Source organism: Sminthopsis crassicaudata, chromosome 2 (assembly GCF_048593235.1).
Source record: "Sminthopsis crassicaudata isolate SCR6 chromosome 2, ASM4859323v1, whole genome shotgun sequence".
Taxonomy (NCBI): domain Eukaryota; kingdom Metazoa; phylum Chordata; class Mammalia; order Dasyuromorphia; family Dasyuridae; genus Sminthopsis; species Sminthopsis crassicaudata.
The window spans coordinates 593,457,366-593,525,200 of record NC_133618.1 but is presented as its reverse complement, the minus strand read 5'-3'; the positions used below and the strand labels follow the sequence as shown (position 1 = coordinate 593,525,200).

The following is a 67,835-nucleotide window of genomic DNA, read 5'->3' as shown; positions in this document are numbered from 1 at the left end:
TTTAAAAACTTTTAACAAATTACAAAGATGAGAGGCTATTTTGATTATAAAATTTGTTCACAGATATGGAAAAGAGGTGAGTTATTTCCTTCCATGGGTTCTATTTATTATGGTGGAAAAACACAGTAACTCAAAGAACATTTTCCCTATAATATGACCTCTCATATCCCAATCATCTTTCAGACCCAAGATATAAGATGCAGTTTTCTCCACCATTACCTCAAAGGTACTCCTATTTACAGTTAAATGGATTGCAAATAATCTTTTCATGCTCTTCAAGAAGCCTATAAGTTATTGCCTTGTCCCCAGAGCTCCTACAATTCTAAGGACCATTCCCTTAGGCTATAACATTTGTTTTTATTATGACTTTGTCACTTATGGTACTTCCCTTTTGTGGACCAGGTTTAGATAGCTAGGGTTGTGATCAACTCCACCCAGTGGTTGTCAGATAACCTCTTTGCTCTTTTTTTCAGAACCCAAAAATATTAGTACAAAGTTATGAGGAATTACATTAGCCTGTGGCCCATTTATAACTTTGAATACTACTATTTTCTTCTCATTCCACCTTTTCCCCTTGTACAATGTTCTCTCAGAATATATCCAAATCCTAATAGATCTTATACTTTTATTCTCAATAGAAGGCTTATTCTGGCCATGAACATATAAAGTCCTCTCAGGTTCCTGAATTGGGACTTGAACCATCAGGTATTCAAGATTTAAAGTTCTCAAGATTATGAACTATTTGGTGATCTCATGACACTTCCTTCTGTTTTCAAATGTTATTCTGTTCCTACCCTTGAAGCAATCTTCTAAATTCTAATAATTTTCCTTAAGTCTTAGCAAAATTTACTTGTGACTTGACAAATATTTCTCTTGAATTCTTTATGAATTACAGCTCATTCATCTTTAAATATCTAACTGAGAGTGATGGCTTGACAAGTATGTTCTTTCAAAATCACATAGCTTTGGACCAACCCCAAGTCAATGAATGTGTCTGTAAAGCCATAAATTTGCCCTACTACTGCACTTGCATAAAAATTTCAGGATCGACCATCTCATTAAGTCAAGTACATCTCTAACAGCATGGACCTTTTCAAAATCTCTGATTCTATAACACAGATCTTTCTTCCTATTTAAAGAGACTTATTCTTAAGAGAATTCTCTTACTCCTAGTGTTCCTAGATGAAGGGTACATAATTTATACTTTTCCTATGCTATGTCTAGTCATGTTTAGGAAGAGGAGAAAACCCTTACAAATTATCTCAATCCAATATTCCCCTAAGGAGGCCAATTTTATGCTATCAATCCTGAATGATATCAGGCATGTTTTCCTTTATCTAACAAAATAAAGGAGATTGTAGAAGCTTGCTTAACCTAAGTTCATTTAGCTTGAAACAGGAAAAATATAAACCCATTCTCTCTCAGGAAATGAGAATGGAAGACAGGCAATTGTGAATGTGAAACTGGTACTAACAAAAGAAGCAGACAAAGAATCCTAGGGAATCAAGGAGGAAAACCACTTTTGTGGATTTAAGGAAAACTATATACAAGAATTGCATAGGATAATGATATATGGAATGATTGTAATCTGAGGAAGGAAGACCCACTTTGAGGAGATTATGGAGTCATTATATCCAGTTGTCTTGATCTATTGCTTAATCTGTTACTTAATCTATTGGTACAGAGGATAACAAAATTCTCCCATTCCTTCAGGTTTGCAACTCTACAGTTATGCTCAACTCAATATCTTTCATTCCCCATATCCTATCTATTGCCATAGGCTGTTGACTTCACCTTTGCAACATCTCTTGATTATGCTTCCTTGTTCCCTCTATCACTTTCATCTCTCTAGTATAGGTCCTCTGATGGCTCTGAAGGAGAAAGTGAGGTAGATGATTTTATACAGCTCTCCCTCACTCAAATCCAATTCACTTGCATGTTCTACATGCATCACCTCCCTGATGTCATGGTCCTCTGTGAGAAAGAAAGAAAAACAACAAAGTAATAACATTTATACAATGGTAAACATTTATGTAGCATTTTTGGGTTTGCAAAATATCTTTATAAATATTATTTCATTTTACTAAAATATAGTATGATTTTGATGTGATAGAGCCTTATCTTTGAAGTCAACAGAACTAAATTCTGGATCCAGTTCTGCCATTAGCTAATTAATGTGAGATTTGAAGGAAAATATTTCACCTCTCTGGGTCTCAGTTCCTCTATTTTTAAAATGATAGCATTGAATAACATCCTAAATTAAGGTCCCTCCTGTTCTCACATTCTAAAGTTATAGAAAATAAAAATTTCTAATAATCAACCAATAAATAAGCATTTATTAAACACCTATTGTATCCCAGTTTATATGGTAAGCATTTGGGATACAAAAAAAGTGACAAAATAAAGTTCCTACCCTCAAGGAGCTCACAGCTTAATGGGAGAGAAAACCTGCAAATGGATATATACAAATAAGCTGTACACAACATAAATAGGAAATGATTAGTAGAGCTAAGAAATTAAGAATTAAGAATTAATTCTTAGAATTAAGAAGGTCTAAAAAAGACTGCCTAAAAAGACGGGATTTTAATTGGAACTTAAAGGAAACCAAAGAAGTCAGTAGGTGGAACTGAGGAGGAAGAACATTTTAGGCATATGGAAGAAAGGTATAAATATGCAGCCAGAAAAATGTCTAGGGATGAGAGATACAGTATTTAGTTCACAGAACAGCCAAGAGACCAGTGTCACTGTACTGAAGAATATATGGTAGAGAGTAAAGTATAAAAAAGCTAGAAAGTCAGGAGAGGAGGTATTAAGCCATGAATGGTTTTGAATGGGAAATGTAGTATTTTTATTTGATTGTGATTTTTATTTGATGATTTCCTAGAACTAGAGGGAAAAATAGCTATTGAAAGAATTCACCAATTACTTCCTGAAAGAGAGCACAAAATGAAAACTCCAAGGAACATCATGGCTAAATTTCAGAAGTATCAAATCAAGGAGAAAATATTGTAAGCAGCCAGAAAGAAACAATTTAATTACCAAGGAGCCATAATCAGGGTTACTCAAGATCTAGCAGCTTCCACCTTAAAGGATCAAAGGGTTTGGAATCTGATGTTCTGAAAGGCAAAGGAACTTGGATTACAGCCAAGAATAATCTATATAGGTAAAATGAGCATTATCTTTCAGGGAAGATGAACATTCAGTTACACAGGTAAATTTCATCTATGTCTGATGAAAAGGCCAGAGCTGAATAAAAAAAAAAAAAAAAAAAAAAAAAAAAAAAAGACCTCCAAATACAGAACTCAAGAAAAGCATAAAAAGAAAAAAAGGAAAAAAAACTCTTAAGAACTATATCTCTGTTATAGGTATACTTAGAGAGTATGGGCATAATTCAATTTTATTATAATAATATGAAAAGAAACTAGAGGTGGAAAAAGAGGAAAAAAGGAGATAAATTATAGGAAATTACATCTCTCAAGAGGCAAAGAAGACTTTGAGGGAAAGAAGGGAGGAGGATGAGTATTGTGTGAATCTTACTCTCATCAAATTTGGTTCAAAGAGAGAATATCAGATATATTTAGTTTCACAAAGAAACTTGCCTCACTTTATAAGAGAGTGGGAGGGAAAGGGGGAAAGAAAGGGGAAGGCTAATAGAAGGAAAAACAGAAGTAGTAGGGGAAAGGTTTAAAAAAAGGGAGGCGCTCTAAAGGGGGAGGGCTGTTTGAGGGAGGTGGTGATCAGAAGCAAAATACTGAGGAGGATGAAAGGGGGAAAGGAAAGAGAACAGCATAACGACAGGGTAAATAAGATAGCAGGAAATACAGATTTACTTCTTTTAACTGTGAATGTGAATGGGATGAACTCTCCCATAAAACAGAAGAAGATAGCATACTGGATTAAAAGTCAGAAACCTACAATAGCTTATTTATAAGAAACATATTTAAAGCAGAGTAATACATACAAAGTGAAGATAAAGGGCTGGAGCAGAATTTTATTATATTTCAGGTGAAGTAAAAAAAGCAGGGATAGTGATCCTGATCTCAGATCAAATAAAAACAAAGCATAATCTTGCTAAAGGGTACCATGGATCATAAAGAAATATCAATACTAAATATATATGCACCAAGTGGTATAGCATCCAAATTCCTGGAGGACAAGTTAAGAGAGCTGCAAGAAGAAATAGATAGCAAAACTATACTAGTAGGGAATCTCAACTTTGCTCTTTCAGAACTAGATAAATTGAACCATGAAATAAATAAGGAAATATAAGGAGATAAATAGAGTTCTACAAAAATTAAGTATGATAGAACTTAGAAGAAAATTGAATGGAGACAGAAAGGAATATACTTTTTCTTGGCAGTACAAGGAACCTATACAAAAATTAGCCCTGTGTTAGGGCATTAAAAACCTCAAAATCAAATGCAGAAAGGCAGAAATAGTAAAATCTTTTTTTTTTTTTCAGATAAATGATGCAATTAAAATTACATTATACCCTGGCAATAAAAGGCCAGGGTATAATAGACCAAAAATTAATTCTAAACAAAATAATCTAATCCTAAAGAGTGGGTGAGTGAAACAACAAATCATAGAAACAATCAATAACTTCATCTAAGAGAATGACAATAATGAGACAATATATCAAAATTTATGGGATGTAGCCAAAGCAATTCTTAGGTGAAATTTTGTATCTTTAGATGCTTACTTGCATAATATAGAGAAAGAGACAATCAATGAATTAGGCTTGCAACTAAAAAAAGCTGGGGGGGGGGGAATTAAGAACTCCCAATTAAATATCAAATAAATAATTTCCAAATTGGAAATTCTGAAAATAAAAAGGGGAGATCAGTGAAATTGAAAGTAAGAAAACTATTGAATTAATAATGGTTTTATGAAAAAAAAAAAAAAACAACCCAACAAAATAGAGAAATCTTTAATCAAATAAATTAGAAAAAGGAAAGAAGAAAATCAAATTCTTAGTCTCAAAAATGAAAAGGGAGAACTTTTTACCAATGAAGATGAAATTAGAGCAATAATTAGGAGTTATTTTGTCCAACTATATGTCAATAAATCTGATAATCTAAGTTAAATGGAGGAATACTTACAAAAATATAGATTGCCCAGAATAACATAAGAGGAAATAAATTACTTAAATTGTCCTATTTTAGAAAAAGAAATAAAATAAACTATTAAAGCAACTCCCTAAGAAAAAAATTTCCAGAACCAGATGGATTTATGTGTGAATTCTACCAAACATTTAAAGACAAATTAATTCTAATACCGTGAAAATTATTTTAAAAAAATAGGGAAAGAAGGAGTCCTACCAAATTCCTTTTATGACACAGATATGGTGCTAATACCTAAACCAGGTAGGGTGAAAACAGAGAAAGAAAATTATAGACCAATTTCCCTAATGAATAGTGATGCAAAAATCATAAATAAAATATTATTCAAAGAGGTTAAAGTAAGTTATCTCCAGCATAATACACCATGAACAAGTAGGATTTATATAGGAATACAGGGCTGGTTCAATACTAGGAAAACTATTAGCATAATTGACTATATCAATAGCTAAACTAACAAAAATCATATGATTATCTCAATAGATGCAGAAAAAGCATTTGATAAAATCTAACATCCATTCCTATTAAAAACACTAGAGAATATAGGAATGAATGGAATTTTCCTTAAAATGATCAGTAGCAAGTTCTTGCTATGTGCCAAGCAGGAATACAATTATACAAAAGCAAAACAATTCCTGCTCTCTCCTACATTCAAGATAACATTTAAAGGAGAACTAGGAGAACTGAGTTGTGATAGGGAAAGATATTAGGCAAGAGAGGAATTATTCATCCACAAGAGACCTGGAGAGGAAAGTCTAGAGATGCATAGATGAATTAAAGTGTGATTTAGTGCCCTTCTGAAAGGGTATCTTTGCAGGTAGTCAATAGTCAGGAGAATAGGATTTTATCTAAATTTCTACAAGATCAAAAGATGGTTGTTGGGAAACAAATCCAATTGTATCATGTAAATGTCATCTTTTCAGACAGACTGTATGCTTCTTTAGGGTCAGAACTATAACTTATATTTTTTCTATAAGCCTCCATGGAACTTATCACAGAAGGTATCAGAGTACCTAAAAAGGGCACTCACTCAGTGCTTGGGAATTGATACACTTTAGGGTCTCTGTAAGCCACTCTTTGTTTAGACAGAGTATAATAGACATAAGAATTTTCTGAAGTCTCACTGTCCTTGTTTTAGTAGATTTTCCTGGGGACAAATTTTCATTACAAATATACATTTTCCCAAACATTCTTAAGGCTACTATAAATGAATGAATATTTTCCCCTACCCCCTACCCCCACCTCCATCCTCTGCCATTGCATAGTGTGCTTTGAAGCTTCCATTTTGGGAAAGGTTGGATTGACCTCATTTATATCTGATATTCTAACACCAAGCCCTACATTTATCTCACTTGTATGAGTAATGTCTGCTTTGAGCTCTTTTCTTAAAATGTAACGAGCCATTCATATCCATGGATAAATGCTCCAAAGACTTTATAATGATAAACTGTTCTCTTTTGCTTATGACACTATTTGCTTTTACCAACTTAATTATCAAGTAACGAAATTGGAAAGTCAGCTACATTTTGATATTGTCATTTTAGAAACAATTTCTTAAATCCAATGTCTAACCAAAAGCAGTCTTCTAAAATTAAAAGAATGTTCAACCTCATAGTACTTTATATTTTATGTCCTTTCTTCAAAATATACATTATGAGTTAGATAAATATTATCCCTATTTTACAGATAAGGAAATAGCTTCAAAGAAGTTAAGTTAGAGATGGTATTTCAAACAAAGTCATTTAAGCCAATATTTAATGCTTTTTCCATCATGACACTCCACACTTTTAGACATTTCACTTTAGAGCATTTTCCCTCTTTTTTTCTGGACAGCTAGCTTCACTAATGACAAATTGATTCCATCCTTTAAAAAAAGAAAAGAAAAGAAAAAGAAATCTGTTCCATTAGAGCAAATAACTGAATAACAGAATTAGAAAAAAGTCATTTCAATCTGGAGGAACAGAGAAACTTTAAATCTGCTTAAATAGTAATTTCTCACATTTGGTTTGCAAATGCATTTTTAAAAACAATTTGGAAAATTAGGTAGGTAACTTCTTCATCTCCACTTTACAGATAAGGAAACTGAATTTCAAATCACTTGAGTGACTTGTTTACAGTCACAATGCAAGTAAAAATCAAACTTATATGTCAAATCTATTATTCTGGTTCGAAATAGAGTGTTATTTCTACTTTCTCAGCTTCCTCATGCTATGGTAATGGCCTAGTAACACTTTCTATAGGATTTACAGTGAATGTTTTAATTCCTCATGAAATTGATATATCTCACAGTCATAGGAAGTAATCTCAATGGTCTTCTGGTCCAACCACTTTTCAACACACACAGTGGTCCTCAAACTTTTTAAATAGGGGCCAGTTCACTGTTCCTCAGATTGTTGGAGGGCTAGACTATAATAAAAACAAAAGCTCACACTCTGTCTCCGCCCCTTAGCCCATTTGCCATAACCCGGAGGGTCGCATAAAAGTCCTCAGCAGCAGCATCTGGTCCAGGGGCCGTAGTTTGAGAACCCCTGAAAGACAAGTATGCATTTAGTCTTTCCTTTCACTGAATGCTCTCTAGCTTATGGTCTTCTAATGTGATACTCAATATTGAATCCAACCTTCAGTTTTCCAGAGCATAGAGCAGGAAGAATATTGTCTCCTTATTCACGGAAGTAATGCTTTTGTATTCATTACCATGATATTAATCAATAATACATATCATTGAAATGCAAAGTTCTCTAGAAGACATGATGAAGTGTGGTGTTTCCAATACTTCCAAATGAAGCAACTTTTACTAGACCAAGCAATGTTCTTTCAGATTGTGAAATAGATATACTATATCTCCAGCCTGGAGAGAAAAAAATGGAAAAGCATCTAACACACAAATGGGTTAATTATCCTAGAGCTTTAGTCTAGTGGCTTCCACTCAGGAAGGGGAAAAAAAAATAGTTAAAAATTATACTTGATATTTGCCTCAGATTAGGTCTAAAAATCTTCTAGAAACAGAGAAATTGTATTGATGAGAATTAGATAAGGGGTACCTAAATGAAATTAGGGTTAATTGAGTATTAGTAGCAGGTTTGGGGTAGAGGGAGTCAAATGGAGCTCCCCTGCAGCCCTCTTGGATTCGGTGCAAGGATACAGAGTTAAATGAGGTCTAGTAGCGGCACAAGAGTCCCCTGTAAAGGAATTTACAGACCTGAAACCTAGATTGATAAAAAAAAAAGGCTTATTCTGGGGTTTGGAAGTAAAGTTTAATTAGTAAAGTTGAAGGTAGAGATAAAAGACACCGGAACCAGAGTTCCAGTGGGCAGAAATCCTTTGACATGGCAGGCATAAGGATGCCATGTTTGGGACCTCTCTAAAGAGAGGACTCCAGTTTGGCTCTTTTATAATAGGGGGCTTTGGACAAGCTGAAGGGACTTGTGGGTGGAGTCCCAGATTGGCTCTGGGCTGGGTTTCAGCCAGAATTGGAATTTGAAAAGAACAATGGATTTCTGGCCTGAGCCAGATAACAAAGATGAAAACTGTTTGTGTTTAGGGTGGAGTCCCCTCCCTGAGGCAGAGTCCAAGGATGTTTTAAGAGTTTGGGGGTTTCCTCATCAGTATTCAGCAAAATAAAGAAGTTCTAGTGAGGAAAAGAAGACTATTTTTTTTTTACCTTAAGACACAACAGATTTGAGTTGTGAATATATACATGGTTGATTGTTTTTTATATATGAGTATCTTAAGCCATAGAAAGGCTGGATAATCTGTGTGCTCTTTAAAATTTGTTCTGTTACAAGGATTCCCAATGTAATGAAAAATGGAAACTCCACTGTTATTCTGGCTGGTCATTATAAAACAGACTAAATAAATATTTTTGTTACTCTGTTCACATGTTCAGGGTGAGGATAAATATCAATGCTAGGTGTTTTGGCAAGAAATCCTGGGAGTCTTCCCTTCCCAGATAAATTTTATTTATTTATTTTTTAACTAGGTAACAGAAGTCATTCTTTGCTTCATTTTTACCTAACCTTTATTACTAAATGACTATTGTCTCAGAAAAACTGAGACTTGGGAAAGACTTTATCTTAAAAAGGCCAAGGCCTACCACTGCATATAAAGCTCTCTCTAGTCATCCTGATCAATATATCTTGCTCCTGGACCAGATGGCTCTGGAGGAGAGAATGAGCTTGGTGACTTTATATAGCCCTACCTTACTTAAATTCAATTCACTTGCAAGTTATGACTTCTCCTTCCTGAAGTTAGGAAATCCTCTCCCAGAAGAGAGAATAAAAACAACAATCACCACTATCTCCTTAATCCACACCCTTTTAAAGAATCTATTCTTCATCCTCTCCCCTTACTTATTCCTTATTTTAACCATCCTTTAAGAGTCCCTCCCTTATTCTGTTCCCTCATCCTCTTATTTCTTTATAACTTTAGAAGACTTTTATACCCTTATATGTGTGTGTATACACGCACATACACATACACACATATATGTTTTTTCCCTCTTTACCCTATTTCCACCTTTACCTGCTTCCTCAGCATCAGTTTTTCCACTTATGCCTTATTTGCATGAAATAATTATTTCTTTTTATCTTTTTCTAGCCAATTTTATTGTTGTTGTTATTTTTAGAATTACTCTATCATACCCAGCTCAGTTCCAACCTTTCTTTCAAACCACCAAGGATCTAGAAACAAAACAGATGCCATTTGATTATGAAATTAGTGGTATAGAAATGTAATGAAATATTACTGTATTGTAAGAAATGAGAAATATACTGAATACAGAGAATCATGAAAAGACTTATATGAACTGATGCAAAAGTGAAGTAGAGATAAGAAACAATATATGCAATGACAACAACAATGTAAATGGAAAAGAATAATAATCAGAAAATAATTGAAAATTAATGCTGAAAAATTACAAAGAACAAGCTTACCCCAAAGGAAGAGATAATAATTAATATATTATAAATAATAAAAAAGAAATTACTCCCTACTCCTTTACAGAGGTGGGAAGCCCAGAGGTGTGGAACATTAAATTTATTGTCTGGATTTTTACACGGTGATAAAATATATTTATTTGCACATTTAAGACCAGTTACAAGGGACTCAATTGGGTCCAATTGCTTACTTCTTCTATGTAAAAATGTTATAAGTATTCTTGAGGCTATCATCATTAATTGGTCCTTGCTACCAAAATAGTTGTTGTTACAAATTTTTCATTGTGGAGTCTTTCTTTTTATCATCAATTTCCCTGGGATATATAGCTAGCAGTAGAATTTCTGAGTTTTGGGAGCTTATGAATATTTTAATTATTTTATTGGCACAATTCCTAATTGACTTCCATGATGTTTATACTAATTCATAGCTCCATCAGGAATGCATTAGTGTGCTTGTCTTTCCACAACTGCTCCAACTTTGATTATTTCTAATTTTGGTCAATTAATTGAGTATAAGATGAAACCTCAAAGTTAATCTGATTTCATTCCCCTTATTATTGGAGATATGGAGCATAATTTCAAATGCTTGTTAAAATTTTTATGCAATTATACTTAGATTTAGTTTCTGTCTTCATGAAGGAAGTAAAATATTGACTTACTAGTAAAATTACTGGCATACAAATATTTTCTATTTCTTTTTACTCGTTCTAAATATTTTTTTATTTTCATATTTGCCAGCACTGAAACTCATCTGTTGGTATTCTCCAATTGGACATGGAAGCACTTGTTCTGTTGTTTAAAAAAAAAAAAAGTGGACTGCTTTGTAAAGTCCTGATCATCTCTCAGTTGTAATCCTTCTCTGGGAGGAGATCTCTTTTCTGTAAAATCTTTTCCTCTGTGAGCAGGTTTCTTGGGAAGCTTCTGGAGCTTCCAGCCAGAGTGAAGGTAGAATCTTGAATCCTCTTCTTCCTGAATCTTTGCTCTGAACCTCCTCCAACTCTTGTCCTTCCCCAATCCAGACTGCTTGTTCAGGCCCAATGTTGTCTTCTTTTATTCTCCCAGAGAATGGGCATGTGAGAACTCAGGGGCTTGTGGAAAAATACTTCAACCAATGAACGTGCTCCTCTTAAAGGTGCAAACTCCTTTAAACATGTAAACTCCCCCCCAGAAGTCCAAAGGTGCAATCTCCTTTCAAAGGCCTGAACCAAAGGTGTGAATTCTGAGCTAGAGAATTGTTTAGACAACCTGAGTTATCACCTTGTAATCCTAACACTGCTTCATAATAAAAGTTTGTTTCTTTTTAGTTCTTCCTTGGAGCTTGTCATGTATCTATTTTGACAAAGAAAACATTTTTAAACTACTTATAAATCTCATGAAAACCTGACATATTAAAAAATTCAAAATACCTACTTTTTAAACTAAAACTATAAGATTCAGCCAAATATCTCACATAAAAATTAAGTCATTAGACCATAAGTAGAATTTTGATGGACAATATCAGGTTTATGGGTCATTTTAGGATATATTAGGCAAGGTAGATGTCCCCTTAACTCACTAATGGGTTTGAAGCCCATCATAACCACAACCTGATTTAACCCATATGCTGAGATGGTTTCGAAGGGGGTGGCCACCAGGTGTGCTGCAGCTTCTTGATGAGAGTTGAGTGCCAGGTGGACACCAAAGGTGGATTAGCAGTGCTAAAAAGGACTCAGCAAGCCCTCACACCAGAGGTACTAGTGCTTCTTGTACCTATGTACCCTATTGTATCCCATTGAATTGAACTGAGATATAAAGTCTTTGACTAAGTCTACATAATTGACCATTTAATAACCAAATATTTTACTAGGCTGACTGATTACTAATCACTTGTTAAAGAAACATTAACACTTAGATCATAAGATATAAATTTAGAGCTATAAAGGAACTTTGAGACCATCTACTTTATCTAGATCAACCTCTTCATTTTTCAAATGAGGAAACTGAATTAAAAGGTTAAATGTCTTGCCCTTCGTCTCATAGCTAGTGAACATCAGAGGATTCAAGTCCAGACCTTCCTTCATTCAAACTCATCACTCTATCCACTCTCCCATACATATAGCTAGTATTTCTTTTCAGGTTATTTTGCATTATCACCAAGACTATAAACTCCCTGAGGATCCTGCTAAGCACTTAGTATCCACTTCATAGATAGATTTTATATGACTTGAAATAACTAAACAAAATTTGAACTTATGATTACCGGATTCTATGACATCCATTAACCTGTAAGTAATTTTTCAGTCATGTCCAAATACTTGTTACACTTTGCATAGAAATTTCTTGGCAAAGATATTAGAATTGTTTGCATTTACTTTTCTAGGATGGTAACAGAGTAATACTTATAACTCTGCTGGTGTTTAAAATCTTTAAGTCTCTAGTTTCTAGAGTTTTCTTCTTTTCTTCTCCTTCTTCCTTTTTCTTTCTTCTTCTACTTTTCCTCTTCCTCCTTCTTTCTCCTTCCACTCTTTCTTCTCCTTCTCTTTCTCCTTTTCCTCTTTTTCTCCTCCTCCTTCTCCTTCTTCTCCTCCTTTGCCTTGTCCTCCTCCTCCTCCTCCTCTCCATCCTCTTCCTCCTTATTCTTCTGCTGTTGCTTCAACATACCTTTTTAAATTATTTCCCCCCATGCATTTTTGTTCCTCCAAATAAATTTTGCTATTATTTATCTAACTCTGAAAAGTACCCACCTGGTATATTGATTGATGTAGCATTTAATCTTTAAGTTAATTTTGATGATATAGTCCTTTTTATTATATTGGCATAGCCTTTAAACAAATGGTTAATATTTTTACAGCTATTTAAAATATTCTTTTTTTAAGGAATGTGTTGTAGAGGAATGTATACAAATATTGCATTCATTTTGGTAAATGACTCCTAAATATGATATGCATTTTGTCACCAAGTTGAGAGATCTGATCTTTTTGTTGCTGCATCCTGAAATTTTCTATTATATAAATTAAGGGAAATAAACATTCATTAAGTGTTTACTATATGCCAAGCACTGTGATAAGTGCTTTATAGATATCATTTATTTGATCCTTAAAGAATAATCCTGTGAGGTAGATGCTGTTATGCTATGATTCCCATTTTATAGTTGTGAAAATTGGAGCAGCTAGAGATTGTTATGCAGTTATCAGTGTTTCAGCTTGGATTTGAACTCGGGTCTTCCCAACTCCACACTCAGCATTCTATTATATATATATATATATATATATATATTTATATTTATATGTGTGTGTGTGTGTGTGTGTGTGTGTGTGTATTGAAAAGCTCTTGAGTTTGTGGGTTTATCAAATTTTGCTGAAGCTATTATTTCAGTTAGGGTTGGTTGTTGTTGGGTTTTGGTTTTTTTTTGTTTTTTTTTTAGTTTGGTTGCTTTTGTTGAGTTTTTTGGCAGGAGAAAGGTTGGATGATTTTCTAGCCTATCAGCAAAGACAGACAGTTTTATTTCTTCCTTATCTTACTCTTTTTATTTCTTTTTCTTGTTTTTATTGTCATATCTAGATTAATAGAAGATCAGATAATAGCAAAGAAAAGAAGGCACAATTGCTTTACTTCTATATTTTTTGAGAATGCATCCAGTGAATACACATTGTATATCATGCTTGCTTTTTGTTTTAAAATGATTTTTTCATAATAAAAATTATTACTATAATGTGAGTACATGTTATAGATATTTATATCACAAATTAGTGTTGCATTTTGTAAAAGTGGGTTTTCTCCATTTACTGAGATAATAATGTTTAGAGGTACTTATATTTTACTGTGATTCATTATGTTGTCTAATGTTCAACATCCTTGTATCTATGATATAAATCCAACTTTGTCATAATGAATGATCTTTCTGTGAAATGCAATAGGTTTTTGGGGGGTTTTTTGGCCAGCATTTAATTTTAAAAACTTGAATTAATATTTAGCGATTACATTGGTCTATAGTATACTCTATTTGTTTTATCCTTTCTTAGTTTAGTTGTTACAATGGTAATTCATAAAAGGGGGTTTGCCAAATGTTTTCTGTCCTGATTTTAAGAATATATTGTATAGAATAAATGTTAATTTTTTAATGACACAGAATGTTATAAATCCATCATAATCAGGACCTTTACTAATAATATTTTTATTCTCATTTTGTTATGATTTTACTTTATTCATTTATTCATTTTGGTCACTTGATTATCTCTTTTTCTAATCAGGTTATCAGGTTGGCTACATTTACTGATATTATTCTTTTAATTTTGTCATTTCTATTGTCTCTTTTGTTTCCTATTTATATTTTACATGCAATTTTCAATGTTTCCTCAGTTGTGTTTTTCCATTTGTTAGATTTTTATTTTTAATGTATCTAGACTTTTAATTCTCAAATTTTCTTTGTTTATATGTTGGAATATATAGTTTTTCTAAGCACTGCTATAATTACATCCCATAATTTTCTTTTTATATTGCTTTTTACACACACACACACACACACACACACACACACACACACATACGCCCCTACCTTCTTGATAGTGCTCTTCAGAAAGACATGTTCACCAAATTAAATTAAAACTTTTCCCTCTTCTTCCCCTCATTTTCAATTCCCACAAATGGACCATTCTCATTTTCCTATAGATCCTCTTCTTGATAAGAAACTATAGGAATTATTTTGCTTTCCTCTTCACTCATTAATTTGATTAAAATATATTATGTATTCTCTTTTATCCTTCACTTTCCATCTCCCTATTTACAGATCTTGCCATTTTAAATTTAGTCTCACAAAATACATTAACTCACCCATTAAGGGAGTAAATCATGATATTTCAGAACTGTTCGCATCTTTTCCCTTATTTCATTGTAACCTGGTCTCATCATTATCCCACTTGTTCAATATTAAAAAGAAATCTCAATAGTTTTTCTGCTGATGATTATAATGGTTGAATAACAGGACAATATTTTTCTCTTTTTTTAAAACTATAGGAGAAGAATTGATAGAGTCAAGATGATAGAGTAAGAGGAAGAAGTTCTTTGTTTTCCAAGAGGATGCCATAGAGTGATAAGGAATCATGTATGAATTGGATTTAAAAACAGCAGAGTTGTACAAAGTCATCAGCTCACTCTCTCTTCCAGAGTCACAAGACAAGTCAGAATGGCTGGCAGTGAAATAGGATGCAATGAATGACATTGGTGTCTTTGATGTCTGACCAAGCTCTAAGTGCTCCACAGCACTTGTTTCAATGCTTTCATGGCCATTGGAACAAATTGTTCTCATCCATCCTTACCATTGAAGGAAGCCTTCCTATGCTTGGGATAGACATTCTCCTACCTCACTGATGGAAGCCCATCCATTACCTTCAATCTAGTTCCACCCATCTATCAAGATGGCCTTTTGGAGCCACCATTCCAAATCCCAAGAAGTACAGTCTAGTTTACCCATTAAATTTCCTCCAAAAAGAGCTAAAAATTTATCAGACCTAATTCGGATCAAGAAATCAGGCAGATGATAAATATTTATTAAATGTTCAATATCAGGTACTATGCTAAGTATTAGCAATAAAAAAAAAAAAAAAAAAAAAAAAAGGCAACATATAGCTCTTCCCCTAAAGAAGCTCATAATATAAATCTAAGAAAAAGACATAGGAAGACATAGGTCTGCATATGCCTCAGATATTTTCTGACCAGGACTTCCAACCCCTTTCCTCATGGAACATCCCAGCACCAGAGACTAAAAGAAACCTAAGACTGAGCATCAGAGCAAGATGGGCAGGGGAAGAAAAAGATACCAGAGAACCAACAAATTAGTGCCGAATACATGAATGAGTGCCACGTGTCAGTTCTATCACATACTACTCAGTCCTATATTACAGACCCAGAGAAGAGAGTTTTCCCACTGGAACAATCCCTAATGGAGTCATACCTGTGTGTGAGGAACAAGTTCCAGGAGCAAACAGTTGCTCTGTGGCTCTGATCCCAGAAGGAGACCAGGGACTCAAGCCTAACCTGTAACCCAGGGCAAAGACAGAAGTTCCAGACCAAAGAGGAAGCTACAATTCACTCACTCTGATCTACAGAGTCTGTCAATGGGTTAACAATAGCTGACTACAGCAGCAATCTACTGAAGCTCCTCCTCACCTCTGCCCCATCCACACATACTCAAGGGGCAAACCAATAGGTTCAAACCTTGGCCAAAACTTTTAGAACATTAAAACTTTAAAAAAAAAGGAGAAAAGTTAGTAGACTTCACGTTGGATCACATTACTTATAGAGCACTGAGATCTTGCAGAATCCCAGAATATGCTGTGAAAGCAATGTAAAGTAAAATAAAATAAAAGGACATAAGCTCAGCTCAGACATTACCTCCAGAACTACACAAAGCTCGGCACTAATAATACTTAGAAGTACAAAGTCAAGAAGTAGCCTGGATAAAGATCAAATGTAAAGAGCTATTATGGTAACAAAATAGTTCAAGAAGTAAACTCAGTAGCAGAGAATGAATAAGGCATCTATAAGCAAAGCCTTAGAGAAAAATATTGCTTAGACATAAGTCCATCCAGAATTCCTGGAAGAATAAAAGCCCCAGAATTCCTGGAAGAATAAAAGCCCCAGAATTCCTGGAAGAATAAAAGCAAGAACTTTCTTTCTTTCTTTCTTTTTTTTTTTTTTAAAGAAATAGCTTTTTACTTTCAAAATACATGCAAAAATAGTTTTCAATATTCACCCCTGCAAAACCTTGTGTTCCAAATTTTTCTTCCTTCTTTCCCCCCAGTCCGTCCCCTAGATTGCAAGTAATCTAATACAGGTTAAACATATGGAATTCTTTTATACATATTTCCACAAGTATCATGATGCACAAGAAAAATCAGATCAAAAAGGGAAAAAATGAGAAAAAAAACAAAAAGCAAGCAAACAACAAAAAAGGTGAAAAAACCATGTTGTGATCCACATTCAGATCCCACAGTCCTCTCTCTGGGTATATATGGCTTTCTCCATCACAAGATCATTGAAACTGGTTTGAATCATCTCACTGTTGAAAAGAGCCTTGTCTATCAGAGTTGCTCATCACATAAACTTGGTATTGCCGTGTACAATGATCTCCTGATTCTGCTCACTTCTCTTAGCATCAGTTCATGTAAATCTCTCCAGATCTTTCTGAAATCATCTCCTGATCATTTCTTATAGAATAATAATATTCCATAACATTCATATACCATAATTTATTCAGACAATCCCCAACTGATGGGCATTCACTCAGTTTCTAGTTTCTTGCCATTACAAAAAGGGTTGCTATGAACATTTTTACACATGTGGATTCTTTTCCTTTTTTTATAATCTCTTTGAGATATAAGCCCAGTAGAGACACTACTGAATCAAAGTTTGATAGCTTTTTGGGCATAGTTCCAAACTGCTCTCCAGAATGGTTGGATCAGTTCATAATTCCACCAACAATGTAGTAATGTTCCAGTTTTCCCACATCCCCTCCAACATTTATTATTATATTTTCCTGTCATCTTAGCCAATCTCAGAAGTATACAGTGGTACCTCAGAGTCGTTTTAATTTGCATTTCTCTGGTCAATAGTGATTTAGAGCATCTTTTCATATGAATACAAATGGTTTTAATTTCTTCATCTGAAAATTGTCTGTTCATATCCTTTGACCATTTATCAATTGGAGAATGGCTCGTATATTTATAAATTTGAGTCAATTATATATTTTAGAAATAAGACCTTTCTAAGAACCCTTGGATATATTTCCCCCCATTTTCTGCTTCCCTGATAATCTTCTGCATTGGTTTTGTGTATTATCAAAATATCCATTTTGCATTTCATACTGTACTCCAGTTCTTCTTTGGCCACAAATTCCTTCTTTCTCCACAGATCTGAGAGTTAAATTATCCTTTGTTTTTCTAACTTGCTTATAGTATCACTCTTTATGTCTAAAACATGAACCTATTTTGACCTTATCTTGATATAGGATGTTAGTTGTCAATGCCTAGTTTCTGTCATACCATTTTACAATTTTCCCCAGCAATTTTTGTCAAATAGCGAGTTCTTATCCCAGAAGCTGGGGAGGAACTTTTTTTAAGAGCTTTAAAATTATTTTTAAAACCAAGTGTAATGAGAGTTATGGAAGAAAGATATGACAAGAGAATTAAAATATTAGCAGAAAAGATACAAAAAAATAATTCCCCTGAAAAATAAAATGGATCAAATAAAAGCTTATTAATGATCAAATAGAAATAGACATCAAGAAATACCAAAACAAAGACAAAAGGTTAAAATTATACTAGGTAACCTGGTTGGTTAAGATAGATAAGGTTACCCACCAAAATTATGGAATATGGGGTGATAGTCCAAAACTATGCTGGGGTTATTGACTGTTGTCATGAGCTGCCTCAAAAAAATTTGTAGGCTTAGACATCCTGCAAATCAAGAGGCAAAGATTTACTTATCCTGCTAAAAGCAGATGAAATCCATAATGTTCTTTAGCAAGGAAAAAATATTTTTAGCAATTAACAAAAGGAAAGACAAATTCCAATATAGAGATACCATTAAGGAATGGCAAGTGGAGGATTATGGGGCTAACCCTAAAAGAAATTTAGGTTCTTAATAGATGTTAGCTATTGTAACAGTTAGCAAGAGGATTAACTCCAAAAAACAACTATCTCTAGTATGAGCTCATTATCAACGTAGACATCCCTGGAAAGAACACTGCCAAGGTAAGTGAACTTATCCACAGCATTCAAAAGACACTAAGTTCCTTTCTTAAACTAAACTGCCAAACATTCCAATTCTACTGCAGTGAGCACAACTCCGTTGGACTGGCCACGGTGTTTGAATGTCAAGCGTGTACTTGCCAAAGACATTATTTTATGGAGAATTCACACAGGGCAAGCACTTACAAGGTGGTCAGAAAAAGCAAAACAAGGATACTCTTAAGATTTTACTTAAGAACTTGAATTGATTGTATGTGATGGGAGACACTTGCAAAGGAATGCCTAGCATGGTGTATTCTCATCAGAGAAGGTACTGTGCTTTATGAGCAAAGTAGAATTGAATTAGACAAAGGAAATGCAAAAAATGTAAAATTAGAAGCTTCCCCAAATATTCATATGGACTTTTGGGGTCAGACCTGTGGCAGAGCATTCTGAGCTTGTATTGGTCTGGTCAGCCATAGGCAGACTGTTGTGCCACAAATCCCTTTTATTATCCTGCCTCAGTTTCCCTAATTGTCCTGCCTCAGTTTTCCTAAATCATTCTGCCTCAGTTTCCCTGGACTGTTCTGCTTCAGTTCCTTGAATTGTTCTGCCTCAATCCCCCTGGTTGCAATCCCTTTCTGACCATTAGGACTGAGATAATTAGGGCTATAAGATTCCAGATGTCCTATCTCAGATATCTGATTAACATCCTTTACCTCTAACTCTCCAGACTTCCTGGCTCTAGTTTGACTATCTCCTTTACTCCCAATTTGTAAGAATTTATAGTCCTACTCCCCAACCTGTCAGAATCGGATTAATGGTCCTCTTCTTGGAAATTCCTGCTCTCAGTGTTTGGAATTCACCCCCTGCCTTTGTCTTAGAGTCCTGATCTTGGAGCCATGTATATATATTTCATTGGAACCTCACATTTGATGCTGAATGCTTTGAGACATCAGCCTTGGGACCAAAATGGATCTTTTGGTCCCAGAAAATCTCTCCCTTTCAGAAATCCAAATAAAATATTAAAAACTCTCTAATCTATATCTTGCCTCAGTTTCCCCTGCATCACATTTGGAGGCCCCAGCAAAATATGAGAGCAGGATTAGAGATTAGAGATTAGAGACCTTCGGATCTCCACCTTGGGCCTTGGGGTGGCCGAGGTCTGGGCTTTTTGTTTGGAAAGGCTAGCCCTCTGGATTGCTCCAGAGTTTCCAGAAAGAGAGAAATTTTTTAGCTGTGGCAAGACTCCTTCCATTTGGCCAAAGGAGAGTCTTTTTTAAAATCCCTGCAGGGTAAGTGATTTTCTGTCTGTTCTGTCTGTGCTAGCTTCGAGTCCACAGATATTAGATTGACAAATTGTAAAATAACTCTGGGAGATACAGCCAGACATGGATGTTGGTACCATTGGGTTTTGGTACTGAGTGCCTTTTAAGACACATATCAGATTCATTGTGCCAGTTGGTACAACTCTGGATGTTCTGGAACACCATCTGGGGCTGGGGCTGGATCTGGTTACCTCTGGGCACAATCCTGGTTCTGGATATTTTTTTTATCTCTGGGCAGTCTCTGTGAAGACAGAGAAATGCACCAAACTGGAAATTGGAAGCCTATTTAAAAGGGCTCCATTTGGATTTCTGAGAGAAGAATCTTGAGCTGAAAAAAAACTTCCCTCGGGCCAGTCCTAAGGTTCCCAGAAAGCCCCTACTTTGTATGTCTTAAATATCTTGTTAAATGTTGTAATTGTTCTGACTCTGTGTGATTAGTGTTCTGTGTCTGTCTATTTTGTTGATTAAAGAGCTTTGTTAAGTTTTAATAACTATGATTGGAATTTTGGCGATTAGTCATAAGAGACAGAAAAGGTTTGACTATTCTATCAGAAAAAGCAGTTTTTCAAAGCCTGCAAGTTAGAAAGTAAAGGGAAAAGAGCAATAAAATCTTACCTGATTCAGATTCAAGCTTGTCTTGGACTGGGCAGATAAAACCTCTAGAGGAAAAAGGAGTTTATGCTAATTGCTTTGAAAACTGGTTTGAGAACTGGTTTAAACTTCCTTAAGGAAAGAAAGACTACTGTTTCCTTTTGGGTATTTTAAAATGGTATTATGATTCTGAAATTGTGGGAAATATTGCACAGGCAATAGTGCATCTAGATTTGTTTATCTTGAGTATAAGATCTTAGAATTTGTTTGAATATTGAAACCTTACTACTGAAGAGAAAATCTTTTTAAAGTTGCATTTGATTTGGTTCATTTTAACAATGACTTGTGAAAGCAAAATTCTGATAACTCACCTGAAAGGGGTCAAGTGCCTCTAATTACATACAATATGCTACCTACTGAAACAAATTGGGTAATTTGCAAGCATTATAAGTTATGCTTTAAATTTTGCCAGCTCTGATGGACATGTGTGAGTTTTATGGACTTATTTAGCTATGTACTGTATTGTGAATCTTAAAATTTTTGAAGGGAAAAGAAAGGGATTTTGAAGAACTGGAATAAGAAAGATTGATTTGAAGGACAATTGAAGGTTTGAGTGACTTCAGGAAGAGAGAGAAGGGGAGAGAAAGTATCAGGAAGGTATTTGGGAGGAGAGACACGAAGGAAAAAATTAGTATGTAACATAAAGAAAGAGAAGAGTTGGGTTGGGAAGCATGGGGGCATTAGGGAGAAATGCCACATGAAATGGGAGAAGGGTAGTCATGGAAAGAGTCTTGTAAAGGTGATAATCTAATTCCCCTTTCCCTCCACTAAGTTTGTTCCAGCTGCATTCTTTTTTTTTTTTTCTTTTTTTTTTTTATAATTTTTTTTTCACAGTATATATGCATGAGTAATTTTTTTTATAACATTATCCCTTATATTCATTTTTCCAAATTATCCCCTCTATCCCTCTACTCCCTCCCCTAGATGACAGGCAATCCCATACATTTTACATGTGTTACAATATAACCTAGATACAATATATGTGTGTAAATACCATTTTCTTGTTGCACATTAAGTATTAGATTCCGAAGGTATAAGTAACCTGGGTAGATAGACAGTAGTGCTAACAATTTACATTCACTTCCCAGTGTTCCTTCTCTGGGTGTAGTTGTTTCTGTCCATCATTGATCAACTGGAAGTGAGTTGGATCTTCTTTATGTTGAAGATATCCACTTCCATCAGAATACATCCTCATACAGTATTGTTGTTGAAATGTACAGCGATCTTCTGGTTCTATTCATTTCACTCAGCATCAGTTGATGTAAGTCTCTCCAAGCCTCTCTGTATTCCTCTTGTTGGTCATTTCTTACAGAGCAATAATATTCCATAACCTTCATAAACCATAATTTACCCAACCATTCTCCAATTGATGGACATCCACTCAGTTTCCAGTTTCTTGCCACTACAAAGAGGCTGCCACAAACATTTTGGCACATACAGGTCCCTTTCCCCTCCTCAGTATTTCTTTGGGATATAAGCCCAATAGCATCCAGCTGCATTCTTTATCAAGTTGCAGAGGCCTGGCTCTGGGCTGCAGAAAGCAAATTATTTAAAGGGACAGTCCCACTTTAATTGAATGAATATTTATTTCTTTAGGCACATAATGGTTTCCTTGTTTAAGGAATATGGTCACAAATGTGATCTATAACTTGGTAGGATTATTTCTAAAAGTTTAATTAATATTTTTAAGAACTTTTTGGATTGTTTTATGTGAAATTAAGATATTCTGTATAAGTTTTAATTGATTATATTGAGCCACCATGAGGTTATGTCCATTATTTAAAGGACCTCTGAAAATAATAGTTTTCTTTTTCCTTTGTCCTTTTGAAAATGTCTGTCTCTGTTATGTAAGATAATTGTGTGAACTTACTGGGACAAATTTCTTACTGTTATCAATATATGGTCATGGTAAATACCTGCTTGGCATTTATCTGAAACTTTGGTAATGGTGATGTGGTTAGTGGCAGTGCAGAGAGTTGTAGGAACCTCCTCTGGTCGACATAGGTCCCACATGAAAGAATTCATGAACCCAAAAACTCTGACTGGAAAAAGGGAAGTTTATTGTTGACTGAGAAGACAGCTTTGCTAGGAAGACAGACTCCTCAGTTGCAAGAGGTCCTGGCAGAGAAATAGAAGCTATCACTGAGAAGAGAGTCTCTTCATAGCAGGCAGGAGTCCTGGCAGGCAGCTGTGACAAGAGGAGAGATTCTTTGGCAAAGCATAATCCCTACTGAGGACTTCTGCAAGGATTTTGAGTTTAAAATTGTCTTTTTATAAGAAATCCAAGACTGGGGCTTCTATTAAATGAGATTCCTTCAATGTTGTCACTGACCCCAGGCCTAGATTTCCAGTTGAATGAGACCATTTAAGTTATATCATGTCTAGATCTCCAGCTGAATGAGACCACTTAAGGTCTAGCTAAGTAGGGAGTGGTCCTGGGCTAATCTTAATGAAAACACAACTGCTAAAATTGTGTATCTATTGCTGTTAAGGATGTTTCCTTCAGAATTTGTAATTGTTTGAGGGATTTTTAGGAAACCCTACTGTGCTAGTCTATTATGTATAGAAACTTTAATTCATTCTCAGAATTCATATGTGTTGAGATATCTTAGAATCAGCAGGAGTCAGAATAAGCAAAAGCCTTTATTCTTGTAAAGAATAAAGAATGAATCAAACCACCAAAAGAATGAATCCTCCTCCTTCTTCTACTCCACCTGCTGATCTCTCCTCCCTTCTCTCACCACAACCACAGATCGAGCCAGCATCGAGTTGAGTAGGGTCATCCTCCAAACATGATAATAGAGAATTGTCCAATTGGCAATTAGCCCTAAGTGCTAGATTACCTTGCATTTAGGTCAAGTACATCTGCTCACCCCTTTACAATATGTGGGATGGATATTTGACAGTTTATTTACTTCTCTTTGGATGATCCCTTTTGCCTAAACAAAAAGGGAGGGATAGGGAATTAGGGAAACAGGTACCTGAAATACCTGAAAGAATGGGAAGCCCCTAGTTTTCCTTTCACTTTTCCTCAGGCACTTCTGCCCACCCTGTCAGTCCCTTATCATTGAAAGCCCTTCCAGCATCCTTTTTTCATTTTTCAATCTTTGTTTGGTTAAATATTTAAACTCCTTCTGGACTGTGATTGCTGGTTATGCTTTAGCTTTGAAACCCCTTATTCTGTTGGAATGGCCCTGGCAGACTCAGTTTTTGAGACTATTTTTTAGAAACAACTAGAAATCAGGCACTTTGGGTCTTGGCAGGCTCCTGTCCTGTAAGCCCAGTTTTTTAATTAGTATTTCAGCATTCTTCAAGGATGTTGAAGTTTTATATCAGGCCTCTAAATTTCGGGGTTTGCCTGACTCGATGGTCTAACTGTATATTTGAAACCTCTGCTCAGAAGTCTGGATCCTTTCTGTATCCTAGTAGCCGCTCCCGTTCTCCTGAGTGGGGCCAGGCAGAGCTACTCCAGGCCCCATTCTTCCCCCCCTTTGGAGTCCCTGACTGACTTGGGGTGCCCCTCCTAGGACGGGCCAGCACAATTGTCTTGAGCCCTGCTATTCCCTTTGTAAGCAGAGGCTGAGTTAAGTGAACAAATGACCACAGATATAACTCAGATCCAATTGTCCATCTCAAACTGGATTCCCTAGGTGAGATATGCTCCAGAACTGCAGAGGATCTGACATGCTTGCAACAGGGAGCCTTTGTACTGCTGTTAACTCTTGGGTTATCAGGGAGAGACTTTTCCTTGCCATAAGTCCTTGCATTTTTCTAGTTTTATTTTGGTTTATTTGCTTCCCATAGGATTAGTCAAAATTATTAGTCAAAGGCTAAGACCTTTAGGTACCTAGGGGAAGATAATTCAATGATTTGAATATTCAGAAGAGAGAGTGTAGACTGTTGTGTCACAGTTTCCTTTTAATGTCCTGCCTTTTAATGTCCTTTCCCTAATTGTTCTGCCTCAATCCCCCTGGTTGCAACCTCCTTCCTGACCATTAGGACTGAGATAATTAGAGCTGTAGAGATCTGGCTTTCCAAAAGATAAGACTCCAGATGTGCCATCTTAGATACCTGATTAACCTCTAATTCTCCAGACTTCCTGGCTCTAATTTGACTATCTCCTTTACTCCCAATTTGTAAGAATTTTATGGCCCTGCCCCCCAGTCTGTAAGAACCAGATTGATAATCCCCTTCTTGGAAATTCCCACTCTGAGTTTGGAATCCACCCCCTGCCTTTGTCTTAGAGTCCTGATCTTGGAGCCATGTACATATATATATATATATATATGTGTGTGTGTGTGTGTGTATATATATATATATATATATATATATATATGTATGTAAATCATTGGAACCTCAGATTTGATGCTGAATGCTTTGAGAAATATCAGTCCTGGGACCAAAATGGATCCTTTGGTCCCAGAAAAATCTCTCTCTCTCTAAGAAATACAAATAAAATATTAAAAACTCTCTAATCTTTATCTTGCCTCAGTTTGTCCGGCATTAAAAGACATACTGCCACTGGACTTTAATATAATGATGTCATTTTGGTCATCTTAGAAAATGAAAAAAAAAAAAAGGATAATATGAACAAATATTTTATAGGGGAAATAAAACCTCGGGGAGTGGGGTAGAGTTTGACATCATAACTTGGCTTTCAGATTGGCTAGTAAAGGATGTGTGGGAAGTGGGATTTACTAGAGATCACCACCTAGGGTTTGGCAAAATACCTACTTAAGAAAAAAAAAAGGACCATATAAGGCTGAGATGATCCTATCAGTGCTTCTCCCTGCTTGCCTCAAGGAATAGTAGCTAGCCTTCCAAATTGTTTATAATGATTCCATCTTTCTCTGCTAAGGTCCCAGGACCTTATCAAAAGAATGAAATGTTATTTATTTAGCAATAAATCAATTTACCTGAAAGACAGATCAAAGAGATTTAATTTAAAAATCATCAGAATACCTGAAAGCTGTGAACAATTTTTTTTAAAGAACTTAGATCTCAGATTTCAAAAAAAATTAAAAGAAAACTGATCTTTTAGAACCAGAAGGCACAATAAAAATAGAAATGATTGACATGTCACTTCCTGAAAGAAACTCCAAAATGAAAGCTCAAAGGAATATTATAATAAAATCCACAGTTTTCAGGTAAAAAAAAAATTCTGCAAATAGCCAAAAATAATGAAGTCAAATATGAAAGAACCAGTTGAGAATCTTTGAGAACTAGAGGATGAAATAGAATTTGAAACACTTCTGAAAAGGTGCATGTATCATTTCCTCATATAAGAATGTAAATAGTTTAATCTTTGTTGAGGACAATGCCTAAGTGAAAAACCCAGAAAGCTTATAAAGGATTAAAGGGGATTGTACCATTAAGGACAGATCAGTTCTTTGAAAGCCCTCACAGCTGTGAATCATGACACACTTGAAGAATTAGATCCCTAGCAGTCACTAGCAGGTTGCTCTTGTAACAAATCTTAGTTTGGAATACAATAAACTAAAACCAAAAGATTTATGTTTACAATCAAGAATCATTTACCTTTCAGAGGTCCCAAGTTAAGAAAAAAAAAATATTGCAAGCATCTACGAAAAAAAAAAAAAAAACAACACAGGAGCCAATAGCTAGGCTTATACATGAGTTATCATATTATTGGAATGAGAAGTAGAAATACAATAGAGGTAAAAGATAAAGATTTCCAAGCAAGAATTTCTTGGGCACCAAAATTGAGTAGTATGATATAGGAGAAAAAAAAATGGATCTTTAATAAAATAGAAGTCACCCAAGCATTACTAGATTACTAGTGGAAAGATCAGAGCAGAAAATTTGACACATTCAGAAGCATAAAATGATAAACATAGATAGTTAAATTTTAAATTGTTTTTATTAATATGTCATCATCTATCATCAGCAAGGTTCATTAAAAAAAGGTCAAATCAAAAAGAACTTGGGAGTCGTTCAGTTATGTTTTGATAATCTTAAAGGAAGAATGAGAGGAATAAAGAAGAGAAGTTCCCAGAAAGAGAGAGGAAGAGGGGCAAATAATGGGGGGAATTATCTCATGTAAATGAGCTGTAAAAGTAGAAGTCTGCAACAAGACAGAGAAGAGGGTGACTCTTGAGCTTCACTCTCACCTGAACCAGTCAAAGAATTAATGGCTGAGTTGATAAAGGGATAAAGGGTAAGCATGTTCTTGCCATAATCTCGAGGTCCTAAGTTTTCTTTTATTTAGAGCTGTATTTATGTAGGAGGAAATTGGATTGTCCTATTCTCAAGGTCCCATTTTTCTTCCTTCTTGGAGGTGAACAGAGGCAAGGTGGGGTCAGTGACTGAGTTCCAAGTGCAACTGTGGGTACTCTGTAGAAGGGAAATCCTTAAATGTGTACCAAAGCATCAGGCTATAATTATGTTTTCATTTATCTGCCTTTACAAGGCATGGCATCTGGTGAGAGAAGGATACTAAGGGAAAAGGATAGGGAATGGTATTCTCTACTGTTATTCATAAGTCTATTATCTTTTTGAGTTAGGTAATCTTTAGTCCTGGGTATTCAGCTGTAATTTCTCTATTTCTGATGCATAATTTTATTTGATGCTAATATTTAGAGTTAATGAGAAAAGAAGAATTTATCAGATCCTTATCTTACTTATTATCTCACTTAATTAACTTCAGCATTAGAAGTGTTCACATTCACATAGATTTCAGCAAAGTGTCCTTTTTTAAAAAAAAATTATTTATTTTAATATACATTGTTTTATGAGTCATGTTGGGAGAGAACAAAAGGGCAAAACCATGGGAGAGTTAAAAAAAAAACCAGAAAAAAAGAAGTGAACATAACCTGTGTTGATTTACATTGGATTTTCATACTTCTTTTTCTTGTTTTGCTCAGCATCAGTTCATGTAGATTTTTCTAGGCCTTTCTAAAATCAGCTTGCTCATCATTTTTATAGAATAATAATATTCCATTACCTTAATATAGCACAACTTATTCAACCATTCCTCAAATGCTGGGCATCTATTCATTTTCCAATCCTTTGCTTCCACATAAAGAGCTGCCACAAACATTTTTGCACATGTGGGTCCCTTTCCCTCCTTTAAGATCTCTTTAGGATATAAGCCCAATAGAAACATTGCTGGGTCAAAGGGTATGTACAGTTTTATAGACATTTGGGCATAGTTCCAAACTGTTCTCCAGAATGTTCAGTTCATTTCACAACTCCACCGACAATGCATCAGTGTCCCAGTTTTCCCACATCCCCTCCAATATTTATCATTATCTTTTCCTGTCATCTAAGAGTTGTGAAGTGGTACCTCAGAGCTTCTTTCCTGATCTGTGCTCCAGTCTTTACTTACAGTGACTCTTACTTCCCTGTAGACTTAAGTGATAGTGCTCCTCTTGATCCTGGAATGATAACCATGTCCCTTCATGCCACAAGTTCTGGTGTTCTTCTCTGCCTCTCCACTATGACCAAAGTCTCTGCTCCCTTGTGACTGAGCCACAACACTTCCCCCCAAGCAGGAACTGCAATCCAGAACTGCATGTGGTAATAAGTTTGCCAATAAATACAAGTAACAACCAATGTCAGCAAGGGGTCACTTAAAATCTCTTTCTGACTGTTTGCCAAAGCCATGCTTCTTTGGGATGGAAACTCCCAAAACTTCTACTGCTGCTGTTGCAGTCACCTCTAAAGTCTACTTCTGATGCTGCTGCCACACTTCAAGCCAATTCCCACCTCAGCATCATACCTCTCCTGTTTAGTTCCTAAATTGTGTCAGACTGGAGAACTGTCTGATAGAACCTTTGTTGTCTCTACTGCTCCAAAATTTGATTTGAAGATTTATATTAAAGTTGTTTGGGGTGGGGGGGAATGATGGAAGATTTTAACTGAGTTATAATGCTTTTAATTTGCCATCTTGATTCTACCTACAGATGTAAATTTGTGTTATTTTTGCCTATGCTCATTCAGTCATTTCTTTTTTTTTCTCAGCTTGTCTAGACATATATTAAATAATAGCAGTGATCATGGACAAGTTTGCAATGTCTCTGAATTTGTTGGTAAGGCTTTTAGTCTTAGAAGGATAGAAAAAGAAAGAAAATATAATGAGTTAAGTTTTGAGACATTGAATTTAAGATGTCTGTGAAACCTCACTTCTCTCACATTAGCTAAAATGACAGGAAAAGATAATGACAAATCTTGGAGGGGATGTGGGTAAACTAAGACACTAATGCATTGTTGGTGGACCTGTGAACGGATCCAACTGTTCTGGAGAGCAATTTGGAACTATGCCCAAAAAGTTATCAAAATGTGCATACCCTCTGACCCAGCAGTGTTTCTACTGGGTTTGTATTCTAAGGAAGTTATAAAGGAGAGGAAGGGACCTACATGTGTAAAAATGTACAAACATTTTGTAGCAAAGAATTAGAAAATTAGTAGATGCCTTTCAATTGAGTAACGGCTGAATAAGTTGTGGTACATGAAGGTAATGAATTATTAATCTATAAAAATTATGAACAAGCTGATTTTAGAAAGGTAGATAAAGATTTACATGAACTGATGCTGAGCAACATAATCACAATCAAGAATACATTGAACACAGTAAGAGCAATATTGTGAAATGATCAACTATAAAAAACTTGGTTCTTCTCAGTGGTTCAGTGATCCAAGGCAATCCCAATAAACTTTGGATAGAAAACACCATCTGCATCCAGAAAGAGAATAATGGAGATTGAATGTAAATTAACACATGCTATGTTCACTTTGTTTTTCTTTTTTTTCCTCTTGTGCTTTTTCTTTTTTGTTCTAATTTTTCTCTCCCAAAGTGATTTATACAGAAATGTGTATTTAAAAAGTTAATATACATGTGTAACCAGAAAAAAAACAATTAAATAAATAATTTTAAAAGAAAGTACTTTAGCACATTAGCACATTCTTAAATTGTTCAGAAAACCCTAGCATTTAGTTTAATATTTCATTGTTACTATTCTCAAAACAGTGCAGGAAAATTTGAGAATCAGCAACTTATATAGATTGTGTCTGTGATGCTAGGTATTTGTTGGTGGGGAAGGAGAAACATTTGGTATCCTAAGAAAATACAAAATCTTAATCTCCCCCCCCCAAAAAAAAAAGCAGCTGGAAAGTCAATACTTTGAAGAGCCAATGTTATATGAAGCTATGTCTTCTGACTGATGATGTCTTCTGTTTCAGAAGTAGAATACTTCTGAATACTTTACTTATTATTATCCTTCACTATTTAAATGAACTTTCACATCATTATTTGCACAGTCTTCTTGTAATCTGGGCCATATGTTTAGAATTTAGTTTTTCAAAACTCAGTGATTGACTTACTTGAAAGTCTTTTGAAAGTTCAAGGCATTGGATGTTTTATAACTACATATATAATGAAAGTAGTCAAAATCACATTATCTTTATACTGGTTCAAGTATTATAAGTTTGATTCAATGAAAATATTTTCTGGATTTGGGACAAAACTCTTTACTATGTTCTAAATATCAGCAGAAATTGACTAAATTAGGTTACTATCAAGAACTTCCCAGTTGGAGTGATAAGTGAGTTTGGTGGCCAATACTTTTTTTTAAAATTAATTTTATAATTATGATTTTTTTGACATTACATATGCATAGGTAATTTTTTTACAACATTATCCCTTGTATTCACTTTTCCAAAATTTCCCCTCCTTCCCTCTACTCTCTCCCCTAGATGACAGGCAATCCCATACATATTAAATGTGTTACAGTATACAATATATGTGTGTAAATCCAATTTTCTTGTTGCATGTTAAGAATTGGATTCCGAAGGTATAAGTAACCTGGGTAGAAAGACAATAGTGCAAACATTTTACACTCATTTCCCAGTGTTCCTTCTCTGGGTGTAGCTGTTTCTGTCCATCACTGATCAACTGGAACTGAATTGGATCTTCTCTATGTTGAAGATATCCACTTCAATCAATATATATTCAACAATATCGTTGTTGAAATGTATAGTGATCTCCTGGTTCTGCTCATTTCACTCAGCATCAGTTGATGTAAGTCTCTCCAAGCTTCTCTGTATTCATCTTGCTGGTCATTTCTTACAGAGCAATAATATTCCATAACATTCATATACCATAGCTTATTAAGCCATTCTCCAACTGATTGGACATCCATTCATTTTCCAGTTTCTGGCCACTATGAAAAGAGCTGCCACAAACATTTTGGCACATACAGGTCCCTTTCTTTTCTTTAGTATTTCTTTGGGATATAAACCCAGTAGTAGCACTGCTGGATTAAAGGGTATGCACAGTTTGATAACTTTTTGGGCATAATTCCAGATTGCTCTCCAGAATGGCTGGATTCTTTTGGTGGGCAATACTTAAAGACATTATAATAGTCCAGATGAAGCCTATATTCTTGGCTGTTAGAAGCTAAAGATAAGAATGAGTATTATCATAAAATATCTAAGAATGCAATAAATATTAAGTGCCTACTATATAACAATTATCGTATAAAATGCTGGGGATACAATTAATAAAAAGAAAAAGAATCCTTGCTCTCAAAAATCTAATAATCTAATGGGGGGGGGGACCACACAAAAGAGAGTCAGGAAAGGAGCTTTGGGGATTAGAGATTATTGGATAGTGGATCATCTTGTTCTGTGGAGCTGAAAGTCAGCAGAGGAGCAGATGTAAAGTGACTTAAGTCCAAAGTCAAGATTCTGTCTTCTGTAAAGGAAGGTATTGGGTGAAGTTTTGGAAGTCTTTCTATTCTAGCCTTCCAATTAGAGGAGAAAAAATAATTTTGCACTAAAATTTTTCTCTCTCTCTCCTCTCTCTCTCTCTCTCTCTCTCTGTTTCCATTTTCTCAGAATACCTGGCATTCATTCTGTTAGCAAAGTTTGATAACATACTTCATTAGAAGATACTTCTTAATGAAACATTTTAATCATATGGTCTAACATAACTACAGCCTGTTGCCATTTTTTAAATGTATTTTTCCATATTAGTCATCTTATGAAAGAAATTTTAAAAAAGCAAAAAAGAAGTGAAAATAGTATCTTTTGATATGCATCCAGACTCCATCAGTCCTTTCTCTGGATGTGGATAGGATTCTCTATTATGGTTATAGTTGATCATTGCATAATATCACTGTTACTCTAGACAATGTTCTCTTGGTTCTACTCAACTCCATCAATGCATATAAGTCTTTCTGGGTTTTTCTGGAATCTGCCGGCTTATCATTATACCACAGTGTGTTCTGTCATTCCTCAATTGATGGGCATTTTCTCAGTTTCTAATTCTTTGTCCCTACAAAAAGAGATGCTATAAGTGCTTTTGTACATGTGGGTCCTTTTTCCTTCTTTATGATTTCTTTGAGATACAGATTTAGTAGTGGTACTGCTGGATCAAAGGATATGCACAGTTTTATAACTATTTTGACATAGTTCCAAATTGCTCTTCAGAATAGTTGGGTCACCTCACAAATCTACTAACAATGCATTAATGTCCCAATTTTCCTACGTTATTTCCAAAATTTACATTTTCCTTTTCTATCATAACTAATCTGATAGTTGTAAGATGGTGCCTCAGAGTTGTTTAATTTGCATTTTTCTAATCAATAGTGATTTAGAATATTTTTCCCCACATGATTATTGGTTTTTTTTTTATTTCTTGGTAAACAACCTATTCATAAACTTTGACCATTTATCAATGAAGAAATGAGGCTTTTGTCAAAGATCATACTTGCTGTAAAAGTGCTTCCTAGATTCTCAGTTTCGTTCTAATTTTGACTGCATTGATTTTGTTTGTACAAAATCTTTTTAATTAAATGTATTCAATTTTTAAATTAATTTTATAATTATAACATTTTTTTGACAGTACATATGCATAGGTAATTTTTTTTTTTAACAACATTATCCCTTGTACTCCCTTCTGTTCCCAATTTTTCCCCTCCTTCCCTCCACCCTCTCCCCTAGATGGCAGGCATTCCCATACATATTAAATATCTTATAGTATATGCTTGGTACAATATATATGTGCAGAACTGAATTTTGTTGTTGTTGTTGTTGTTGTTGCAAAGGAAGAATTGTATTTGGAAGGTAAAAATTATCTGGGAAGAAAAACAAAACAAAACAAAACAAAACAAAAAAAACTGCTCACAGTTTATACTCATTTCCCAGTGTTCCTTTTCTGGGTGTAGCTGATTCTGTCCATCATTGATCAGTTGGAATTGGATTAGCTCTTCTCTATGTTGACGATATCCACTTCCATCAGAATACATCCTCGTACAGTATCATTGTTGAAATGTATAATGATCTCCTAGTTCTGCTCGTTTCACTCAGCATCAGTTGATGTAAGTCTCTCCAAGTCTCTCTGTATTCATCCTGTTGGTCATTTCTTACAGAATATTCATATACCATAATTTACCCAACCATTCTCCAATTGATGGACATCCATTCATTTTCCAATTTCTAGCCACTACTGTTAGGATTACTAGGTGAGAACTCAGGTTGTCTGGACAGTGACAAGGTGAGAATTCAGGTTGTCTGGACAATTACAAGGTGAGAACTCAGGTTGACTTGATAGAAGGAGCAAGCTCATTGGCTTAAGTGGTTCTTCCCAGAAGCCCTTGCATTATCCCACGCCCATTCTCTGGGAGGATAAAAGACACAATATTGGGCCTGGAGAGCAGATCGGCCTGGAGAAGGATAAGAGCTGGAGGAGATTCAGAGCCAGGATTCAAGAAGGAGACTCTGAATTGCATCAGGCTTGACGGGGCTCTCTGCAGGAAGGGAAGTCACTTCTTTGGACAAGAGTTAACAGCAACTGCCTGGAGACAACGGTTCGTTACAGGAAGAAGAATCTGTCGGAGAGATTTGAGTAGACACAGCAGATCTCTTCCCAGAGAGCGATCCAGCAGCTTCTGGAGACGACAGCTCGCTACAACTACAAAAAGGACTGCCACAAACATTTTGGCACATACAGGTCCCTTTCCCTTCTTTAGTATTTCCTTGGGATATAAGCCCAGGAGTAGCACTGCTGGGTCAAAGGGTATGCACATTTTGATAACTTTTTGGGCATAATTCCAGATTGCTCTCCAGAGTAGTTGGATTCTTTCACAACTCCACCAACAATGCATCAGTGTCTCAGTTTTCCCATAGCCCCTCCAACATTCATCATTATTTGTTCCTGTCATCTTAGCCAATCTGACAGGTGTGTAATGATATCTCAGAGTTGTCTTAATTTGCATTTCTCTGATCAGTAGTGATTTGGAACACTCTTTCATATGAGTAGAAATAGTTTTAATTTCATCATCTGAAAATTGTCTGTTCATATCCTTTGACCATTTTTCAATTGGAAGATAGCTTGATTTCTTATAAATTAAAGTCAATTCTCTGTATATTTTGGAGATGAGGCCTTTATCAGAACCTTTTACTGTAAAAATGTTTTCCCAATTTGTTACTTCCCTTCTAATCTTGTTTGCATTAGTTTTGTTTGTGCAGAAACTTTTAAATTTGATGTAATCAAAACTTTCTATTTTGTGAACAATAATGATCTCTAGTTCTCCTTTGGACACAAATTCCTTCCTCCTCCACAAGTCTGAGAGGTAGACTATCCTATGTTCCTCTAATTTATTTATGATCTCGTTCTTTCTGCCTAAATCTTGGACCCATTTTGATCTTATCTTAGTATGTGGTGTTAAATGTGGGTCAATGCCTAGTTTCTGCCATACTAATTTCCAGTTTTCCCAGCAGTTTTTGTTAAATAATGAATTCTTATCCCAAAAGTTGGGATCTTTGGGTTTGTTAAACACTAGATTGCTATTTTTATTCACTATCTCGCCCTGTGAACCTAACCTATTCCACTGATCAACTAGTCTATTTCTTAACCAATACCAAATGGTTTTGGTGACTGTTGCTTTATAATATAGTTCTAGATCAGGTACAGCTAGACCACTTTCATTTAATTTTTTTTTTCATTACTTCCCTTGAAATTCTCGACCTTTTGTTGTTCCATATGAATTCTGTTGTTATTTTTTCTAGGTCATTAAAATAGTTTCTAGGGAGCCTGATTGGTATAGCACTGAATAAATAGATTAGTTTAGGGAGTATTGTCATCTTAATTATATTTGCTCGGCCTATCCAAGAGCACTCAATGTCTTTCCAATTATTTAAATCTGACTTTATTTTTGTGGCAAGTGTTTTGTAATTTTGCTCATATAATTCCTGACTTTCCTTTGGTAGATAGATTCCCAAATATTTTTTACTATCGGCATTATTTTGAATGGAATTTCTCTTTGTATCTCTTGCTGTTGGATTGTCTTGGTAATGTATAAAAATGCTGAGGATTTATGTGGATTTATTTTGTATCCTGCAACTTTGCTAAAGTTCTGAATTATTTCTAATAGCTTTTTAGCAGAGTCTTTGGGGTTCTCTATGTATACCATCATATCATCTGCAAAGAGTGATAGTTTAATTTCCTCATTACCTGTTCTAATTCCTTTAATCTCTTTCTCAGCTCTTATTGCCGAGGCTATCATTTCTAGTACGATATTGAGTAGTAATGGTGATAGTGGGCAACCTTACTTTGTTTCACTCCTGATCTTACTGGGAAAGGTTCCAGTTTATCACCATTATATATGATGTTTCCTGACAGTTTTAAATATATGATCCTGATTATTTTAAGGAATAGCCCATTTATTCCTATACTCTTAAGTGTTTTTAGTAGGAATGGATGTTGGATTTTATCAAATGCTTTTTCTGCATGTATTGAGACGATCATATGGTTTTTGTTAATTTGGCTATTAATATAGTCGATTATGCATTAACTCCGAGGCTTGTCATGAAGTAAGTCCTGAGAGAAAACGTAGAGCTCAAGCAGCTGTCTGCCTCTATGCCACCATCTTTGCAAGTTTCATCTTTACAGATTTTTAAAAAAATCTCTTTCAACAATGTTAAAGCTTTCCCCATTCAGAGCTAATAAACACATGTTTCCCTAATGTATTCAAAATTATCTCTGGTCATAAATTCTTCCCTTCTCCATAGATCTGATAGATAAACTATTCCTTGTTCTCCTAATTTAATTATGTTATTACTCTTCATATTTAAAATATTTACCTATTTTGACCTTATTTTAGCTGAAATTATACCTGTTTTATATTCAATCTAGAATAGCATTGCTTAAATGAATAATGATCAGCAATATATGATGATAAATGATGATTTGGAGAATCACCATCTTAGTGAGGTGACAGGAGATAATTTGCAAAATTCAATAAATGTTCAAGAATAGATCTAGAACACACCCCTAATTTAAAATAAGTTTACTGCCTAAAAATTGCATTGAAAATAAAGTATAATAGCTCTCAGATTGGCTAAGATGACAGGAAAAGATAATGCAAAATGCTGGAGGGGGATGTGGGAAAACTGGGATACTAATACATTGTTGGTGGAGTTGTGAACTGATTCAACCGTTCTGGAGAGCAATTTGGAACTATGCTCAAAAAGTTATCAAACTGTATATACAGTTGATCCTGCAGTGTCCCTACTGGGCCTGTATCCCAAAGAGATCATAAAGGGATCCATATACAAAAAAATTTTTGGCAGCTCTTTTTGTAGTGGGAAGAAAGTAGAAATTTAGTAGATGCCCATCAGTTGGAGAATGGCTGAATAAGTTATGACATATAAATGTTATGGAATAGTAATTGTTCTATAAGAAATGATCAGGAGGATGATTTCAGAGAGCCCCAGAGAGATTTATATAAACTGATCCTAAGTGAAGTGAATAGAACCAGGAGATCATTGTACATGGCAACAGCAAAATTATATGATAATCAATTCTGATGGAAATGGCTCTTTTCAACAATGATTCAGGTCAGTTGTTCCAGTGGTTTTTTAATGAAGAGAGCCATTTACACCCAGAGAGAGGACTGTAGGAAATGAGTGTGGAGCACAACATAATATTTTCACTCTTTTTTGTTTTCTTTCTCATTTTTTTTCCTTTTTGATCTGATTTTAGTTATGCAGCATGATAGTTGTGGAAACATGTATAGAAGAATTGCAAATGTTTAACATATATTACTTGTCTCTAAGGGAGGTGATGGGGGGAAAGGAGGGAAAAATTTGGAACACAAGATTTTGCAAGGGTGAATGTTGAAAATTATCTATGCATGTGTTTTGAAAATAAAAAAGCTTTAATAATAAATAGAAAAAGAAAAAATAAGGTAGATATCAATGTTGAATGAATACACTGAACAGATTTACATTTGCCTTTTATTATGGTGGTAAATAATGATTTCACTGTAACATGATTTTAACAAGCATTGAGAGTTAGCAGAATATCTTCTCTTACAGTTTCTTTGCTACAGAAGTTGAACCTGCAGGGAAAAATAACAGATATATTATGTATACATAGTATACACATATGAATGTGTATGTTTTTAGAGCCATTTCTCAACATTTTGTATCTCTCTGAAGCATTTATATTTTTGCTTTTGTAATCTGAGTAAATCATATTTCATTTTGGAAGAGATAATAGGATATAAGCCATGTTTAGGTCAGGGACTACATCTGGGACAGAGCCTTTATACATTGCAGGTATTTAATAAATATTTGTTTGATTGGATTAGCTCCCTAATCTTACTATACTACTACTACTATTATTACTACTACAACTAACTAATACTTATACAGCACTGACTGTACTCCAGGCACCATGCTAATTATCTCATTAGATCCTCACAATCTTGGGAGAGAGGTGACTATTGTTATCCTTATTGTACAGATGAGGGATCTTAGACTAGCAGAAATAAAGTGACTTGCCTTGGGTCACACAGTTGGTAAGTCTCTGAAAATGGATTTGACTTCATTTCTTCCCAACTACAATCCCAATGCTCTATCTATCCATGGTAACATCTAATTGCCCCCTTTGAGCAACTTAAAATGTGGAAATTCAAGAACCCTTTAAGATCATACATATAGCAAACATTTTACATTCTACAAAGCATTTAATTGAGAGCTTTAATTATAACAGGTATTCAATAAATGCTTTTTTAAAAACTGTCTTAAAGTATAAATATAAATGGTTGGATTTGTTAAATTTGCAAGTTCCCTTATATACTCTCTGGGAAGAAGTAAAATGGATAGACAAGAGGAGTTCTTGAATTGAAGCCATTGCTGTGAGAATGGGAAAGATTACTAGATATTTCACAAGAGTTGATTTTCAAGTTTTGCCTAAAGTGTGTCCAACTAAAGACCTTTCAAGTAACTTCAAGAAGTACAAGACCCAGAGGACTGGGAATAGACTTTGTTTATGTATTTTAAAATATCACCAGCCTTTTAACATGGTGGCCCTTCAGAAACAATTGGCCACAATATTGGTAAGCTTTAAAGATATTGACAGAACCCATTATCAGTCAATCCAAAACCCAAACATATATTTAGCAATTACAACAGACCAAGCTCTGTGCTAGGTGCTACTCAAGGAAATCTAGGGGAATAAAATGACTCCAAAATAAAGGAATGTCAAGGAAATTTTAAAGAAAATTTGGAAATAAGTATTTTTGCATGGCAAAATGCTGCAGTAATAAGTACTTCTGATACATGATTTTGTAATTCTATTCTTAGAATCTTGATGTTCTAGAAAGGAATATCGTGCTTGCCTTGAAACATTGTCATAGAATGGAATATTATTTAGGAAACTTGATTTTAACACAATATTGATATTTCCTGAAGCTCCTCTCTGTGAGGACAGTAAGCATACTTAATTCAATTTAACAGATAGATCAGCATTTATTAAACACCTATTATATACTATATGCAAAGTTCTTTGCTAAATACCAGATACAAATATAAGGAAAAAACCTTCAAATAGTTTTTATTCTTCCTTATATATTCCCTCTGAGTGCCTTTTTCACCATTTAATGGCACTCAGTCAAAATCTGCTAAATAAATATGTGAAGTAACAAAAAGAAACCAGTCCAGGGTAAAATATTTTTTCCTCCTCCTGTTGTTTTTTTTATGTTTAGTTTTTCTTATATTTTAGTTCAATAGCAGAATTTGAACTATACTAAACATTTTTAAAAATGCATGAATAAGGACTATTTTGACCCAGAAAGGATAGAAAAAGAAATTGGTGCATGACCATTTAATGACTTTCCTTGATAGTAACCAGGCATTTACTACATAACATTAATTCAATCACAGACATTTTACAATGAAAAAATCAGACTCTAAAAAGTAACATGGCATAATTGTACTGTAATATTATTCAGCCTGAAGTCCACTTACTGGTATTTACAGTATTATTCTATGGAACTAATTGCCCTCTTTGATGCTGTTTCCCTTAAATTTCTGTTTTTCTTCAACCACTATTTACTACTTGTTTGACATTTGGTAAGCTCACTCATCTCTCTGAGCTTCAGGTTTTTTTTCATCTGTACAATGAGGGACTTGGATTAGATGATTTCTAAGATTTTTCCTCTCTCTAAATTCTGTGATTCTACACAACTTTGAAGTACATTAGGTAGAGATACACTTAAATAACTGGAGTTTTCCTATAGTAGAATTTCAGGGTCAAACTCTGACCTTGGCATGGACTTTTATCAGATGACATAATATCACCCAACATATCTTTGAAAGTTCAATTTTCCTAAAATAAACTATCATCTATGAAATATTTTATATATAAGATAAAAGTAATATGATAAGACTACTGAAATAAATATGTCAAAGCAGATTTTCTGAGTGAGCATATTACAAATATGCCTCTTCAATACTTCATATTCTTTTGGTTCACAAAAAAAGTACTTACGTCTGTCCATCTGAACTTTCTACAGTGATCATTGATGCTCCCACTCTGGGCAGAGTTGGATTGATCACTTTGTTGCCCCAAAGAAATTTAACTTTTTGAAGTGTTCCAACATAGACATCTGAATCAATCTCATTAGAATGTGTATAACCTGGTCTTAGGGTTCCCCTTGAATAGAAGTATAAAATCAAATCAGAATAAGGAATTTTCACATATATATTTACTTATAAAATGTATGCATAATAAATATTTTCCTCATTAAGTTGTATTTCCATTGTATTAAATAAAGGCAAAACTCAAACAAACATGGTTATAATATATGTTCCAAATAAGTCATAGAATTTTGACATGTTTTGGTCACAACTTTCTCTTACAGTTTAACAAGTGATGACCTCATAAAATTGTTCTGTTGGCAGATTGTTTACTGATTTTAAATTAAACACCTAGCAACAAAAACAAAAAAAATTCTCTTGTGATGTAAAAATAAATGATTTGTCCAGTAAATAGCAATATACCAAAATTAGAAGCCAAATTCTCAATTTCAGTATCCATAATTCAAAAGAAAATATTATGATTAACTTCATAAAAGGTACATACTACTACAAAGTCAATTTTCATAGCAATGAAAATATAAACAATAATTTGGATAAAATACCTTAATATGAAGGAATAATTCCAACATTTAAAATATATGATAATATTGAACTCACTTGAAAATATCATATTGCCTGCTGTTTCCATTATCTCCAAACAAAGAAACTGCTATTGTTCCAGTAACCTTGGCTCCAGACAATGTGACAGCTATCTTATACCTCCAACCTATTTATAAAGGAAGAAATAGAGATATGAAAAAATAACTATATTAAATGTATGAATATATAAATAGAGAGATTTCAGTAAAACTTAATTTACATGGCACTAATATATAATATATGATAATTTAGTTATAGTATGCATGATTCTTATTGGATGCAAGGTTTTAAGTAATTCCTTTATTTGCAAGGAATTACTTCTATCTTCTATCTAATAAATTTCTATCTAATAAATGATTTTTCTATCTAATAAAATTAATTCAAACTAAAATCAATAGGCTTTTCTAACTAAGAAATTTAGACATTGACCATTTCTTCATAATATTTTTAATGTCAGATAATCCTTTTCTGTTAAAGAAATTTTTTTTTTATGATACAAAGAGGGTTTTACACTCATAATTTTTTACATTATCTTACCCAATTTTTTCAACTCCACAATTGTAGAAGTAGAAGAAATCTTAGTGAACTTCTAGTCTAACCCTCTCATTTTTTATAGATGATCACCTTAAAATGTTGGAAAACCAGAGCTTAGATAATAACAGTGATAATATCTAATATTTATATAGCCCTTTTAAGTTTAAAAGTGCTTTACTTATATTCTTATTTTATACTCAAATTAACCCTGTGAGGTAAGTGCTATTCTTATTCCCATTGTACAGATAAAGAAACTAAGGTTTAGAAAGGTTAGGATACACACCTAACTAGTATCATAGACAGGCTTTGAACTCAGTCTTCTGATTCAATTTATTATGCTCAATATAGTGCTCAATTTATTATGGTCTCCAAAATTACACAATTAATTAGTGACAAAACCCATCTAAGGCTTCAATTCTCTTGTTTCTTCTTCGGACATTTTTTCCATGCTCCTACTTTTTACATTTTATTTTTTGCTACCTATTTATGCCTTGACATGGGATTTCTGCTTCCTTAAAATAGCATTTCTTTTTAAATAGTCTATAACTGAGGCAGCTAGGTGGAGCTGTGGATAGAGCACCAGCCCTGAATTCAGGAGGACCCGAGTTCAAATCTGGTCTTAGACACTTAGCACTTCCTAGCTGTGTGACCCTGGGCAAGTCACTTAACCCCAGCCCTAAAATAAATAAATAGTCTATAACTGATATTTTTTCACTAATCTGCCCTCTGACTCAACCTGCAATTTTTCCAAATTTGTGAATTTTATATCAAAAAAAGTTAGTTTGTTAATGTTACCTCACTGACTTCGAGCTCATTATCATGATGCTTGCCATACAAAACAAACAAAAACTGTGAAAGAACATTAGTACCCATATTATAGATAAGAAAGTCAAGGCTTTGAAAGAATGTTATTTGACAAAAGTTATATATTATTATAAATAACTAACAGAGCCTGGGATTGAATTATGCTTCACATTGTGACTCTAAGCCTAATATATTTTCAATTATATAATTTTATTTTAATATCATAAATTCAGAGTTGGAAGATGCTTTAGAGGCCTGTTAGTCTAACATGTGTTTTCCAAATGAGGAAACTGAGTCAGAAAGATCAAAAGATTTGTCATGGGTCATACAACTGAAGAGTCAGAATCAGAAGTAGGCTTTGAACCTTGGTTTTCCAGACTCACAAGTTCCTAACTCTTCTATACTATCCCAACATGGCTTGTCTATAGTACAGTCTTGCTAAGTCAGTGTGGAGGCAAAATTGTGAAGTAAAGGTATCTTCCACATCTTTAGTCTCTTGGTTCTATATTCTTGTCTTCTTTCTTTCATTCCCTGACCAGAGCATATAGAAATGATGTCATATTCTACTATATAAAGGTCTTCTCAGACCCTTTGTGTACTCTTAGCTATGAATTAGGTGATAATTATACTGTATAAAGTTCGTCTTTCAGTAGTTATCAGGTAAGTAGCATTTAAAAAAACTGTCCAAAACTGTTCTTTTTAAACATCAATAAAAGAAAATGTGAGTGTATGTTTAAGGATCCAGAAGGTAGTATCACAAGAACAGAATCTAGGAAATACATATTTTGCAATCTGTTTCAAGAAGTGTTTAAAACCAGAAATCAATTTATACATTCAGCACATTTAACAGTGGAACCATGCAGTAGTATCATCCAGATTTCTCAGAGCAGAGAAAATCTTCTATCCCCTCTAAATTGGCCTTCAGTATTCAGTAATCATCTCCCAAGTATACTCCTCTCCTTCTTTTTCCTGTATATACCAGAAAAAGTCTTTTTTTTTTTAAACAGGCAATATCAATTTTATAGAGCTTTGAAAATCAAGGAAATCAAATGGAAACTTACGTGCAAAATTACTGGCATCTCCAGTGTTGAGATAAAAGATCTGTCCCTGTGTCTTTGTTTTATCAGCAAATCTATCAGCATAATGGCCCATCTGTGGACATCCTCCAGATGGACAAGGGAAGCACTTATTCTATTGAAAATAAATAAATGGTTAATGAGAACATGTTATCTTTCCAGGTTTTATCTTTCTATTATCACCCTATTCACTCAAAAATCTAAAAAGCAAATACAATTCTAGTATCTTTATACAATTTGAGGAAAATTAATCATATATCTAAAAATATGTGAGGGACTCAGCCTACCTTGCAGAGTAATTCAACATAATATGATAATTTAAAAGAAACTGATCTTAAATTGAATGATGAATGCAATTTTCAACATTTGAATTAATGAGTGTTAGCATAACCTAACAATGGAATATGGAATTATGACCTTCTCTTACCCTACCCAATAATCTTAGATGACATTTATAAAGCACATAAAATTTGCATGTTATTTCTTTTGGTCCTTACAACATAATTTGTAAGTTAGGTATTATTATTACCCCAATTTTACAGATGAAGAAACTAAAGTTGAGAAAGATTAAATTAATTACTCAGGGTCATATTACTAGTAGCTTTTTGAGGTAGAATTAGAATTCAGTTGTTTCTAACACTAAGTTCAGTTCTGTGACTATTGTGACATAAATATCAACTAAAATTTGAGAATTTTTTGCTTGTTAAATGATATTCACCACTGATTACTTTTAGAATGAAAATATGCATGAACTTAAAATAAGTCTAGTTTTTAAAAGTAATTGAATGATTGTAATAGACATTTGGGATTCAAAATCACAACACAATAATGCTATACTAGATACCTGAATGAATTCTTTCTTCTTTATAGGAAGTCTAAAACTGTTTACAGCATGTTACAACACTAGACAAAACTGAAAAATCTAATCTATTATCAGGATGTTTAGGTAATTCATATTTTTGGAAAACTTTATGGTTTAATTATCACTTTCAATTTGGCAGCAGATAGATATTAGCTCAGATTTCTGTACTGTCTTTTCAAAAAATGGCTTCAAAAAAATTTCCTAAAATGACTCTAAATGAAACACGTATTTAACCACTGCCTATAAGAGAAGGGAAGGATGAAACGATCATTAGGGTAATTTAAACCACAATGAAAATTTCAATATTTCCTCTGAAATGCTAATGATTATTATGTGACTAAAATTGTCTTTATGTGACTTTAAGTAAGAACATCATATAGAAACATGTATATGTATGTAGGTAATGTATATAGAAAACAATACTAGAACTTAGTAAATGCTAGAAGTAGGAAGGTCTTCGAGAAATCTACCATTTTAAAGGTAAAAAAATTGGAGTCTAGAGACAATGTTGGAGTTCAAAACATATCAGAACAAGATTGGAACTTCAACTGGCTTTTCAGCACCCTTTCCACTATATCATTTTATGAGTTATGCTAAAGAGATTTGGGGGATAGGAGACTTATGTGTTCTCCATCTACTTGTTCTCAAGGATTGAAGGAACTAAGGGTGTTTATTCTGGAGAAGAAGACAGTGCTTTAGAATTATCTCAATAACTGGTAAGAAAACGGGATCAGAATTGTTCTATGTACATCAGAGTATCCCAATGAATAGAATCAGGAATCATGGGCAGAAGAAGAAAAAGACTTCATATCAATAGAAAAAAATTACTATCAATGAGAGCTAAGCAGTAGTGCAATGGGTCTCAGTGGAGGGCTTTAAGAGCCCTTGGATGGCCATTTAAGAAGCTTTCAAAAATAGTTTGCATCAAATTGTTTTTTCCAGGTTTGTGATTTTGTGTACAGAAATAACTTTTTATGGTTCTTGACTATGATTTAACTTATGAAAAACTCATGGTAAAATTCTTTATATCAATGTAGATCAATACGTTTTCAGAGCACTGAGAAGTTATCTGTTCAAGATCAAGTTAATGTGTCCAAGGTAGGAACAGAACCCAACTTTTTATGAACTAGAAACATAAGTTCTCTCTGCAGTATGCTCTGTTGACTTTCATGGTAAGCAATTACTTACTGCCTCAAAAACTTTGTAGGAAGCACAAGGGAATCCAGAAAATCCATTTGGGTTAAGGATGCTATCTGCATAATACTTGTAACTTCTCAAGTGATTACATGCCACAAAATCACGAGTTCCTATGAAATTAAATGGGATCACACAGAAGGGACATTATTTGCAATCCAAAATTATTATTAAAATAAATGACATAGACTTCAAAATTAAGAACATATCACACTTTTTAAAAAGCACAATTTATTTCATGATATATTCGTATGATATATGATATATATTCAATGATATATTTATGATATATTTCATTAGATACTGTCAGGCTAGGCTTGTCATTTCATCAAAAAGGGGGAGAGATGTCCTCTACCAAAAAAGGTTGGTACATTCTCATCAAATGAGCTGAAAAGAGATTTAGCAACTTGCTTAGCATCATACAACTAGTAATTTTCAGAGAAAAACCCAAAATCTCACTGACTATGATCAATTCTCTAGCAATGAGACTACTCTGGTTCTCAAAAAGAGTTAATGTTTACAAAATGGTGCCAAATATACATGAGAAGAGCTAATTTGTTTTGAGACACAATTGAATTTTTATTAAAGGACAAGCTTGACTGACCTAATGAAAATCTTTCAGAAATCCATTTCCTATCATAACTACCCACTCCCACCCTAGGAGGAAGGTCTCATATAGTGGTAGAATACTGTAAAACAGTTTTTAAAATCCATAATTTTATAGTAGAATAAGGCAAGGTATTGGCAAAACATCTTGTCAAGTTTGGCAAGATAGTAATATGCATTTTACTAGTAATATTTGTTATGTGCTCAATGGACTTACCTTCCCAGATTCCATTTATATCTACAATCTGAGAAAGGGCATTCTTCTGACATCCAGGCATGTGTTCTCCTCCATTGGGGAAGAAATCAAGATGTCCCACAATTTGACTTGTTCCAAAACCTAAGACATTTTAAACAAGTGTTAAGTAGGTTTGAACTCATTGCCAAAAAACTTAATTATTTCTGGTCAGATTTGCAAGATGAGTAGAAGGGCTCACCCATGTTAGGGATGACAGGACTAGCGTCTGTGTGAATGACATCAACAAACTTAGCATCACTGGCATCCAATCGGACTTCTTCTGGGGTCCCTTCAAAGCAAGGCTCAGCAGGATCCAACCCTGGGAGAAATATTGTTATATTTTTGTTATTTTCTTATATCTCATTTAACATTATCAAGTGGCAAGATATGGCGTGATATAACACTAATTGCTAAGCTAGGAAGACCTGGACTCTCTCTATTCCTTGCTTTGATATGTCACACTACGTATATGATCCTGGGCAAGTTAATTTTACCTTTCAATGTTTTAGACAATTCTCTAAGATTATAAATTGCAGAGGTGGTGCCAGCTTGAATTCATAAAAGAATTTCTTTTTTCTTTTTCAAAATAATTTTTACAAGGCAATTAGGGTTAAATGACTTGTCCAGAATCATACAGCTAGCAAGAGGTAAGTATTAGGTGTTTAAGGTCTTCCTGACTCCAGGTCTAGTCCTGGATTGCAACATCTAACTGCCCCAAGAATTTTCTATATCAATGAAATCACAGTTCTAGATCTTACCTCCAAGAATCATTATAGAAAATATCTATATTGTTTGTGGTTATATAATACTAATAATACAACAGTTCACAATTAAGTAGAGCTTAAGGTTATATAATATGATTCTCTCACAAAAGTCCTTTAAAATATGTATTTTGAGCAACTATTATCTCCTTTCTGAAGATGCGGAAATTGAGGTTAAGAAGATAAGTGATTTGCACCAATATCTTACTTATATCTGTATATAAATAATTATGAGGAAGGATAGTTTGAATTTATTATTTTTAGAATACATTGACTATTCTGTTGCCTTCTGTGTTATAAAAGAAATTTTCTGTGGTTCACAGAATTTGCCACTAGGTTTCAATTCATAGAGGGCAGAGATAACCATTTCAAGAACAATCACTTGAATAATACCATGGTGATATTAAGCTTGAGGGAAATAGAAGGATGAAGTACTTTTAGCCTACTTTAAGAAATTCAGACTTTATAAGAAAATTCTCTCCTTTAACTAAATCCTCTGAAAAAGATTTTTTTCTAAATAGCCCTACTAGGCACTCAAAATACAAATACAAAATGCAGATTCTTCAGAGAATCCCTAAATTTTGTTGATAAATTTAATTTGACAGAGACATGATGTCAGAGACAAAAAGAAGGGAAGAGATAAAAGTCAAAAATTTTCATCTCATGTGAATAAGATCATCTTTGTGAGGTAAAATAGTCTAATTATTCTAGTATATGAAATGCCAAATTCATCTCTCTTTCTCCAAAAAATTACGGTTTTACAGATATGTTTCCTATATGACACTCAGACCACCAAGTTTTCATCATGTTCATCCTCATGTCTCAATTAGCAGGTTTTCACTATTTTAATCCTACCAGTGATTCGTCCAATGAGACCATTTAACCTTCTCCCAGCCTCGCCAGCAATGTGGGATCCCAGACTGTGGCCAATGATGTGGACATCATCAAGAGAATATCCAAACTCAGTCTGATGAGAGGGAAAAAAAGGTCTTCAGAAAGGGCTGAGTTGGTATTAGGGACATATTAATGACATGCCCCTTGAGAATCATTATTGAGAGTGACTTCTCACTTCTCCTCAACATGGAAATGATGATATTTCTAACTTTTCAAGGAGGGACAAATATTAAAGTATTTATAATTTATGGCTTTTATTCTGAAGTCTTAAGCAAAATGTCTTTAAGATTATTTGATCACATTTTTGAAAAGGGGAAGATCTGATATTAAATTCATCATGTGTAATTATTAGAAATTTCTAAAAGCAAAGATTTGGAATAAGAAGTAATAATGAAGAAATTACTCAACCATCTACAATGTGAGTCTAATTTACTTCTCATGTCTTTTGTTGGTATGGCATATATAGATCAGAAATATCAAAGATTTAATGGCAGAAGGGCCCTTGGAAATCATTTAATCCAAAAATTTCCATATTAAGAAATGAGCACCCAGAACATTGACTAGCCCAAGTTCACACAGAGCAGGTCAATAGCAGAGCTTTAATTTGAATCCAGGTCTTCACACCCTAAATTAAACATTCTTTCCTCTGTACCCCACTGCTTCCCAACATATCTTAGAAACTGTTCAAATAATTTGATCCTTGATAACTGTCTATGCATTGTAGTTTTAAAAACTAGCAAAATTCAATCAACTAGAGAAAATTAGTTGTACAAGTGGAGAAGTATATCAAATTAAAAAGAGTTGCTTTTTCCCTTAAAATTGAACTGACAAGGCAATTAAATAAAAATGGACAAACAGGTTTGTGTTAATAATAATAATAATCATATTTATATAGTGCTTTGAAGTTTGCAAGACAATTTACAAATATTCTCTCATTTTATCCTCACAACAACAATCCCCATTTTACAGAAAAGGAAACTGAGGCAGAGAGAAGTAAAGTGATACGCCCAGCCTACCCAGCCAGGAAGTATCTGAAGTCAAATTTGAACTTGGTCTTTGTGACTCAAGATCTATCATTGTATCTATCCACTGAGCTGTCTTCATCTTTAAACTTATAGACAAAACTCCAAATGCAGACACACTACTGTTCCCTTCTGGTCAGTCAGAACAAACTAAAATCTCTATATAGAAAGGTTAACGATAAGTTTAACAATTGTATGATCACAGCATTCAGAGAATAACAGCTACAGAGCATGAGATAACATGAAGACTCCTAATTACCTTAAAGACCTCCACAAGATAAGCTATTTCAGCCCCCACCACTCGGACATTTTGTGAGGCTTGGGTATATTCAGTTCGTGCCCCCTTTTTCCAGTCAATACAAATGCAGTTTACCTCTTCCACTTGAAAGAAATTCTAGAAAAATACGACAGATATAGTTAAATCATCAAGGGATTGTTAGAAGACCCATTTTTTATTTTTTATTTTTAAAAATCATTAACTAGTATAATGAGCTATATTTTCCACATGGTCTGTTCAAGATCTTAAAAACTATGAAAAGATATATCAATTAATAATAATAATTTTTAAGAAACATATTTAGGATGGTACAATATTGAATTATTACTCTTTGACATCTAACATGAAAACTGGTATCTGAAGTTCAGTAAGGATTATATTGAGGGATTCCATTGCAGCGTGTAGAGAAATTTGTATTGTGGGAAACTAGAGGAAGTATGATATATAATGTATTGCTATTAGTAAGCAACAACAGGGATAGGCCTATGTACAAAGTTTCCCCCCATCAGGACCTTTGGAGATCAGTCTAATTGGCAAGTAAAAAATATAATGTTTTTCAAGAAACTAAAGGGATTTTTGTATATATCTATATAATTATCTTTAGAGCTACCTTACTGGAAAGATTTTTCATATGAAAAAAATATCCTGCAATATGTAGTTCAAAACTATGGCCCTTCATAAGCATATCCATTAGAGCCATAACAAGCATGGGGCAAATGGGACTTTGCTCAGGAAGCTAATATCCCAGATAGGAGGTGAAGTGGAATCACTTCTGTTAAAGTCCTGTAGCTTCAGTTGCTTTTTCTGCAGAACAGCTTCCCTCTCCTCCCAATCCCAAACTTAACATGGAGAAGGACTACAACTGTTTGGTGGTTGGGGATAGGTTGTTATCATAGGGAGTAATAGGTTTTCTGGGCCCCCATGACCTTTACCCACCCACACAAATTTTGACTAGTTTTGACTAGTTATAGCTCCTTTTCCCACTATACTTTTCCCACTATACTTCATTGCTTTTTTGACAGTGTGAATATAAGAGCTGACATTTGACCATTCAATTCTCTCATATACAGAATGAGGACAAGAAAATTTAATTTATTCTCCTTACGGTACTGTTGTGTCTAAGAGGGAAGCCCAGTAAAGATTAGCATCAGAGAGTGAAGTTTACTATTGCTGTTATCCTACCTTGCACATATGTGACAACCAGTCTTCTTCACCTTTATCTACGAATCCATGAATAATAAATCGAGTTTTTCTATCTTTGTTGAAATTAGAATTTTTGATAGTTTCCAAATCTTCTGGAATAATTTGCTGCATTCAGAAGAAAAAGAATAATATGCACATCAACCTTTTTTATTTTTTGTAATATAATTCTTTCTACTTGAGGGGAAACATTTCTGAGAAAGGGGTCTTTTTTCATAGCTTTACTCACACTGTTGCAAATTGTAGTCTAATGGGTAAATACCACAGGACCTGACATCAATTCGGAAATACAGTATGAAACATATGCTTTAATAATAATGATAGGGGGAGCAGTTTGTATGTGCAAAAATATGACCTGAAGGAGAAAGAGGTGGTCCTTATCTATTACACTTAAATATATTGTTGATAATTTATACAAAATCTAGATCTTCAGCTTGTTTGCCCAGTTATTTTTATGTTATCTTCCCACAGACTTTTTTTTTTTTGTCCTTTCTTTGTATCCGTGGCACTTTGCACAGTGCTGGCACATATTAGGTGCCTAAAATAAAGTTCGTTGACATGACGACTTGACAAGCAGTAACTCCCTGAAAAATTTACAGTAAAGTAAAACTTACTAGTTTTCAAAAGTCCCCAATATACCAAGTGGCTTCTCTCTGGTGAATGTTCAGTGAGGAGCTAGAAAATCTAGATGACCTATTTATTTATTTAGTCTAAATCTGCTCTAGTCATAAATTTTAAAATAATAGCACAACTTACTTGATAGCTGTCTTGGTTTTCATTGGTATATAGAAGAAATCGGGTATTGATATCTTCTGGAGACCAGGGAAGCAATTTAAGGGGTCTTTCTATGATGCCAGCCCATGGTTTATCATCTGTAAAGCATCCAAGTCTTGGAAAGCAAATTTGATTTCCTGTAATTACCAAAAAAAGGAACATATAAGTAATAAATTAAAATATAAGGTAATTTTAATGAGTTCTTTTGATACACATTAAAAGAATGTTTTAGATTTTACTTCCCTCTCCTCAAAATCCCTGAATGATTATGAAGTGAAAGTTCTTCTTTCCTAATAGCTATAGGCACAGTATTTAAAATATTCAAGTGCTTCATTCCTCTTATTGCCCCGATAAGACTTCCCCCAAAACTCTACTTTTAGATTACACCATTTCTGTGCTGGGTTCATAAGCAATAAAATTTGAGGTAATCACACCCTAGCCAATCAATTAACAAATATGTATGAAGCACCTACCATGTGCCAGAACTGTGCTAAGTACTGCTAAGACACCTTAGTGCTGGATGTGGTATCCTATACCATGGTCCCTGCTACCAGGAACATTGAACTTAAAGTATCTGTTGAGCTCAGAAGCTCCTAACTCCACTGGGCTCAAACTGGACTCAATATGTCAAGTCCTTGGCAGCAGGGGGTCTACCCGGGTGCCTAAGGAGGGAGTGAAATGACCCAGGTCAGAATCAGAATGTTGATAGACTTTCCATATTGACCAGTGGTAATTAGATGAGGCCGGTGAATAACCCCTATACTGCCAGCCTAAAAGGCATTGGGAGACCCAGTCTCAAAAATTAGAAGTATACTTTAATTAAAGATAGAATGATACAGCAGGATAAACTTTGTTCTTGTGTTAAAAGAAGTAGCTTTGAATTCCAATCCTGCCAACAAACTTGCTTTAAAAAACATAAAGTAACATATGTGATTTGTATTTTATCACTAGTTGTATGACTGCATGTCATAGCAACTCTGAACTTTAGTTTTCTTATTGCAAAATAATAATAACGTAACAGGGTTGTTTGGGGGATCAAGTAAGAGAATATGTATATCCAGCTGCCTACAATACCTGCCAGGTTAGTCTCTTAAATTCAACATGATTTCACCTGAACTCAACCTTCCCTCCCTCCCAGAAAAAACCCTATTCCTCTTTTAACTTATCATTTTCTGCTAATGGCAGTACCATTTTCCCAGTCTCTAAAGCTGGAAAACCCGAAGTCATTCTGAATTTTTCTCTCTTCTTCATCTCTCCATTGAATCAGTTGCCCAGTCCTATTTATCTGACCTTTATAGCATCTCTCACATCCTGCCTTTCATTTCTGCTCCCATTACAAAACTCCCTATTTTAAAGGTCTCATCACTTCTCTGTTGGCCTACAGCAATACCTTTTTATGGGTCTTTCTGCCTACAGTCTCTCTATTCTCTTTGTTATAATCTTGATAATAGCCTTTCAAAGATGACTCATCAAACACTACCAGTGACTCCCCACTGTTTAATGGATAGAATGTGAGGTCATTAATTTGACTTTAAAGGCATTTCACAAGCTGGTTCTATCCTTTCTTTATAGCCTTATCTCATACTAATATTAATCCCCTTCCTATACTCTTAGTCAAACTAAACTATTAATCATCCATCAGTGTCATCCTGTCTGCTTCATGTACAGTCAAAAGTATAGTGAATAGAAAACTGAGCTTGGAGTCAGAAAGACTTGGACACTTAGTCTGAGCTGTGTGACAAAGTAATAAAAGTTCTCCTCAAATTTCTCATATAACTTTGCTTGGACTTCTCCTTTGCATTTAGCATATTCCACACAAATTTATAGCTATTTGTGTATATATCTCATCTTCCTTATTCCATCCTAAGTTCTTAGATGAATGAACTACGTTTTCTTTCCTAGTGATTGGTACATAGTTGTTATTCAACACAGACCTGTTGAATTGTGCTGAACAGCAAAGCACTATACAAATAGAAATAAATATGTTCTTCCAATCTTATGTGAGGAGCAGAAATGCTTCTAGTTATTCACATGAATATTCACTTGGGAACTTAAATTTATTCAAGATCTGAAAGACTTTCATCCTTTCGGACCAAACAAAAGTTTGACCCAAGAGCCACTCAAGATGGAGGAGTTCATTAGCAAAAGTCATTCTGATAGAATAATTCTGGTCTTGAATACTAGAATTTCATTAAGCTCCCACAAAGAAAAAATACTCAGTGTTGGTAAAGTTACCAGAACTTAAAGTTAGAACACTACAGCATCGGACATGTTATTTTCGGCTATCCATTGAGTGCATGAATATAGAGATACCATTGTAAGGAATTCTCTCAACAATATAAATCAACTCTTGCCTTACAACTTAGTCTTTGATAATTCTCAAACACAGAGAGGTTAAGTTACTTGACCAGGATCCATGCAACCAGTATATACCAGTGGTTTAGCTATGAACTCAGGGTTTCCTGACACAAAGGTTGGCTTTCTATTTATTACATCAGACTTCCTTTAGAAATGAAATAAATCTGAAGCACCCAAGAGATTTACATGTCCAACACTGACATAAATATGGTTCCTTACCTGCAACTGTGCCCAACAGCAGCGAGATTGTCCAAATTAGCAGCATCTAAATAAAGTCAAACACACAGTTGAGTCTTAGTGGAGCAAGACTCTATTATATAAAGACTGTAATGATTCATGTTCACTTGCTTTTTTTCATTTGTTCTCTTTTGTTTCGTTTTGAATAATGTACAGAATAAAGCAGCTCTGGAAAAGATTTCACTCACTTACCATGGAAGTTTAGTCAAGTCCCATGCACCACTCCAAACTGCCTGTAAATGTCCTTTTATAACACATTCTTATCTTCTGCTGACATTGCCATGGGAAAAAGGCACAAAAAAGAGAGAAGCTGCCAAGTGTATATTTCTAATTTTAATCCAGATAAAACCAGATAGTGAGTACATTTTCCATGGGTAATTATAGGCAGACTAAGTGCCTATTATTAAGTGCCTAATCTGATTATTAGTTTCTCAGATTCAACAAACATTCAACAAATGTAACAAAAGTAGAATGTGTGCATGGAAGGGAGTAATACGAAATCAGTCTGAAGAACTAGGTAGGAAGCAGATAGTGGAGGGCTTTAAACCTGCAGATAAAATACTGACTTCTCAGTATTTTATCCTCAATAAAGGAGGAGTTTAGAGAGAAGTTACTAAATTCCATTTCATAAATGATGACTTTGAGATGCTTTTGGGAAATTTGGAAGGAAATGCCTAGCAAATAATTGATATATGGGACAAAATTTCAGAAAAGGTAATTAGAAGTTGATTTATAGATTTGGGAGTCATCTGCACAGAGATGATTCTTGAATCTATGAGAGCAGATGAGATATCTAAGAGATTAGAGAGAAAGTAAAGAGCCCAGGGTAGAGAGCTTTGTGATACTCTAACACAGGGGTAGGAAATCTTTTTTTTTTTTTTCTGCTAAGGGACATTTGGATATCTATAACATCATTCACATGCCATATAAAAGTATTAAATTAAAGAACTCAAGCAATGGGAGGTTGTCCAAATGATTTCATGGACCTTATATGGCAGGCTGGACAATTCTACTCCTGTTCTCATACTAAAGGTATAAGAGAAGGATGATTATGCAAAGGAGACTGAAGAATGGCAAATGAAAGTTAAGGAGAATCAGAAAACAGCAGAATTATGGGGAGGAGGGAGAGAAGGAATGAGAGCAACAAGGAGATTCATTGTGATAGTTCAAAAAATACAGAAAATTCAAGGACAGTGAGACCTGAGAGAAGGGCACAGAATGTAACAATGAAGAAATTGTTGTGAACTTTGGAGCTTTTTTGTCAAGTTAAAGGGCTGCAAAGTGAAAGTGTGATGGGACTTAGAAGTGAATGGGTGCTAAAGAAATGGATTCAGCTGTTATTATGCTAATGACAAGCAGGATGCTTTCAGAGAAACCTGGAAAGACATACAAGAACTGATGCAAAATAAAGTGAATGGAACTATGAGAATGTTGTACATAATAACAAGAATATTGTTTCCCAGCTGTGATCGACATAGTTATTCTCAGCAATACCATTCAAGACAATCCCAAAGGATTCATAATGAAGCATATTATCTACACTCAGAGAAAGAACTCATGTTATCTGAATAAAGACTGAAGAATCCTATTTTTCACTCATTCTCCTTTTCTTTCTTTTCAAATCTTGTACAAAATGACTACTATAGAAATATTTCATACAGTCGCACATATATAAACTATATGGGATTACTTACCAAACCAGGGAGGGGGAAAAGGAAAAGAGGAAGAGATAGAATTTAGAACACAAGACTTTTTAATTTAAAAAAACTGTTTTAACATGTATTTGGGGAAAATTATTATTTTGAAAAGAAATGATATTAGCAAGAATAGGCAAATTTTTCTAGAAGTTTGGCAATGAATAGGCAGAAAGATAGCAACAGGTTGTTGAGAAGATAGATCTAGGGATGTTTCTTTTTTTTTCTTAAGGGACAAGGATATTTATAGGAAGAGAGGGAAGTTAATAGGTAGTGAGAAATTGAAGAAGAGAGAGAAAGGAAGGCCATGATGAATAGAAGGATCAGTTCTTCTTCAGGGACATGAGGAAAAAGTATTCAAGATGAGAACCACATCATTATTTCAATCTTATAACTTTTATAGGGGACCCATTTCCATGTGCAATTCTAATGAATCAAGATTCATCTAAAATATTTGTTTGCATAGCTGTTATTATAGTAACTTTCTAACTAGGTGATGACAATTTACCAACCCATATGATGTTTTCACAACCTGCTGATCATACTCTCAGAAAATAAAGAAACAATTAAAGAATTAAACTCTCTTCTTATTAATCTAGTATTAAAATTTAATAATTTTAGGAAGTGGAAATCAGTTTGACTTGATACTAAATGACTTTCTAGAATACATTTATTTCTCAACATAATATGAAAGAAACCATGCATAAGAGAAGGGTACTGACCAATAGTCGAAAAGTTGCCTAGATGATATATCTCAAGAATGAAATGTGAGGATGATACTGAAATGGAATTTATCTAGGTATTTTTTAAAGAGTCTGAAGGGAAATAATATAAAAGGCAAGTGTTAGGGAATTTTGAAAATATTCAATTTGTAAATGGCTTTATATAAATCTAAAATATTGCTATGTTATATAGTATCCCTTTGTTTCTACTTATTTGCTACAACAAAAACAGCTATTATGAATATCTCTGAACAAATGCACTATTTTTCCTCTTTATTTCTTGGGCATATAGATTTAGTAGTGATATTGCTAAGTAGGCAGTGCTTTGTTTCTTGATTTTTGGAATATAGCTCCACAGTGATTCTCAACTTAATCAATAGCATATACAATGTGCTTGTTTTCTCATAGCCTTGCCAACAATTGTCATTTTTTTGGTCATTTTTGTCCATCTGATAGACTTAATAATTTATATTTCTCTAATTATTGGAACTTTGGAGCACTTTTTTTCTCCATATGCCTGTTTATAGTTTGGATTTCTTACTTTGTGAATTGTATCTTCATATCTTTTGATAATTTACTAGGGAACATCATTCTAAGAAATAATTTCATAGATTTGGATCTAGGTGGGACCTAAGGTTTCATCTAGTCCAACTCTCTCCATACCATTCAATACTTTATTTTAAACATGAAAAAAAAACCCAAAAACTAAGGCCTCTAAAAGTTAAGTGAATTGCCCAATTTGAACTCAAGTGCTCTGATTTTGTTGCCAGTGAATTTTCCCACTTTATTATACAATCTGCTTGTTTATCTGTTTCTCTCTTTTTTTCTTATAAAATGTATGCAATACTATTGATTTGCCGATAAAATTTATTGAAACTATATTAAAATAATCCAGAAGATAAATATCTGGAATAAACTAAGCAAATCTTTTTTCATCTGTCCTTCAACCCTATTGTTTTTCTTACGTAGAAACAAGAAATTTTTATTCCCTATTTTGTTGTGGGGACAATTCTCCAGTAACTATTGGTGGGTCTACATTTTGACTACAGAAATGTTTCTGCCTTTCAGAAAAGAAAATTACCCTGTCTTGACTCCTCAAGGTAGGCAAGAGCAATTTAGAAATTTTATATGCTGCTTTAATGTATTTAACCACAGAAGTATAAAGTATGTCCCCAACTTACCAGAGCAAGTGATTCATCTGGATTTGGCTCTCTAGAATTAGAGAGAATCTATGAGTGTGGATGAATTAACTAAATGGCACAATGGATAGAGTTCTGGGTCTGAACTCAGGAAGATCTTAGGAAGTCATTCAAACACTTCTGTGACCCTAGACAAGTCATTTAACCCTGTTTGCCTCAGTTTCTTCATCTGTAAAATGAACTGGAAAAGGAAATGGCAAACTACTCCAGTATCTCTGCCAAGGAAACCCCAAAAGGACTCACAAAGTCTCAGACATGGCTGAAATGCTTAAACAATAACATGGGTACAGATGGCTACTCTGCTCCTTGAAAGTGAGGACAGTCTTTTGCCTTTAATCATATCATCAGTGTGCCTGATCCACAGTTTCAGGTGATAAGTATTAAAAAGCTGTAATTTAAATCCTAAATAAAACTTTTCAGAAAGGGTTCCATGTGCCATATTTACTTATAAACTACATAAATAGATTTTCATGGAGAAGGAGTCCTTAGCTATTGGGGAAATGATATATTCTGAAGTGTTTCTCCAAAGCCAGTCATGTTACTCCAAAACTCTAATGTGAACTTTAAGGGATATTAGTAAAAAACCAAATCGTCCTTTGTTTTTCCTCAATATTATGTGATTATAGCATAATACTCATTTTTTAATGTGAGTAGATATTATTTAGCAAAATGCCGTTTACCAATTTGGAAATTTGGAACAAAATGAAATACTTTATTAATATTGTTTAGATATATGTATATACACATACATAGATACATCTAATATATATATATATAAGTTTGTATGTATATATGTGTATATGTGTATGAAGATGTATGTATTGTATGTAATCACATACATATATATGTATATTTGTGGGCATATGTATGTTAATACATGCATAGATATATAAATATATCCATATTTAATTATAGCCTGGTTGGGGGAGATGGGAGGAGAAGAAAAGGGGAAAAAGAATAGAGTAAAAAAGTACACATTAGAGAACAAAAGAAAACCTAAAAGAAATCAAAGATAGATAGTTATTAATACAATGTCTTTTATTATTATATATGATCTTTAGAAAGGGAAATTTATTGTTATCTCTTTTAAATCCTCCCTGATGTTCTGTTGAACATATGAAAGTGGTTGTTCTCATTGTTTTTTCTGTATCTTTTTTCTATTTTTTCTTATTTTACATTGATGTCTTAAATAAATTAATTAAAAGTGACAAACATACATACATTTTTTAAAAAGAGCTCCTTTGCTTACATATCCTACTAAAATTCATTTTGTTATGATCTTCTTTTCCTTTTTAATAAGGGTAGGTAACTGGAAGAGAGAGAAAATGAACATCTAAATTCTAATTTTAAAAAATTGGGGCTCTTCATTGTTCTAGATGTGTTATAAACAATCATAGAGTGATAGAATCTCAGAATTAGAAAAGACCTTGGAAGTCACATAGTTCATCCTATGTCAAGAACCCCCTCTAAAACATCAATTTATTGACAAGTATTAAGTAAGCTTTTCTTGTGTACCACACACTAGAATAGGTTCTAGGGTTACAAAGACAAAGCAAAGTATGTGATACAGAGGATGGAACACTGGGTCTTGAGTCATGAAGACCTAACTTCAAATCTTCATCCAGACACTTACTACTTATATAACCCTCTATATTTCACTTTACCTCTATCTGCCTATTTCTTCAGTTGCAAAATGGACACAATAGTTTTAGTAACTAATTCCTAGGGCTGTTGTGAGAATCAAATATCTGATACATAGACAATGTTTAATAAATATCTGTTTCCTTCCTTTAGTTCACATTATTTTTTTTCAGGCAAGACAAAAAACACAATCAAATACATATTTATATACACACAAATACATACAAGATACTATTTTTTGAAAATGAATAAATTAGGAGACGAAGATATTAGGAAAGGTCTCATGTAGAAGATATTGCTTAAATTGAATCAATGAAACATGAGGTGGAATAAAAGATAAAAGGTGGGATTATACTCCAAGTTTGGGGGACAGAGAGTACAAAGTTATGGAGATGAAAGTCGCAGTGCTATGTATGAAAAATAGTAATTGATCAGTAGGGCTAAATCTTTGAATTTGTGAAAAAGAATTATGTGAATAATAGGTATAATATTGTGAAAATTTGATCTTGTAATAATGTTTATATTTTAAAAAATTAAAGTGACCACCTCAAGAGTTTTGAATACCAATAGAGGAGTCTGTATGTGCATACCATTTAGAAAAAATGGTATATTATATTATATTATATTATATTATATTATATTATATTATATTATATTATATTATATTAATTCTATTCTATTCTATTAATTATATTATATTATATTAGAGGAATAGGGAGTCATTAGAGTTTATTGACCAGGAGAATGATCCAGTCACAGTTATGCTTTAAGTAAATTATTGGGCTGCTATGTGGATGAGCAGAAATAGATAGTCCAATTAAGAAGGTATTGCAGTAGTCCAATCAAGAGGTGATAAGGGATTATGATAATGTAGCAGCCATAAAAGCAATGATTAGGGACACCTGGGTTATGTGGAGTAAGAGAAGTTGAAAAATCTAAGATGACTTTGAGGTTGTTAACCTGGGTGACTGGAAGATGGATGGTTCATTTTTCAATGATAGAAAAGTTGATAGAGGCATGAGTTTGGGGAAAATAAATGATTTTTAAAAAATTATTAAGTACTACATGCCAGACATGGTGTTAAATGCTGGGAATATAAAAAATATAAAGCAGGCAGGTCTTTGTCTTCAAAGACTTACAGTCTGGTAGAGAAAAACAACACATATCAGGTAGTGCTGGTGGATAAAGAAGGATGTGTTGGTGAAGGATGTAATAGTTATGGTGAAGGATGTGATAATTATAATACAGAACAATTGATGGGCAAGTAACTTCTGAGAATATTAGCATTTGTCAATTACCTTCCCAGCTATGAAGATGAAAAGGGAGCAGAGTAAGACAAATGTATGGTTCTCAGTAAAGCTGGAAAGAAAAGAACTGATAAATAGAAGTATATATAGAATAATTTTACATATATATTTATATAACATATATATGCCTATTTTTGTTTAATGGTATCCATCTTTAGGGAAGAGAAAAAAAGAAAAGAAAGAAAAAGAAAGAATTTTACATGGTAAATTTATTATATATTTAAAAGGAATAGCAAACTGTACATAATGGATTTGCAGGTTCATGGGCAATCTTTTGTTGTTGTTATACTAAATTATGGAAATGTTTGTTCTATTCCATAAACAAAAAAATATAAAAATAAAGAAAAGAAAATTCACCAATCAGAAGCTCAGGACCCAGGGTAGGTTGTAGAATGCTAGGAGAGAGGTTGAAAGGTAAGAAGTTACATTTTAGACTTGGTGAATTTGAGTTGCCTATTTCAAAATGTCCAAAAGGTAGCTAGGGATACAAGACTGATGCTCATGAAAGAGACCAGGACAGGATATACGTCTGAGAATTATTTATATTGAGATGATAATTAACTCATGGGAACTGATGTGATTACTAAGTGAGAAAGTAGAGGAAAAAGAACAGAGCCTTGGAGTATAATGACAGTTATTATGCAGTTATGCATAATGATCCAGAAAAGGAGACTGAGAAGAGATGGTCAGGTAGGAGAAGAGCTAAGATAAAGCAGTATTACAAACACCCAGAAATGAGACAATATCTAGGAACAGAGGTTAGATAAAAAGTGTTGAATGTTGTAGAGAAAATTCAAAGGATAAGGACTAAAGAGAAGCTATTAGATTTGGCAATTAAGAGATCATTGGCCTTAAACACTAGCTATGTCACACTGGGCAAGTCACTTTATCCCAATTGCTTCAAAAATGGAAAAAGAAAGAAAAGATAAAAAAAAAAAAAACAGATCATTAGAAACTTTGGAAAGAACAGCTTGAGTTGAGTAATAAGGTCAGAAGCCAATCTGCCAAAGATTGAGAAATGAAAGGAAAAGAAGTAGAGTCAACAAGTATTGAAAACATTCATAGGAACTTGTTTGAGGGTGGGAGAAGAGATATAAGAAAATATCTGAGAAGTGAGCATCCTGGCTTTTTTAAACACCTCTAGGAAGGGAGAACCCAACAAGCCAGCACATTCCATTTTGGAAGAATTCAAATCATTAAGAAGCCCCAGTTGATAAATGGTCAAAGGATATGAACAGGCAATTTTCCAATGAAGAAATCAAAACAATTTGTAGTTATATTTAAATATATAAATCATTATTGATTAGATTAATGCAAATTAAAACAACCTTGAGATATCATCTTGCACCTACCGGATTGACTAAAGCAATACAAGAAAGTGACAAATGGAGAATATGTGGGAAAATTAAAACACTAATTCATTGTTGGTGGAATTGTGAAATGATTCAACCATTTTGGAGAATAACCTGGAGTGATGTCCAAAGAGTTATTAAACTACCCATTTGACCCAGAAATACCACTACATGGTCTATTTCCAAAGTTGATTGGTGGAAAAGGAAAAGAATCTATATGTTCTAGAATGTCTATAACAGTTTTCTTTGTGCTGTCAAAGAACTGGAAATTGCAGATAGAGCACCAGTCACGGAGGACCTGAGTTCCAATCTGATCTCAGACACTTAACACTTCCTAGCTTCGTGACCCTGGGCAAGTCACCTAACCTCAATTGCAGAAGAAGAAGAAGAAGAAGAAGAAGAAGAAGAAGAAGAAGAAGAAGAAGAAGAAGAAGAAGAAGAAGAAGAAGAAGAAGAAGAAGAAGAAGGAGGAGGAGGAGGAGGAGGAGGAGGAGGAGGAGGAGGAGGAGGAGGAGGAGGAGGAGGAGGAGGAGGAGGAGGAGGAGGAGGAGGAGGAGGAGGAGGAGGAGGAGGAGGAGGAAGAAGAAGAAGAAAAAGAAAGAAGAAGAAGAAGAAAGAAGAAAGAAGAAGAAGAAGAAGAAAGAAGAAAGAAGAAGAAGAGAAAAGAAATGATGACCTCAGTGATTTTAGAAAAACTTGGAAATATTTGAACGAAATAATGAAGAGTGAAATGAGAGAACTAAGAGAACATTGTATACAATAACAGCAATATTGTTTTAAGAATGACTTTGAGTGAATATTTTATCTGTTATAAATATCCAATTTAATTATGATGGGCATGGTATTGTAACAAGAGAAAGAAAAGATAAACAGAAGTATGCATATAATAGTTTTATATATGTATGCATGCATACACGCATCCTTATTTGTGTGGAATGGTAACCATCTCTTGCTCAGGGAGGGTGGGGAGGAAAGAAAAAATTAATTGTAATTATAATTATAACATAATTCTAATTTTGTTATATATTTGAAAGGAATACCAATTTGTGCACAGCATATTTTCAGTTGTATGTACAATCGTCCTTTTTATTGTACTGTGTTATGGAAATGCTAGTTTTTCCATAGATTAAAAATATTTTTTTTAATCATTAGGAAGATTTTCTTTATGTAAAACCTAAATGTGTCACTCTGTAAATTTCACCAATTGTTCCTGGATCTGCCCTTTGCAGTCATGCAAGAGACATCTAATCCTCATGACAATCTTTAGAATACTTGGAGATAGTTATCATATTGCCCCTAAAATCTTCTTTTCAGCCACCTCAGACTTTCCTATTTCCTCCAATATATTTCCATATAACATGATCTTTTGACTGTTCACCATCTGCTGCCCTGCTATGCTCTCATTTATTAGTATCCTTCCTAAAATCTGACACTACAATGACTACAATAATTTTATTAAGCAAACAACGAAATGAGGCTGAATATTGGACATGATATGACTTTTGTCAAAAGATTAGGAAATATAGCTTCCTGATTTTTTTGTTAAAAAAAAGGTGTAAAATCATAAAACCCATTCTTTTTTTTTCCTTATCTTTTTTTTTCTTTTTCTTTTTTTTTTTTTCTTTTTTTTTTTTTTTTTGCACACTGAGGTGGGAGAGGAGATCCCTCAAAACATCTGTGATATAAAAGCTAGAGGCATCAATACTGATTTTAAAAGAGAAAAATAAAATAAGCTAGTGCCAAGAACTGAATCCAGTATAGGAGATGTAGTCTGCTCAAGTTGGGACAATCACATCTTAGAAAAAAAACTGAGTTCCAAACCAAAGAATAGCTTATTTTTTTTTCCCTGAGGCAATTGGGGCTAAGTGACTTGGCCAGGGTCACACAGCTAGGAAGTGTTAAGCATCTGAGGCTAGATTTCAACTTAGGTCCCCTTCACTTTAGGGTCCATGTTCTATTCACTACACCACCTAGCTGCCTTGAATAGCTTACTTTTTAAGTGATAAAATTCCAAATAGTTCTCACTGGCTCAGATATAACAAGATGGAGTATAATGAATATAAATATAAAGTCTTGGAAATGGTTTAAGTAATCAAATTTACAAGTACAAGATGTGGCTAGATTGCAGCAGTTATCCCTAGAATTAAAAACTATGCTATTCTTAAGTCACCCTAAGATTGCCTAAACATTTTTGTTTGCCTTATCATACTATTATTGGCCTATCAACCTACTCATTAAAGCTCCCATATCTTTTTTTCAGGTGTATTGCTATCTCGCCACATCTCCTACTTGTAAGGTTGACTACTTGAGCCCAAGTCCAAGACTTTACATTAAATTTCATCTTATTGTATTTGACTCCCTGTTCTAATCTTCTGATATCTTTTTAGATATTAAAATTCAAGAAGTTAGCTATTTTTTCTAATTTGGATCATCTAAATATTTTATAAACATGACCTCTCAAAAATACTTAAAGAGACAGAGAAAGAGAGACAGTGGGAGAAAGAGACTAGCAACCTCCACTGAACATAAAACATCATTAGATACAGTACATGGACATGTATCAGGCACCAGTATGACCCTCTCTACAATAAAGTGTAATCAAAAGAACTCTGACTTCAGAAACAAAAGACTTGGATTTGAATCCTAACTCCACTGCTTATGTAATATTGGGAAAGTCACCTTTTCACTCTGGGAGTTAGTCATTTTATATGTAAAATATGAAGGTAGGAATGGAATATATCTAAAGTCTCTTCTTGCTCTAAATCCTATAACTCTGTAAATTAAAAAAGCCAAAGTCTTTTATCTAGCTTACCCCTTCAGTCATTCTAATTGTACCTCACAATCAGTAGAGACTTTAAATAGAAATTCAGCTAATTTACAGAAATGAAAAGGTTTTTAAAATTTACATAATCCCTATCACCCTCAACTTTGCTCTAAATGTAAAAATTTAGCCAAAGGGACAGTTGTTGGTTTATTTTAATAAGTCAAGCATTTGGGAAGCTATATTTGCAGGCATGTCAATATTGACACAAATGCAAACTTTCAGAAAGATCTGGCAGCCTTGTATCATGGAAGGAAAACGAAGGACACTTGCCATCTGTGGCTTTGGATAATCAAAATGTCAACAAAGCATACCAAGTGCTGTATAAACCTGTTCTAATCCTCACATAGTCTAACCTGTCCTCATTCGGATTGAGTTCAGTCCTCCCCAATTCATGCACAGACTAGCCAGGATTGATATTAACAGTCAGAGGAATGCCAAGGAAACAAAAAAAAGTATGCTGGGTAGAGGTACTGATTATCAAATTTCACACTTTGAGATTGTTTCAAACATAGCAAAACAATCATACACCCATTACATGAAAGGGAATTCCATCCCAAGGAAGAGAACTGAAGGAAACCCACGAACAGACACAAAAATGGACAGGATCAGGGGAAGGGGTGGGGTACAAGAAGAGACCACCAAAATTTGTTTCCTTAAACTTTTCTTTAATGAATTATGAAGGAAGGGGGGAGAAGGACATGCAATAAAGGGGAAGTCAGTTAATGAGCATTTATTAAGAACCTACAACAACAACAAAAAAGAAGAAAACAAAAAAAATCATAAGATGATCTGTACTCTCAAATCTATGAGGGAGATGACATGCAAACAATTATGTACAAACAAAATATATGCAGGACAAACTGGAGATAATTAAAAGAAGGAAGGCACTCACATAGAAAGGGTTTGGAAAAGACTTCATATTCAGTCAAAATTACAGGTGCTCTATCCTGAGCATTCTTTGATTTTTTTTCTCAATTGCAGCTAGGTGGGACAGTGGATAGAACCTTGGATCTTTGGTCAGAAAGACCTAAGTTCAGAAAATCAGGCCTCTCAGGGTTGTTAGGAGGATCAAGTGAGATTTTATTTTTAAAGTGCTTACATAATGCCTGACACATAGGAAGTGCTTATTAAATGCTTATTCCTTTCACTATTCTTTTACTTAATCAATCAGATCTAATAGGTTTATTATGTCTATGAAGATGATTCCTGTATCTCTTTATCTAATATTAGTTTCTCTCCTCAGCAGTCTTCCATATTATGTACTGACTCTGCTTATTTTAAAGTGAATGTCTCATATGGATCTCCAATTCGACGTAGCCAAAACAATGCATATTATTTCCTTTCAAAACTACCCCTATCTTAAGTTTCCATATTTCAATTGAATGTAATCACCATCTTTCCAGTCACTTGTGTTACCCTTGACTATTCACCCAATTATTTGTGAAATGTTTAATTTTACTTTTACATTTCATATATATATATATATATATATATATATATATATATATATATTTACTAACAATGGCCCCCTACTTTAGTTGGGTCCTCATCATTTCTTACCTGAATTATTGCAACAGTACCCTAATTGTTATCCTTCCTCAAGTCTCTCACCATTAAAAACCACATTCCCATAGAGCTGCCCAATTCATTTTCCAAAAGTGCAGGTCTGACTATGGTTAGACCAGTGACTGGGTCACTTCTCTACTCAATAAATCACAGTGTCTCCATATGTCTCCAGGATCAAATACAAGACCTTTTGTTTAATTTTTCATAATCTACCCTTTAAAAATCCTTCATAACTTGGCCTCAGGCTTCCTAATTATATTATATGGCTCTCCCTTTCCCGGAAGGGCTTTCTTGGCAAGATAGTAACAGATAAAGAGATGGCAAGGGCCTGAAATGGGACACTGACAGAGACTATAAACACAAATCTTTCTGAGAATCAGTAATAATTGATGCATTAAACAAAGATCATTATATAAAAGATTTCTGTTTTGTTTGGAGTTTGGAGGTTTTTTTTTGGAGTTTCTGTTTACTTTGGGCATACTTTTGGTGTGATAATTTGTTTCATTTGCATTTTTGACATGGAAGTCAAGAAATAAGCTTAGTAACCAGAATTCGTAGTATTTCATCTCCAGATTTCCTGCTGATTCAATTATAACTTAAGTATATATGACTAACAACCTTCCCTCCCTTGTTCCTCTTTCCCTCCCTCTCTCTGTCCTTCCTCCTTCCCTCCCTTCCCTTCTCCATCCCCTTCTCCCCCCCTCTCTCTCCTTCCTCCTCCTCCTCCTCCTCCTCTTTCTCTCTTGCTCCCTCAAATTTTTTTATGGTCAAATAGCAACAGCATTTCATGCATTTCTTTGCATTGTTAGTAATAACTATAAAATGATACTTAGAAATATTAAAAGAATAAAAATTAAACTTCATAATTCTTGTTATTAAAAAAAAAAAAGAAAGGCTTTCTTGCTATCCTCCAAGGGGCACTCTTTCTTTCATTTCCATGATTTTGGATGGGTGTCCTTGATGCTTGCAATACCATCTCATCTCTGCTTCTTAGAATCATTTGTTTCCTTCAAGGCTTTATTCAAGCGACACCTTCCTAGCCCCATCTTCCCAGCTGCTAGCATCCCACCAAATGCTTTTTATTTATTTTTGTAAGTGAAGCTTCTTGAGGATAAGAACTGGCTTGTATTTTAGTCTTTGAGCAGTGATTCCAAGTAAACACTTAATAATTGCTTTTTGGTTGACCAAATCAAATCTATAACCATGTACTCATTAAACCATTGCCTAGCAATGCTTACAAGATTAGTGGGAAAATGTCTCTCAGGGACAGGGGGTGACCACATACCACACAAAATTAGCAGAGACCCAGCCTACTTGGAGTAGACAGATGATAACCACCAAAGAGATTAGAGACCCTGCAGCATTGAAGTCAAATGGCCCTTTTTACCTATGTTCTTGTCCCACAAATACTGTGTGTGTGTGTGCCCTTTCACATGTACACCTTAATGACCCACTTCCTTTATTTTTCCTTACACCTGTTCCATAAATTTGTCCACTCTTTTCATCAACTCTAAATGTATGATGTTATATAGCTAAAAGACTTTTTGATTGATTTCCTAAATCCAAGGTCTTTTCAGTTTAATCTTCCAAGATTTAACTCCTACTTAAATCAGTAGCCCCGAGGCAGTATGACTGGAGTTTTTCTCTCAAAATATTCAAGTTAAAAGAATATGGTGGGCATCTCCAGCACCACATAGAACTATCTGAAATTTGCCCCTAGATGACAAGAATATTGGGGCAGCTAGGTGAAATAGTAAATTGAACACTGAATTGAATCTAGCTTCAGACACTAAATAACTGTGTGTGATTGGGTAAAGTCATTTAATTCTTATCTGAAAAACAAAGCAAAACAAGAACTATCAGGTAAAATACCTGATAGGGTAAGAGTTAAGGGATGAGATTTCCTTTGCAACCCCTCCTCTCATCAACGGAGGGGAGCTTCTCCCCAATTCTACCTCCTTGACTTTGCTTTTGTCAACTTGCTTTCCCAGTTGCTTGACCTCTCCTCTACCCCACCTTCACATCATTTATTTAACCAGGATCTTCCCTCACATAGGGACTTAAAACCAGAAGTAAAGCCCCTAATTGAATTTGCTCTAAAAGGATTATTTATGATTTTGATGTAATTTGTTTTATGATTTATTTTATTGTTTATTTATGATTTATATATATGTATAAATATGCATGTGTACATATGTATATAAATATGCATTATTGTTTATGATTTATGTGATTTTTATGCTCTTTCTTCGTTTAATGAAACTTTCTTTGAGGAACAAAATAGCTACTTACAAACTTGCTTTTGTGCTATGGAAGATAAGCTGATAAACCTTACTCAGAATCGTTATAGTTTTTCCTCATTGCCAATCTATTTAGTTGGAAAGAAACCAAATGACAAAGTTGCCACGTTAGTCATATGGGGTGCTGCCTCTGCCTTGGCCTAAGGCAATTCCCTCACCAAGCTGTGTGA

General features: G+C 34.2%; 1 protein-coding gene across 1 annotated transcript; it reads right to left on the bottom strand.

The window, feature by feature from the left end:
* Positions 1 to 37,038: 37,038 nt before the first annotated feature.
* On the bottom strand, positions 37,039 to 53,103 carry LOC141553749 (pancreatic triacylglycerol lipase-like). Its single transcript, XM_074285236.1, has 12 exons — positions 53,043 to 53,103; positions 50,448 to 50,602; positions 49,674 to 49,799; positions 48,474 to 48,608; positions 47,154 to 47,265; positions 45,737 to 45,856; positions 45,520 to 45,639; positions 44,691 to 44,809; positions 42,626 to 42,755; positions 40,245 to 40,353; positions 39,538 to 39,702; positions 37,039 to 37,102 (listed from the first exon to the last, which is right to left on the bottom strand). The coding sequence occupies exons 1-12, from the start codon at positions 53,086 to 53,088 to the stop codon at positions 37,039 to 37,041; spliced, it is 1,401 nt and encodes a 466-aa protein (XP_074141337.1). The 5' UTR covers positions 53,089 to 53,103.
* Positions 53,104 to 67,835: the final 14,732 nt, after the last annotated feature.

What these genes read in the sequence shown, in the direction of transcription:
- LOC141553749 (XM_074285236.1), bottom strand. Translation starts at nt 53,088, where the DNA reads ATGCTGCTAATTTGGACAATCTCGCTGCTGTTGGGCACAGTTGCAG. An exon ending in TATAAATGGAATCTGGGAAG is followed by an intron (nt 44,810 to 45,519) that starts GTAAGTCCATTG and finishes TTAATTTCATAG; the next exon opens with GAACTCGTGATTTTGTGGCA. An exon ending in AGATGCCAGTAATTTTGCAC is followed by an intron (nt 40,354 to 42,625) that starts GTAAGTTTCCAT and finishes CTTTATAAATAG; the next exon opens with GTTGGAGGTATAAGATAGCT.